Genomic DNA, 72,089 nt, shown 5'->3' on the forward strand with positions numbered 1-72,089 from the left:
CTTGTTCACGGACCGGCTGGTTGGAGGCGGTGATAACGTCATCTCGGCAAGCCCCTCGTTAAATAGTAGTTGACTGCCCCCAGGTGGCTTGGATCTGTATTCAGTCTGAAGGTATCCTGGGACTTGTAGGATTGAGCGTTTCTGCCACAAAACATAAGTAACAAAGTATTAATCCTCTAGTAGGTATGAAATGAATTACGGTTTAAATTTAAAGCACAACTTCCTCTCTTCTGTATTAGCGAGATGTAAGTATATCGCTACAGTCCATATGTATGTGGCGGTGCAAGCTCCACGACCGTGGCCGGCCGTAATATATTCTCAAAAGGATTGCTACATGCTCGGAGATGCACTCAAGAGACAGAAGCGGGCCCCCTTAGCTTTCAAGAAGGTCCTTTATTGCATCGCAAACCGGATTTCATTTCAAATTGTTCAGAAAGGTCCAACGCGTTTCAAAGCTCCTGCTTCTTGTTCACGGACCGGCTGGTTGGAGGCGGTGATAACGTCATCTCGGCAAGCCCCTCGTTAAATAGTAGTTGACTGCCCCCAGGTGGGTTGGATCTGTATATATATGTATATATATATATGTATATATATATATATATATATAAAGTATCACCGTCCCGTCTGTTCTCGTATTTCCAGAAAAAACAGGTACAGACCACAGCGTGTTGAAGATTTCAGTGCAGTTTATTGCTCAAGTTGTCAGCAATTTTGGCTTAGTAGCAGCATTACGCGTTTCGACAGTAAACAACTGTCTTGATCACATGACATGCTTGCGGCCAATCAGAGCTTTTATATCGGTGATAAAACAGTGAAAACAGACTACAAATGCCGCCAATTTCTAAAATCTCAATTGTAAACATAGTACACAATATTGTTTGGCATATTGTTAGAAATTTTACAAATAAGTATTTGTATACGGGCAAATGTGCAAAGTTCGCAGTTTACAATAAAATAATAAATATGTAAACATAGTGCAAGTGCGAGTGCTAAAAAAAAAATATATATATATATATATATATATATAAGATTAAATTCGAACACCGACAAAAATGATTAAAATACATATTGACAAAATATCCATATTAAAATCATATGAAAATCAATCAATGTAGAGAAGCTAAGTTCATGTATTGTGCATGTGTGTGTTGTCTTAGAAACTCTTATAATGGCAAAAGTGAACGTGAAGTAAAAAATGAATGAAACTGAACGTTATACGTGTTGAATCAACCTCCTGTGAGGTTACAAGTTATACTTCACGTCAAAAAGGATATCTCGTATAAAGTGCTAGTGCTGGAGAGGTATGTATATATATATATATATATATATATATATATATATATATATGTATATGTATATATATTCACTTAAAAAACCATAGGTTTCACACATGTTATAGTTAGCTGTACATTTCACTCGTAAACAACCAATGAAATTCCCCCGTTATAGTTAGTGCAGGCAACTATAACTGACGCGACCGCAATCCTCTGCTGATGACGTCAGATATTACATCACTGTATTTAGACACTTATTTACCCATGTCTTCTTCCATTAATCTTTAGCTATACATATATTACAAATATTTATTTTTCATAAAGACACATATGTCATCAGTGATGTAATATCTGATGTCATCAGCAGAGGATTGCGGTCGCGTGAGTTATAGTTGCCTGCACTAACTATAACGGGGGAATTTCATTGGTTTTTTACGAGTGAAATGTCCAGCTAACTATAACATGTGTGAAACCTATGGTTTTTTAAGTGAATTTGCAAGGTTTTTTAAATGCTAATTCGTAACTATAACGTGTGTGAAACCTATGGTTTTTTCAGTGAATATATATATATATATACACATACATATATATATATGCATATATATGCATATAAATATGTGCATATGTGTGCGTGCAGAGAGAGGTAGAGAGAGGTAGAGAGTTAGAGGTGTAGAGGTAGAGAGGTAGAGGTAGAGAGGTAGAGGTAGAGAGGTAGAGGTGTAGAGAGGTAGAGAGTAGTAGAGAGAGAGGTAGAGAGTGAGTAGTAGAGAGTAGTAGAGAGTAGTAGAGAGTAGTAGAGAGTGAGTGGTAGAGTGAGTAGTAGAGAGTGAGTAGAGAGTGAGTAGTAGAGAGTGAATAGTAGAGAGTGAGTAGCAGAGAGTGAGTAGGAGAGAGTGAGTAGTAGAGAGTAGTAGAGAGAGAGTAGTAGAGTGAGTAGTAGAGAATAGTAGAGAGAGAGTAGTAGAGAGTGAGTAGAGAGTAGTAGAGAGAGAGAGTAGTAGAGAGTGAGTAGTAGAGAGTAGTAGAGAGTGAGTAGTAGAGAGTAGTAGAGAGTAGTAGAGAGTGAGTAGTAGAGAGTAGTAGTGAGAGAGTAGTAGAGAGAGAGTAGTAGTGAGTGAGTAGTAGAGAGAGTAGTAGAGTGTTGGACTTGGCCTTTCTGGCAGGTTCACCCCTGAACTTTTTGCTTTTACTGGTGACCTGGTGGTAGTGATTTTTGGTTTATGCACACTTTCCCTGTGTCCCAGAGTAAAGTGCGTGCGCACTCCGAGTGCATGTGGTGAGATAGGCCTGCCCTCCCATAGGAATGCATGGGGAATGTATGTGTCCCTGGTAGTTCCTGATGCGTGGGGTGTGCAGGCTCTAGTTTGGTATGTGCGGACTCGTGTGATCGAATGCTTCGCAATGATGTATAATGCGTGATTATGTTTTTGTTGGATTAACCGAGAGAGACCCCTTGTCTTTTGAAGGGAATGGGGTACTAATTACACTAAGGAAAGCACGCTCCCTATACAATGACACAATGGTACAACACTTAAGAATCTAACACTCATTAATATGAAAAAACATCAAATGTTCATTACATTTATTTTTAAAAAAGTATACATGCAATTCATAAAATCAATGATACAATTACATAAGCTTAAAAACACAAAAAATATATCACATATACAGATTTTCACGATTAGTATGATTCACAAACTGTTATGAGCCCGCATAACAGAAACAGATTAGGAAGACATTACACTTTGTCATTAATTACGCATCCTAATGGGTTATATATGTAAGGCTATGGTTGGTGATATGTATGCACTATTATATCTACTCGCAGTCAACCACAGTTCCCCCTTGGATTGCGTTATTTTAGATGCGTCGACGCGTTTCGATGGTTATTCTTGTGATTCCATCTTTATCAAGACAGGTGATAGGCTTTAGGTCCTCTTCTATTTTTCAGGGACCTTTTTGCTTCACTTCGTTTTTCCGATTTTTATTCAATTTTCACTTAAGAGTCCACGTGGTAGTGCTTTGCAGGTTATAGCTGTTTTTATGTGAATGAATTTTCTAATTATCCTGACACTGATTCTAATGTTCGAAGCCGTAAGTACGTGGCATATCCCCTTCGATACTTCTCACCTTGTGGCCGAGTCGTCAGTTTCGTACAAGGTGACGGAGGTCCGAGTTACTCCTCCTTAATTGTTCGTCACCTTGTTGCCTCAAACAGTCGGCTTCGTACGCGGAAGTGCTTCTCAATTCGCTTCCCTGTATAGGGAGCGTGCTTTCCTTAATGCGTGATTATGTCATGTAAGGAAGTGCCACTTCTAGGAGTTGGCATATTAGTGTAAAAGGTGTCTGGCGTGTGATTGGCTGGAGCTGGCTGGTGAGCCTGGCTCCAGGAGTCTGGGTGGGTCTGCCCCAGTGGTGAGTGTGAGATTAGCATGCGGATGGCTGGGGAGGAGTGCACCTTGGACCTGAATAGGGCAGGGCTTTCCCCACACAATGCTGGCTCCGCCCCCTGTGGTGCGACTGATGACCCTAGCCCTGCCAGTGAATAGAGTGAGGGGCTGAGCACATCAAGGGTGCTCCCCAACCAGCTGCGACTGGTTTTCCCCCTCACCCTGAACCAAGAACAAAGGGAAAAGGTGTATAAGAAGGGGCTGTGTCCCCTTACAATTTGTTCTCTTCCAGGATCCTGCCTGAGGGGGGCTGCTGCTGCTGCTGGACCAGAGGACCGCCACTTGGACTACCTCCCTGCCTGGAGGCCCAGTGAGCTGGCTCTGGGTCCAGCCTTGCCCCCCCCCCCCCATCCCTGCCTTGCTGTATGCAGGGGAGAACTTTGCTGTACTTTGTTTTTATCCTCCTCTAAGCGCTGGGAGCGCTTTATTTGTATCCCTAAGCGCCTGGAAGCGCTTTTACTGGACTTATAGCACTAGGAGCGCTTTATTTGGGCCCCCAGCATCAAGAAGCGCTTTCCCTGAAAAGCGCCTCCATTGGAGCCCGTAGCACGGCGCTACGATAATCAAGGAGGGATCCCCGACGTAGGGATTCCCCCGCTTTTGCTGGATTTAAGGCGGGTGCCCACCCCGCATTGTGGCACTCGGTGGCGGGTGCCTACCCCGCTTATTTAATTATTTCATTTACGGGTGCCCACCCCGTATCGCCGCCGTCACCGGGAACTCTGGGCCGCCGCGCTGCCTGCGGCGACCCGGAAGCAAAGGGAAGTCCCGCCTGGTGGTGGGCGGGGCATTGAAGCCGCGCTCTGGGTGAAGGAAGCGGACGGGAGCCTATCCCGCACTTCCCTGAGGAGAGAAGGAGAGCGAGCCAGTCTTCACCCCCGCCGGAGGGCTACCGGCCACAGCAGAGACGACGCTGGAGTTCCCGGAGAGCAGCCCGGTAAGTGTGTAGGGCTGGGGGACTCCAGGTGTGTGCTGTGGGTGCCAGTCCCGGACCGGCATACTCCTTGAGCGGCCCAAGCGCTCCAACGTGCAGGGACCTTGTTGTTGAGAGCCTCGCCCGGCTCTTCAGCGTTGGGGGCAAGTTATTTGTGCACAGAGCCCCCGAGGCACCAACACATACGGGGACAGTTCTCTTGGTGTCCAGAGCAGCCCCGGAAGGCAGCGGGCCGCTCCAACGTACGAGGACACGGACAGTGATACTGCCTGAGAGGCTCCAGCAACTCGGGAGCATTCTTGTTTTCAGAGCCCCGTGAGGCTCCAGCAACTCGGGGGCATTCTTGTTTTCAGAGGCCACGAGGCTCCAAAAAGGCGCATTCTTTCAGAGCCTAGGAGGCTCTAGGGGGCATTTCTAGTTGTTTTGAGCCCACGAGGCTCCCCCATTGTCGTAGGGCATCCCCGAGCCCAGAGAGGGCCCCGGAGGCACGCCGGTGCCATGTTCATTTTCCCAGCTGCCCAGCACTTAGTGGGCAGCTGCAACGTTTAGGTTGTGGCCCTCTGCGTTTTGGCTTGTGCAGCCTGCGCAGCCTTGCCCTGACTGCTGGACAGGGCGTCCTAGCCCCAACAAGGCCAGTTGGCCTAGGGACTGCCACAGGTGGTGGCTAATGTGATTTTTGCGCTATTGTTCCTAAACCTGCACCTCTGAATGTGTCTTTATGCGTCATGTGCCTCGTGTTTCCACCTCTGAATGTGTTGTGATGTATCATGTGTAATGTGTGTTTACCCCTACCGGTATTGTGATACTTAGGTGGTTGTTTTCTCCTAGTACAGGTGGTGCTAGTGAGGTCCTGGTTCCCTGCGTGATATTTTCCTAAGGTGGTTAGGGTTGCGTAGGTGGTACTTACCTGTTACCAGTAGTTACTGGTCGTGTGCTACATGTGTTATTTTGTGCTACAGTAATTTCATATCCTATGTTCTAAGTGCTAAGTTCTAAAAGTACTAATTCCTGACAGTGGTCCCTGTGGCCCTGTCCCCTGTACATATAATCCCTTGTAAATTCTGCCCGTGCCTGTTGGGACATTGTAGAGTGTGTGTTTTTTATCTAATGTGTTTTGGTATAATACAAAGGCTATTTTTATATAATACCTTGTGTGGAGTTTCTTTTGTTGTGGGCCTTGGGTGTTGTTGCTGGGTGCGCGTGCAAACGCTTTACACATCGGCTCCGGGATAAACCTGACTGCTCATGCCAAGCTACCAAGGGGGTGAGCAGGGGTTATCTTTGGCGTGTAACTCCCCAGCCCTGACTAGAGTGGTGGTTTCTGCCTGGCTTTGGCGCAAGCCCTAGCCAACCAGAAATCCCATTTCTAACATAGAGTAGTAGAGAGTGAGTAGTAGAGTGAGTAGTAGAGAGTAGTAGAGAGTGAGTAGTAGAGAGCGAGTAGTAGAGAGTGAGTAGTAGAGAGTAGTAGAGAGTAGTAGAGAGTGAGTAGTAGAGTGAGTAGTAGAGAGTAGTAGTGAGCGAGTAGTAGAGAGTGAGTAGTAGAGAGCAAGTAGAGAGTGTGTAGTAGAGAGTGTGTAGTAATGAGTGAGTAGTAGAGAGAGTAGTAGAGTAGTAGAGAGTGAGTAGTAGAGTGAGTAGTAGAGAGTAGTAGAGAGTGAGTAGTAGAGAGCGAGTAGTAGAGTGTAGTAGAGAGTAGTAGTGTAGTAGAGAGTGAGTAGTAGAGAGTGAGTAGTAGAGAGTGAGTAGTAGAGAGAGTAGTAGAGAGTTGGTAGTAGAGAGTAGTGGAGAGTGAGTAGTGGAGAGTGAGTAGTGGAGAGTGAGTAGTGGAGAGTGAGTAGTAGAGAGCAGTAGAGAGTGAGTAGTAGAGAGTGAATAGTAGAGAGTGAGTAGTAGAGAGAGAGTAGTAGAGAGTAGTAGAGGGAGTAGTAGAGAGGGAGTAGTAGAGAGGGAGTAGTGGAGAGAGAGTAGTAGAGAGTGAGTAGTAGAGTAGTAGAGAGTGAGTAGTAGAGTGAGTAGTAGAGAGTAGTAGAGAGCGAGTAGTAGAGAGTGAGTAGTACAGAGTAGTAGAGAGTAGTAGAGAGTAGTAGAGTTAGCAGTAGGGAGTAGTAGAGAGCGAGTAGTAGAGAGCGACTAGTAGAGAGCAAGTAGAGAGTGTGTAGTAGAGAGTGTGTAGTAGTGAATGAGTAGTAAAGAGAGTAGTAGAGTAGTAGAGAGTGAGTAGTAGAGTGAGTAGTAGAGAGTAGTAGAGAGCGAGTAGTAGAGAGTGAGTAGTACAGAGTAGTAGAGAGTAGTAGTGTAGTAGAGAGTGAGTGGTAGAGAGTGAGTAGTAGAGAGTGAGTAGTAGAGAGAGTAGTAGATAGTTGGTAGTAGAGAGTAGTGGAGAGTGAGTAGTGGAGAGTGAGTAGTGGAGAGTGAGTAGTGGAGAGTGAGTAGTAGAGAGCAGTAGAGAGTGAGTAGTAGAGAGTGAATAGTAGAGAGTGAGTAGTAGAGAGAGAGTAGTAGAGAGTAGTAGAGGGAGTAGTAGAAAGGGAGTAGTAGAGAGGGAGTAGTGGAGAGAGAGTAGTAGAGAGTGAGTAGTAGAGTAGTAGAGAGTGAGTAGTAGAGTGAGTAGTAGAGAGTAGTAGAGAGCGAGTAGTAGAGAGTGAGTAGTACAGAGTAGTAGAGAGTAGTAGAGAGTAGTAGAGTTAGCAGTAGGGAGTAGTAGAGAGCGAGTAGTAGAGAGCGACTAGTAGAGAGCAAGTAGAGAGTGTGTAGTAGAGAGTGTGTAGTAGTGAATGAGTAGTAAAGAGAGTAGTAGAGTAGTAGAGAGTGAGTAGTAGAGTGAGTAGTAGAGAGTAGTAGAGAGCGAGTAGTAGAGAGTGAGTAGTACAGAGTAGTAGAGCGTAGTAGAGAGTGAGAAGTAGAGAGTAGTATAGAAAGAGTAGTAGAGGGAGAGTAGTAGAGAGTGAGTAGTAGAGAGAGTAGTAGAGAGTAGTAGTGTAGTAGAGAGTGAGTAGTAGAGAGTGAGTAGTAGAGAGAGTAGTAGAGGGTGAGTAGTAGAGAGTAGTGGAGGGTGAGTAGTGGAGGGTGAGTAGTGGAGAGTGAGTAGTAGAGAGTAGTAGAGAGGGAGTAATAGAGAGGGAGTAGTAGAGAGAGAGGAGTAGAGAGTAGTAGAGAGTAGTAGAGTGAGTAGTAGGGAGTAGAAGAGAGTGAGTAGTAGAGAGCAGTCGAGAGCGAGTAGTAGAGAGTGAGTAGTAGAGAGTGAATAGTAGAGAGTGAGTAGTAGAGAGAGAGTAGTAGAGAGTGAGTAGTAGAGAGTAGTAGAGAGGGAGTAATAGAGAGGGAGTAGTAGAGAGAGAGGAGTAGAGAGTAGTAGAGAGTAGTAGAGTGAGTAGTAGGGAGTAGAAGAGAGTGAGTAGTAGAGTGAGTAGTAGAGATTAGTAGAGAGCGAGCAGTAGAGAGTGTTTAGTAGAGTGTGTAGTAGAGAGTGAGTAGTAGAGAGTGAGTAGCAGAGAGAGTAGTAGAGAGTAGTAGAGTAGTAGAGAGTGAGTAGTAGAGTGAGTAGTAGAGAGTAGTAGAGAGCAAGTAGTAGAGAGTGAGTAGTAGAGAGTGAGTAGTAGAGAGTGAGTAGTAGAGAGTGAGTAGTAGAGAGTAGTAGAGTGTGAGTAGTAGAGAGAGACCAGTAGAGAGTGAGTAGTAGAGAGTGAGCAGTAGAGAGTGAGCAGTAGAGAGTAGTAGAGAGTGAGTAGTAGAGTGAGTAGTAGAAAGTAGTAGAGAGCGAGTAGTAGAGAGCGAGTAGTAGAGAGCAAGTAGAGAGAGTGTAGTAGAGAGGGTGTAGTAGAGAGTGAGTAGTAGAGAGAGTAGTAGAGTAGTAGAGAGTGAGCAGTAGAGTGAGTAGTAGAGAGTAGTAGAGAGCGAGTAGTAGAGAGTGAGTAGTAGAGAGTGATTAGTAGAGAGTAGTAGAGAGTGAGTAGTAGAGAGTAGTACAGAGAGAGTAGTACAGAGAGAGTAGTAGAGAGAGAGTAGTAGAGAGTGAGTAGTAGAGAGAGTAGTAGTGTAGTAGAGAGTGAGTAGTAGAGAGTGAATAGTAGAGAGTGAGTAGTAGAGAGTGTAGAAGAGTAGTAGAGAGTGGGTGGTAGAGAGTAGTAGAGAGTAGTAGAGAGTGAGTAGAGAGTAGTAGAGAGAGAGTAGTAGAGAGTGAGTAGTAGAGAGTTGTAGAGAGAGAGTAGTAGAGTGGTAGAGAGTAGTAGAGAATAGTGGAGTAGTAGAGAGTGAATAGTAGAGAGTGAGTAGTAGAGAGTGAGTAGTAGAGTGAGTAGTAGAGGGTAGTAGAGAATGAGCAAGTAGTAGACAGTGTGTAGTAGAGAGTGAGTAGCAGAGAGTGAGTAGTAGAGAGTAGTAGAGAGTGAGTAGTAGAGAGTGAGTAACACAGAGTGAGGAGCAGAGAGTGAGTGGTAGAGAGTAGTAGAGAGTGAGTAGTAGCGTGAGTAGTAGAGAGTAGTAGAGAGAGTAGTAGAAAGTGGTAGAGAGTGAGTAGTAGAGAGTGAGTATAGAGTAGTAGAGAGAGAGTAGTAGAGAGTGAGTGGTAGAGAGTAGTAGAGAGTGATTAGTAGAGAGTATTAGAGAGTGAGTAGTAGAGAGTGAGTAGTGGAGAGAGTAGTAGAGAGTAGTAGAGTAGTAGAGAGTGAGTAGTAGAGAGTGAGTAGTAGAGAGTGAGTAGTAGAGAGTGAGTAGTAGAGAGTAGTAGAGAGTAGTAGAGTGAGTTGTAGAGAGTGAGTAGTAGAGAAAGAGTAGTAGAGAGTGAGTAGTAGAGCAGTAGAGAGTGAGTGGTAGAGAGTAGTAGAGTGAGTAGTAGAGAGTAGTAGAGAGTGAGTAGTAGAGAGTGAGTAGTAGAGAGTGTAGTAGAGAGTAGTAGTAGAGAGAAGTAGAGAATAGTAGAGAGTGAGTAGTAGAGAATAGTAGCGAGTGAGTAGTAGAGAGTGAGTAGTAGAGAGAGAGCAGTAGAGAGTAGTAGAGAGTGAGTAGCAGGCAGTGAATAGTAGAGTAGTAGAGAGTGAGTAGTAGAGAGTAGTAGAGGGTGAGTAGTAGAGAGTGAGTAGTAGAGAGTAGTAGAGAGTAGTAGAGAATGAGTAGAGAGTAGTAGAGAGTGAGTAGTAGAGAGTAGTAGAGTAGTAGAGTAGTAGAGAGTGAGTAGTAGAGAGAGAGCAGTAGAGAGTAGTAGAGAGTGAGTAGCAGGCAGTGAATAGTAGAATAGTAGAGAGTGAGTAGTAGAGAGTAGTAGAGAGTGAGTAGTAGAGAGTGAGTAGTAGAGAGTAGTAGAGAGTAGTAGAGAATGAGTAGAGAGTAGTAGAGAGTGAGTAGTAGAGAGTAGTAGAGTAGTAGAGAGTGAGTAGTAGAGAGTAGTAGAGAGTGAGTAGTAGAGAGTAGTAGAGAGTGAGTAGTAGAGAGTGAGTAGTAGAAAGAGAGTAGTAGAGAGTAGTAGAGTAGTAGAGAGTAGTCAGCCAGTGTCAGTCTGTGTCAGTCAGTGTCAGTCAGTCAGTGTCAGTCAGTCAGTCAGTCAGTGTCAGTCAGTCAGTCAGTGTCAGTCAATCAGTGTCAGTCAGTGTCAGTCAGTCAGCCAGTCAGTGTCAGTCAATCAGTGTCAGTCAGTCAGTGTCAGTCAATCAGTGTCAGTCAGTGTCAGTGTCAGTCAATCAGTGTCACTCATGTCAATCAGTCAGTGTCAGTCAGTCAGTGTCAGTCAGTCAGTGTCAGCTAGACCAGCTCTGCTGACCTGGTTCTCTGACTCTAAAGCAGCTCTGCTGACCTGGTTCTCTGGCTCTAAAGCAGCTCTGCTGACCCGGTTCCCTCCCTCTAAAGCAGCTCTGCTGACCTGGTTTCTCCGGCTCTACAGAAGGTCTGCTGACCTGGTTCTCTGGCTCTAGAGCTGCTCTGCTGACCTAGTTCTTAGGCTACAGAGCAGCTCTGCTGATCTGGTTCTCTGGCTCTACAACAGCTCTGCTGACCTGGTTCTCTGGCTCTAAAGCAGTTCTGCTGACCCAGTTCTATGGTGTTACATACTCACATTTAACTTTATCTATGCTTGTTGTCTGTGGTTGTACATTCTAGTTCCATGTTGAAACATAGCTGGAGAACCTAGGCGTGATGAGCCAGTTGCACTGGAGCTGCCTAGCTGTATGTATATTCAAGTTGCTGTGCTGCATTATCAACAATAAATGATATAAACTTTATTTGGATTATTGGAATCCTTCAATGGCGACGAGCGGAGGAACATTACTCTCAAGAAGGAGAAGCAGCACAGAAGATTAATGTTCCTGAACCCAGCGAAAATAATTCATGGAATTTGCATCCAAGAATTAAGGCTCATTTAAAGGAAAAACAAGGAAGGAAACCTAAAGACTGGTACAATCGGTCACTTGGATTATAAAGGACTTACTACAACTGGATACTATACAAGCAAGAAAAACGAACACAAAAGGAAGCGCTTTCAAAACAAATTGAGAGACGATCTTCATCAAAATAAAAGAAAAAAAAGAATTAAAAGGGAAAAGCGGAAGAAGTAAGGATTCATCAAGCCAAAAATCAACAAAAAATTACAAAAGGTATGGTGGTTGTAGGTACTTGCGAGTTTCAAATCTCGTGACGTTGCTGACTGGCATCTTTTGAACGCTGGCGCATGTGTTCTAAGGAGCTGCGCTCCCCCATCGGTATGTGCTCCCCCTACGTCATAGGGGAGCTGACAAATATAGCATTAATCTATCGAGCTGTGCTCCCCCATCGGTATGTGCTCCCCCTACGTTTCATGCTTGTTGGTGCCTGCCCATAAGTCTATGCCTCCCCTAAAGCGCTGCAGCTATTTTACCTACCTGACCGAAAACTGTTATGGCATGGGTAAAGTAGTCAAACCTTTATTTTTTTAAGCAATACTTTTGAATATATTTTCATATGTAGCATATGCATCAGGCATTTGAACATTTTTCTTTTCCCGAAATTTTTGTTATTTAAAGTATTTTTAGATTTATAAAAAAGGAGTTTAATCGTGTTTGAATAATGCCATAATTTTCCCAAAAATATGTATATATTTATACCTAAATATAATAGGGCCTTTCCACACCCCCCTGTGCTCATCCTTTTTTTTCTTATTTTTGTGTTATTTCGCACATAGGCCCTTGTAACTTTTTTCCACATAAGGTATCAATGTTAATTTTTTCCCCTTTTTCCCAACAACCTGAGTATTCGAAAGGTACGCAGGGTTTTTTAATTCCCCTGGAAGGTACCCATACATTTTCTAAATATTTTAATGTTTTGCCTTTTTAAATAAAAAACTTCTGCATTCGAAAGCGTCTGGTGTGTTTCCTGTAAATGGCATCAACAATGTGCTTGTGGTGATAAAATCTTCATCATCTCTGATTTCAGGGGCAAGTAAACTTTTGACAGTAATTTAAATTTCCTTTGAAGTTTTTAAATCTTTCTGTGGTAGGAATGGGTTTCAAAACAAAAATGGAGCCCCGAAAACTAGACATTTCTGAAAAGTAGACAAAATTATGAATTAAGTAATGGGGACATTTGTCTAAATCCTTTAATGATTTCATATACAAATTTACATTTAATAATAGAAAATATTGCACTAATATTGAAAAGAAAATAGCCAATTGTGTCAATGTTTTCACCTGTAATGTAAAGTATGCCAAATAATATAACATTTTAATCCGCCTAACCCTTCTTTTTTTGGGATATGTAGGACTTATAGGTTCACCAAGAACCAGCGGAACACAGATTCAAAAACTGAGCTGCATCTTCTACTTGTTTCATCGTGTACTGTGTTTATCGCAATTCATTTGGTAAATATAAACAGATAAATATAGGTACAAAAGAAAGCCAAATATTTCTTAAACAAAATATAGCTTTTACAAGCAGTGTGTTTTGCACATCTCCTGTAAGCAGCACCCGCCGCAAAGCCAAAGTGGCATGTCTTGCATTGCCATGCACAACGTAGCATGCACCTCTTTGTGCCTGCCACCTTGTAGTTGACAATGAGGGTGGTACCATAGGTAGCCCCCAAGTGCAGCCCCCCACCCCTCTAACCCCTAGACCCCCAAAGCAATTCCCGCCAGCCTTTTCATGGCGCTGAAGCCGCCATGGATAGGTCTTCTAATTACACCATCCTAATATGGATGGTGGTGCCTGCTAGGCACCTCCACCATATTAGGGGCCAATTATGCCCAGTTGGCATTTGGAATTATTGCCTGACGGCGCAAAAGCGGCAGACGCACTTTGCATCCGCTGGGAACCCCCGCCATTGTAATATGACGGTTGGTTTAAGTTGTTACGTTGTGGTGGTGGTCGCCACTGCAGGCTCGGCGGTGTAGAACGTTACGACATACTAATGAGCCCCCAAGTGAAATCCAGTATGGGGTCACTTCTGTGTCTCTCTTCATGTTCTATGTCCCAGAATCCCTTACAAACCTTAAACTTTAAAAAAAATTAAACACATTTTCCTCTTACTACTGGGATGTAAAGTTATTGAATCTGCCTTGGCCCACAAAATTCTACCCACCCTGTATTCCACAATTCTCCTGATAAAAACGGTAGCTGACTTGCGTGTGTAGGCCTAGTGCCTGCAGCAGGAAATGTCCCAAAATGCAATGTAGACACACCATATTTTTAAAGTGAAAACTGACCCTTATTTTTCCAAGTGCCAAGCTTTGGATTTTGAATCCTAGCTCTGTCTGCACCTAGCGAAACCTAGCAAATTTATACATTGTTGAAAACTAAACATGTCTCAAAACTAGACATCTGGGCGAATACAGGGATTTATGGCTTGCGTGTATCCCCCCAAAAATATTCCTGACATGAATTCCATGCAAACCACATTTTCCACATATTTTGGTGCCGATTCCGATCCTGTAAAACCCGGGTACAAATGGTCGTAAGCAGCGTTTTCTCCGTCCGACTCGTACCCGGGAAAAACACCTTACAAAACACGCAAGTACAATTCGCACAGAAATACCATTTCCGTACGAGTCACACAAAAGACCGACCGGCAAAAAAAGACATACAAATCTGAATCTAGACGGCGCATACGCGACGTCCGGACGGAGTCAGGCAGCGTTTTACGGACCAGCAAGTACGATTCGTGCCTACGTCACTCCGCACGTACTATTTTTTACGGGAGACAAAAACTGTCGGGAAATTGAGGACGACGCGAACAAGGAGCACCGGTACGCGACGGACAGCGATGGACCCCAACCTACGCGTCATCCCGGCCCTCATAGCCTACGACCTCGTGTTCAGAAACCGCCGCAGACGCCGCAGAAGGTCAGAACAACCCCCAGGGGCAAAGGGGGGGGGTGCAAGGGGCAGGAAACATAACCCACACCCCAACAAAAACAAATATATCCTGCACATTAATTACCTCCATGGTCTGGTCACTTCGGGTGGCGTGTCCACCAATCCCACGTCCCGCCACAATGGAAGTGGACGCGTACCCGTCACCACCACAATGGTGGTACGGGAGGCACCCACGCCCCCCAGAGCGTGGGTACAGGCCGTACCACCATTGCAGTGGTGATGTAGGTGTACGCGTGTACGGACCGTACCCATGCCCCCAGAGCGTGGGTACGGTCCGTACACGCGTACCCCTACATCACCACTGCAATGGTGGTACGGCCCGTACCCACGCCCCCCAGAGCGTGGGTACGGGCCGTACCACGCGTACCCCTATGTCACCGCCACAATGGTATTACGGCCCGTACCCATGCCCCCCAGAGCATGGGTACGGGCCGTACCACGCGTACCCCTATGTCACCGCCACAATGGTGGTACGGCCCGTACCCACGCCCCCCAGAGCGTGGGTACGGGCCGTACCACCATTGCAGTGGTGATGTAGGTGTACGCATGTACGGACCGTACCCACGCCCCCAGAGCGTGGGTACGGTCCGTACACGCATACCCCTACATCACCACTGCAATGGTGGTACGGCCCGTACCCACGCCCCATCAGAGCGTTGGTACGGGCCGTACCACGCGTACCCCTACATCACCACTGCAATGGTGGTACGGCCCGTACCCACGCCCCCCAGAGCGTGGGTACGGGCTGTACCACGCGTTCTCCAACGTCACCACCACAATGGTGTGACTGCCCGTACCCACGCCCCCCAGAGCGTGGGTACGGACCGTACCACACGTACCCCTACGTCACCGTCACAATGGTGGTACGGCCCGTACCCACGCCCCCCAGAGCGTGGGTACGGGCCGTACCACGCGTACCCCTACTGTCCCATTACATGATGGATACAAGGCGTACACACGCCACAGATGTAGGTGTATGGCTTGGTGAAGCACACCAGCTATAAATTGGGGGTGGAGTATGCCCAGGACAGCAGTGTACCACAGCAAGGGCGCAAGTGGGTGGGTGGGTGGGTGCAGAGGTCTCCCAGCAGTGGACAGAGACATGGGGGTGGGTGCAGAGGAATACCAGCAGTGCCCAGAGACATGGGGGTGGGTGCATATCACTAACAGCAGTGCCCAGGGACATGTGGGTGGGTGCAGAGGAATACCAGGAGTGGACAGGGACATGGGGGTGGGTGCATATCACTAACAGCAGTGCCCAGGGACATGTGGGTGGGTGCATATCACTAACAGCAGTGCCCAGAGACATGGAGGTGGGTGCATATCACTAACAGCAGTGCCCAGGGACATGTGGGTGGGTGCAGAGGAATACCAGCAGTGGACAGGGACATGGGGGTGGGTGCAGAGGACTCCCAGCAGTGGACAGAGACATGGGGGTGGGTGCAGAAGAATACCAGCAGTGGACAGGGACATGGGGGTGGGTGCAGAGGAATACCAGCAGTGGACAGGGACATGGGGGGGTGTACATAATTATCAGATGACCACAACTCCATGGGTGTATGTACGCATCCCTAACTTTGGACAATGATGATAGTGCCATAACAACACATCACTGGCAGCAGTGTCCCACTCCCAGGATGACGGATGTCTTTCCCCCACTGCATGACACACCACATGTGGGTGTGAGGACAAATAACACATGCATACCCACCCCTGGCAGATGCAGCACAATACACACACTGAGATCATGCCACAAGACTGTATACTCATGTCACTGCCCACTAAACTAAGAGAGCCAAAGCGAACACACACTGTCACACACATCCCAGGACTGATAGGAATGTTCAGGTGCCGGGACCAGCCACCAAGATGTTGTCTCTCATGGAAGGAATAGGATGGAGTTCCTACACATACAATGCCCACAATTGTCAGGCAGGTGTTCAAATACCCAGCAGAACAAGTCCCATATGTGTGCTAGCCTGGGATTACACACATGCATTGTGCGGAAAAGGGACAAATTCACCATGAAGGCATGGCAAAATACTCAATACACAAGTACAGTGAGTAGCAAGGATGGCACAGACGATGCAGCTGGAGACATTGCAGAGCAGGCATGGCCAGAGTAGAAGGGATCCATCACCAATAAAGGAAATGTAGACACAGGGCAACACAAATATTGTGCAACTCTCTCCAGGGAAGATGACATGTGCCACAGAGGAAGGAACACTCCTTCGGACAATGTCTCCAAACACAAAGAGCATACACGACAAAGAATCTTTGCAGAGACCTTGTGATGGAACGCAGATACCAGGTTCCACCCCATGAGCAGCAGACTACAACATTTCCCTGAAACATAACACATGCCCACAACCCCAACTCCTGTAGCATCAGCATCAACATCAATACCTGATTTACAAGACATTTCGAACGAAAATAGAAAATGCTTTATTCAGCATGAAAATAATAATGTGGAAACGAGACTATTCACAAAGGCCAATGGCCAGTCGATATCATCAGTCCTTGGGGGGGGGGACACATGGCCATGCGTCTCCCCTAGTTTGTCTGCACAACAGAAGACTCTGTGTCGTCGACTCGGGGGGGGCATCATGTGGGGAAGGACCAGGCACCGCAGGGACAGGAGGGGGAAGGGTAGGTGTGGTGGGTGCAGGGACGGACGACTCCACCACAGGGGGTGGGGCAGCACCAAAGATGGAGGTGAGCTCGGCACTGCACACTTCTGCCAGTTCTTCAAGCGTCTCCCCTGCACCCGGAGAAACAACAGGCCCCAAGGGGGGGAGGTGGGTCGGAGGGATGTGTTGCAGCGCTACTGGGGGAGGTGGTGGACAGCCTGGGGGACTTAACTCCCCTACCCGTGGAGTGCCTTGACCGTTTCCGGCCAGGTGAACTAGTGGGGCTGAGGCCCAGCCCAGCAAAGTAGGCCTCCTTCTCCGAATCTGGGGCAGGGGAGCCAAGGGGAGTGACATGGGAGGGACTGGGGAGTGAGTCATGTGGACGAGGACTGTGGATGCGTGCCTGCCTGTGTGCCCCAGACCCAGTGGGTGTGCCTGCTTACCCCTGAGTGTGCGTGTCAGGAGGTGTGCGTTTGCCCTTACGTGGTGGTGTGCTGCTTGTGTCTGGTGGGGTGCGTGTGTGTGGATGTCTTGGTGTGCTTGGGACAGGCATTAGTGTGGGACTTGTGGATGGGGCAGGGGTAGGGGGGGAGGCAGCGCTGCAGGTGACTCGCTACTGCCGTCAGTGACGAGTCCAGGGACCTCAGCAACATCCGTTGGTCAGACATCGCTGATGACATGCCCTCCATGTACGACACCATCTGGGTCAGCAGTCTGGTGTGGCCATGGAGGACAGTCAGGATCGATGTCTGCCCAACTTGCAACTGCCGCTGAATGTCCACAGACTCGGCAGTGAGGGCAGCAGGGGGGACAGGGGCAGGGGGTGCGGTGCCTGGCACGAAGGAGACATGTTGTGGCCTAGCACGGACAGAAGGGACCCGAGCAAGTAGGAGGGCGCTGATGGGAATGGAGGGGGCGGCCATAGATGTACTGCTGCTTTCAGCTGTGGGAGCAGCCTCCGCCCCCCCTGGGAGCTCAACCTCGGACCCGTCTGCCTCGTAGTCAGTGTTGGTACTGGGCAGGTCCTCCGCCTCACTCCCCTCTCCCTCCGTGCCACTTGATTCCGCCGACTCCACAGCAGTGGTGGCACCAGTGCTCGTTTCCTCCTCCACGTCCGTGCCGGTGTCTCCCTCGGTGACCTCCGATGATGCTGTGGGCAAGGTGAAGAGACATGAAAAAATCAGTCACCTGTATACATCTGACACATGAGTCCAAACAAAATAGGCAACAGTGCATATCAGGAAAGGCATCACGAGTAACATCTAGGATACTCCCCACATATGTAAGCCCTGCACTCCCCAGCTGTATGACCCACCATGCCACTTGGAAACAATGTAAATTGGGACACAACAGCAAAAAACTAGAAATACCAAGATCATGAGAAGCTAGTGTCTGGGATCATTTGAGCACAGCAAGACTATGAAGGCATGCCACCTCTTGTGCACTGTGAACCAAACAGTATTGTCGCACCCAAGGCCAAATACCACATGCCAATGCAGAAGGTGTCCCCACACTCAGAGACCTGTGAGTACTTTTGACACCCCAAAGAAATACATTGTGACTCCTGGAGAATCACAACCCTTCACACTATGGACATGTCTAGCATGTGTGAATGTGGCACTCTGTGAACACAACACACATGTGTCTGTATAGCATAAGTCACACAAGGATGAGCACACCAAACTACATGTACACAGTCATTGTTGGAGCTGCCAGACTCATTCAAATCAGCCACTGGTAGGCAGAAATGGCGTATCAGTAAGTACATATACATGGCACCACGGTCGTCTGGATGACTTGACACTCGTAAGTTGGTATCAGCAACAACCAAGGACTAACCCAAATGCTACCACACTGTGGGAACATGTATATGTATGAACTACAAACAAGTTATGTTCAAACTGTGCCGTACTTTAAGATGTGCCAGCGTGTCCCTGTAAAGTGTAAAGGTGGTGTCTTGTGCACTTCCTTGGGAGACATCTGTCATGCAGGCACATTATTGACCTTCACAACAAAACAACAAGGTCAAGCATATGAAACATTGAGACATGTTGACAGGTGTAGTGAGTGCCAATGGACAATTTTCTCTGAGTAACAACTTGAATAATGTCATTTGTCACATGGCTATCCGTCACCTGATCACACAGTTGGCTACACATATGACATACTGAGTGTCAACTGGAGTGGCACACATGTCCACACCCAGGACAATGCATAAGCTAATGGGCCTGCAACAGTTTAGCAAAAACGCCTAGCTGTACTGTGGGTTCCCCCTCATGGCAAGCCAGAATGTACCCACAGATGTCAGCACACAAAGTCACAACTGTGTAGCATCTGAACCACACACATGTGCCAAAAATGTACAAGCAGGATACATGATTGTCAAAAACTGACACAGGCTATGAAGCACGAACATTCGGCACTGGCCAACATCACGGGGGCACTGCACGATGACTTTCTGTACTGCGAATCATCACACACAAGTCAGAACTGGCTATGAAACATGAGGGTTGAACATGTACGCCCCTCCCGCACACACCCACCCATACCTGAGTCAATGTGACTGATAACGATCAAGAAGTGACACCTCTTATTCAGGGTTACAATAACTGTGTTTGAAAACTAGCTTCATCAACACGACATCACCTTGAAGGGCTGCCAAAACATATTGCTCACAAACAAACATCAACAGATTGTTGTGAATAGCCACACAGGCACTGGCCAGTGTGAGTATGCACAAGCAAACTGGTGTATCCGTGTCCAGTGGACAAATGTATCACACATGTTAAAAATACTACCTAGGCCAGGGAACAAGGCCACAGAGGCAGAGCCATGCTGAACCCACAGTGAATGTGCACAGTGTTGGATGACACACATGAGTAGGATGGCAGGCTGTGTCAGGGGACTGTAGTGGGCACACTGCTCCATGGGCCTGGAATGAGCTGACTGTTACAGGAGCAACCGTCCCGGCACTATGCATATCTCCCACTCATGCACATCATGTCTGAGGCCACAACATTGGTAATGCATGCTGCAAGTCTGTTCATTTGAACCCTCACACTCCTATGTTGAGACTCAGCATCAGTGCCAACAATAATGCACCACCAAATGACTGAACAGAACAGGGCACAGGCAGACCACCCCCACACATGATGCTGAAAGCAGTGTGCACCTTGATAAACTGGCAGCCTAGATGACCATGTGCAACAATGATAACACACAGACCAGATAACACATGTCAAGGAGGGGATGGGAGGAAGAACAGCACGGGTTGACTTGGGGGAACAGGATATGCACTGCACCCATATAGCCTGGCAGTGCATCCAGGCGACTGACCAGCTACAAAAGCTGGCGACACACAACAAACACACATGTACCTACCCCCTTCCTGATGCTGTAACTCCTGTATCCGCCTATCCAGGTCAGGGGAGACCATCGCCAGGACACGCTTCATCTGGTGGGTCAGGCGCCGGCGCCCGCCATGCTTGCGAGGAGACTCATCCTTCAGCATGACCCGGGCGATCCTCCGGGTCCAGCACCGGATGTCCTGCCATCTCTTGCTCACTTCTGACAGGCACCGACTGCGACCCTCCACCGATTGCACGGCCTTGACGGCGTCCTTCCAGATCTTCCACTTGTGGTAGGCGGTTACCTGTGTGGATGACGAAGTGGGACAACATCACTACACCTGCACCATGTCACAGAGACACACATTTGAACATCTTTGATTTGTTGAACAGGGCATAGTATGCTGGCAAGTAATAGCACCTAAGTCATAGGGACTCATTCCACTGGAGACGCTACAATGCACTACATGGCATAGTAAGTACACAGGTGGCATGAGGGGTGCCAAACAATCCCTGATCATGGCACACACTGTGCATCCCAAGCAACACAAGGCTGATGGACAGCACCTCCAAGCAGTCACATTTCCCAGGCCACTGACTAAACCTCAGCAGAGTACACAGACACACACAGGCACACATCAATCACCAGCCATTGGCAACAGTGGATGCAAACATCACTCTGCACATGTGCCACTTGCCAGGGGGGGGGGGGGGTCACAGGTGTGGGGCTAGCTCAGCAAGTCAGACACACAGCACGGCTTACTTCACACATCAGATGGATTTAGCAGTTGCATCCACTATGCAGCTGAGGTGCAACACTCCACATAGACACTCACCCACATGACAAGAAACATTCACACACATCAATGTTCAGGGGCGTACACATCATTTTGACACTCTCACCACTCTCACCACAGCTCCACTCAACTCTCACACACATCTGTGGGTGCAGTCACCTGTCACACCGGGGTGACCACTGCATCACCGCAGGACAATAGAACAAGAATGCCCAAGAGGATTAAGCTGGCTGAATGTGCCATGCACTATGCAGTGAATGTCACAGTAAGCACAATGCAAGTGATGAGTGCACACATTAACTACATCAAGCCCTGCATGAGAGACATAAGCCATCCACCCCCCCTGGGACCCACTCCAACCAACATAGCATGTCTGTCACACCTGGACACAATGCCAGAAGTGACAGACACAATAAAGGTGCACAGGCAAAGGTAGTGGAGTCAGCACTCACCTGCTCCCCTGGTCGACCATACAGCATGGGGTACTGTGGGAGGATCACATCCAGCAGGGCCTGGTTCTCCTCTTGTGTGAAAGGCTGGGCCCTCTCCACAGTCCTTGACATGGTGCCAGAGGGAGACAATACAGCAGCAGTGGTATCGACTGACATGTTGTGCAGGCAAGTGACCTCTCATGGGTTCTGCCTGCCTTATATCTGCCTTGCTGGCCTATTTCATTTACAGGAGTACAGAGTGATTGGTCAGACTCATTTGCATCCTACGTTTCCTCCAATCCCTTTAAACCTACACCAGTGACAGCCTTTGCATCTTTCGATTTTGCAGCATCATGTCAAGTCAACAACCACTTTGCAACAATGTATAATGTGGCCAACTGATTTTTCCAGACCACATGATGTAAAAATTTGAACTTGAAACTCGGTATCCATGACAACCAGCATGCATTTAGGCCCTAATACTTGTCCCTCATGTGTCCCCATTGTAATTCTTACATCCCCACACAGGTACGGCACGTTACACACGTACCCCTAGGGCACCATCACTACAGTGATACGGGCCGTACACGCGTGAGTACGTGCCTATCACTATAGTTGTGTTACTGTAGGTCAGAGTGATCGGCACATACTCACGCGTTTAAGGGCCGTACACGTGTGAGTGCGTGCCGATCACTCTGCCCTACAGTAACACAACTATAGTGATCAGTGATCATCACGTACTCACGCGTGTACGGGCGTACACGCGTGAGTACGTGCCTATCACTATAGTTGTGTTACCGTCGGCCCCAGTGATCGGCACGTACTCAAGCGTGTACGGGCCGTACACGCGTGAGTACGTGCCGATCACTGAGCACTATAGTTGTGTTACTGTAGGTCAGAGTGATCGGCACGTACTCACGTGTGTACGGCCCGTACACGCGTGAGTACGTGCCGAACACTGATCACTATAGTAGTGTTACTGTAGGGCAGAGTGATCGGCACGTACTCACGCGTGTACGGCAGGTACTCACGCGTGAGTACGGGCCGTACACACGCCCTCAGAGCATGTGTAATGCGTTTCACAGCTTACACTGGTGATAGGAGGCGCACACGAAAGGAATGGAGGTGTCAGACTCGCACAAGGCTGGACATCAAGTCATTGTCAGTGCAGTCCTTCATGTGCAGGGCCTAGGTGTGTCAGGCAGTGATGTGGCACATGTGTCCTCATGTAGTGGCACAATAGATGTGTGATTAGCTGTTTACACATGTCATGTGTGATGGGGCACTACGTGGCACACTTCCCCTTCACACTTTGCACATGTGTGCATGTGGGACACATGTGTCAAGCACTGCATCACTGGTATGGCACAGTCAGCAACACCCGCAACTGTCCCCTGATGCCAGGTACATGGATAATTACACCTGACATGTGACTACCAGTGTGCCACGATGTGACTGTCATGTGTGTGTCATGTCTTCCCATGAGCTTGGCATTGGTGTTCCGTCAACTCCATCTGCTGTTGCAGCATCCAACATGTGTCTGTGTGCATATGTGCAAGACACACATATACGCACACCATGCCACATGTGGACTCACACTTTGCATGTGTCATGATGGTTCGAAGATGACTTCCTGACATGAGGCAAGATCTGCCTTCTCTCAATGTCTGTGTCATCAGTTTTTGACATGTACCCCTTCATGGAAATGTGTGTTATCTGTCCTTATTCAGATGACATGTGACCTGTGCGTCTAGACTCCCGGCAGCTGTCTGTATGATATGACATCCTTCAAATGCTGATATGTGGATGTCTGTCACTCATGTAATGTGTCTGGCTTGTCACTTACACTGGCACACAGCTATTTTAATGGCATGTCACGTCAACATTGCCTAGCAACTATTGTGGCTGGCACTTCGTAGGAGAATCACCTGGCTGGCCTACGTGTCCTGGATGTATTGCACAGGCCAGACTCTGTATTAAGCAGATGTGTATTAGCTGTTGAACATGTGCTCACCTCAGTGACATTGGTGTGGTAATGTACTCACTCTTCGTTATTCCTTCCAAATCTCTGCAGGGCACCGCCTCTCCCCCGACCAATGCCAGACCTGGGTGCCATGCGTGAACATGACTGCATCCGAAGATACCGCTTCGCGCAAGAGTTGATTGAGCGCTTGACCACCCGGCTGGAACCACACCTCTAACCACGACACAGGTATCCTACTGCTCTGACCCCCAAGATGAAGGTGATGGCAGCCCTACATTTTTTTGCCACCGGTACCTTTCAATTCACCATAGCTGATGTCGGTGGCATGTCCCAGACAATGTTCAGCCGTGTCCTGCATGATGTTTTAGAAGCCATGTTGGTGCACCTGGATGACTTCATCCATTTCCCCACTTGTGAGCAGTTGACACGTGTCAAGGGTGAGTTCTATGCCCTGGGAGGGATGCCTCATGTAATTGGGGCCATTGATGAGACACATGTGGCTTTGGTACCACCACAGGCACAGGAGGTAGCCTATAGGAACAGAAAACATTATCACTCCATTAATGCCCTTGTGGTGTGTCTTGCTAACATGCTGATATCCCATGTCTGTTCACGTTTTCCAGGGTCCGCACACGATGCATACATCATGAGGTGTAGCAGGGTGCCAGAAATGATGCTGCAGCTGCACGCGGAACGAGCATGTCTTGTTGGTGGGTATACTCTGTTAGTCCTGTGTTTAGCGCTATCTTTGTATCTTACGGCATCTCCTGACCCACTTCTTCCCATGTTGTTTCCATGTAGGGGACTCTGGCTATCCCAACATGCTATGGCTGATGACGCCTCTCCGCAACCCCAGAACAGCCGCAGAACACCGGTACAACGACACCCATGAGCAGACGAGGCTCGTGATTGAGAGGACGTTTGGACTCCTGAAGAGCAGATTCCGGTGCCTCCACAAGACCGGCGGCGCATTCCCATATGCCCCAGTGAAGGTCTGCAAAATCTTCATAGTGTGCTGCATGCTGCACAACATGGCAGTGGAGAAGGCCGTGCCACTCATCCTGGATCCCGATGAGCAGGATCATCCACCCGTGGAGGATGAAGGGCTTGGGCACGGGGCAAGTGAGGATGAGGATGAGGATGAGGATGAGGACATCCGGAGTCAGATTATCCGCAACTTCTTCTCATGATGGTGAGTCCCTGTGTCTGAGTGTGCACGCTTTGAGCCTTGTGTGGCATGTGTTGCAATGTGTGTGTCCAGCTGACTGTGTGCTAAGTGACTTGGAGTTGTGTTCTGATATGTCATTAAAGTGATGATGTCATTCCACACCTTTTTGCTGGGACAATAAATTATTAAGAGCATGGTGACAACATCATTCCTTGTGGATTACTAGCTCTTTGCTGACTTGTTGTGTGTCTGTCCTCCACAGGTTATTGCGCCGGTCGTCTGCTCATGTCATCATTGCCCTCCTGCTATTCCTCATGAGTATTGCTACGTGTGCTGGATCAGAGTTACATGAACAGACATGGTGAAATGTCATTTGGGGGAAGGAGTGCGGCATGGCATTTTGTGAGTGGTACGTGTTTGTGATATGTGGGGACTGCTCCTGTGCATGTTGTGTTACCATGCATACATGTCGACTCACCATGGGCCACATGACGTGTTGCATGGCTCCCATGAATTGATAGTCACCCTTCCTGACAGTCATCTGCAATGGTGTGTGGATTCTGACGAAGGCATCAATGTGTGTAAAACGTCCCTCAGGCACATATGGGATGCTAATGGTGGACATAGTGTGGGACATCCCTATATGAGGCTCATTGGGGAATTGCAGACTCTCCGTGTGCAGCAACGGGTGTTAGGCTCAACCCCTTCACTTGTGTGCCAGCTCTGTAGGACTTGCCACATCTTTGTGTTGAAGGGGGTGTCCAGTGTAGGTCACACATGGTCAGCCAAATGACCTGTGAGTCTGTTCCAATTGATGCATTTCCCTTAGTGTGAGGCTGAGTAATAAAGGTGTTCGTCACACTCCAAGGTGCCTCATCTCTGTCAATGCAGGTCTCTTGACACTTTGCACGCGGCATATCTGGCATAGTTGTGGAAGATTATGCATAGGAGTCCATGTTTAGCAACATGCATGCAGTTGCTCATGGATTATGCTCCATATTGGGCATGAAGTACATGGTTGTGTATGTTTTTTTGCATGTTGGTCCACACAATGGGCCATCAACAGCTGCTGAGGGTGTGTCTCCTGTGCGCAGGTCGGCCTTCAGTTTCCTGACCCGGTGTCATGCCTCTTTGGTGATTGTGCATGCATTGTCTCTGGGTGTGCCATGTGACACTGGACACTCCTTACTTTACACATGCGCCTGTTGCAGTTATCCTTCTGACATCCTAGTCTTTGCGTGCAAATTCGGGCAGTTTGCAAGGAGATGCCGCCTGCTGCTGCGGGCCCTGCAGCAAGGGCCCACAGAGTATCCTGATTTGGCAACACACACGCCTCCAAGATGCTCCTCACTTCCTCCCTCCACCCATTCATTTGGCTGTCCTCAGCTTGTCTATGCCACGTTGCCGCCATGCGGTGCCAAAGGCTGGACCATCAGCACATGCAAGGTGAACATTGCACCACCATCCTGTCCTTGCATGACCCACATCACACTGCAGTCTGATGTAGCAGCCACACTCCGATCTATGTCCATCCGCACATCTGACGCCTGCTGTCAGACATACCCTGGGCACACACACGACACCTTTGCATGCTGAGTGTGCAACTCCAACTGCCTACACTGCGCTGCCCTGCCTTCCAGGCCCTGTCACACCAACCAGGTCACGTCCCTAATACTCCCCACCGGCTCTGTAGCACAGCAAGGGCATGCGAGTGGGACTCAAGGCCTCAGCATCTAGTATGGTGTCATTGTCTGGGACATGGCACAGGTATCATCTCTCAGCATGTCAATCTACAGAGTGTCCAGGACCCCCCTCTCCACCATCACATGCGCACAGCACCTCATCATCAGCTCGTATGCCATTGACAGCCAGGTGCTCCTCACCCTCAACAAAGACACAGACATTGGCAGTTCCATAATTCAAGTATGCATGAGATCCATTGATGAATGGCTGAACACGAGCCACCTGAGGCTGGACTTGTACAGGACTGAGGTGATCATCTGAGGATTGTCCCCTTCCAGCTGGGTCAAGTGCTTGTGTCCCACACGCAGAAGCCCTGCACAAGCACCCAGTGGCCACACACACAAGATGGTGTTCATCATGTTTGCTCGCTCACATTTCCCATGCTAGTCCACAGCATCTGTACCTCATGCTGCAACGCCCTCTGCATTATGCACATGATCCACAGATAGATCCACTCCAAGAAAGACAGACCATCCCCCAGGTCCATTACAACATCCGTGTCAAATACTGGCCTGCCCTCTACGGAGCAAGTACATCTAAACTCCCAGGAAAGTTGTCCACATCCAGGGTGCATCTGCACACCTCAGCTTCAACACCCTGCGCCCCAGCCACCTTACCGTCCACCATAGATAGCTGCAATGGATCACTGTCTGTCATCCTAGATCCCGATGGGCCATCTCCGTGCATACAACCTTGCCCTGGCCACCATTCTTCACATCCACCGTACTCCAGCATACAGGACATTGTTCTCCCACCTGGCCACACATACCTGGGACTCCCTCCCCGGGAACCTCCACATGAGCCATGACCTCTACGCCTTGATGATACTCTCTCAAATGGGTCTGTCCGCACAGTTTAGCAAGCCCCCACTCAGCAGCCAGAGGCCATCACAGGTGAGTGTTGTGCTCCATGCCTACATTGAATGATACCTTGTGACCCATGTGTGTCCTGTACCAGACTCTGATACCAGGGTATGGATGGCTGGAGTTAGTACAACACTCAGGCATAGTTTGACTTTTCCACACACATATGTGGTTGAATAATGCAATATGACAGGAACGTCTCATGACCAAAGTAATATATTTATTTGCGGTGGGGTACGTGTATTGGTAGATGAAAATAGGGGCTCTACCGGGTGAATAGAATCCAAAGTTCACAGGGGGAGATGGTATCCTTGCCATTGGAAGTCATCAGAGTCCAGACCACAGTGTTGGTCATCATTGGTCAGACTGTGACCAGCAAGTCCATGTGTTAGAGAATGTCATTGGATGAGGTGCTGCTGTTGCGCCAGAGGGCCAGGTGCCAGACCAGGTGACCTGGGAGATGTGGATGTTCCGCTGACGCTCACGGTCTTTTCCGTGGACGACCCACCTTCCTCCGGGGACCTTCAGATGCAGGCCTTGGCGATGCTTGGGACGCTCCGTCAGACTCCTCCTCCTCCTCCTCCCTCCCTGTGTCTGGTGCTGGTCTACGCCTGGTATTATGAACATATGTTTGCCTCTGAACCCATAAATCAAAACTATATTTGGTCATCAGTCCTTTTTATTGACTGAGAGTAACAATATCATTTTACTTTTTTTCACAATTTTCTGCAAACAGAGTAAACTCTACAACAATAGACTCCTTTGTCCTTTACAATATTCACACATATATCCTGTACATAATATTTACATTTTTTACAAAGACATATACATAAAACAAATAATACGACGTTATGTAGCTAACTTCTCCACCATTAGTTTTTTCAATTCTATATGAAAATGTCCAATATTTTTCACCTTTGGGACCTTAAATTAATTGTTCCTCGAAACAGTTGGCTTTTACTGGTCCTAGGCAGAGTCAGAAACAATCGTTACAATGTTCTTACACGGGGGAACCTTGTATTTATTGGATTCCTTTTCTTTAGGGAAGGAAAAAATACTATTTACACTATCCCTGTTTGTTCTGGATCTCTGTTAGTCTAATTTTTATAGCCTACGCGTTTCGACCTTTGTATATGGACCTACAAAATCTTGGCAAGGTCTTCTTCAGGGCTTGCTTTACTGAAGTGTGGACATCTTTCTTTACTGGTCTCCTGTAAAAATAACAGTGGACCTTATTTACAATGTGCAATCTTAAATACTGTGGTAGATCTGATTAGACAGGATCAAGGTTACGTACCTAAATCTTTGTTGTGCCTGTGTGGCTCGAACCGATAATGGTCTCTGTCCTGTAATATTGTATGTATATCTGAATTAGTGCTTCGTTACCTAAAAACTAATATGATTTATATTCTGTTGCTTTAATGCAAGTGAGCACCTACCCGGCTGTGTTCCGATTTGATGGAATATGCTTGTGCGATTCTTTTCTGGTTTGCACTTGTGTTGTTTTTAGTGGGTTCCAGTGCCTTTTGAAGTTTTCTAAAAAAAGGGGTTCATAGTTTAGACGTTGTTCTGGCAATAATTAGTTCCTGTATTTCTTTATTTTCATGCTACACCACCCGTGTTCTAGAAAGGGAACTTTGGTCTATATTGTGTGCGCACAGCGTGTTAGGCGTCTCCTGATTCTGTCCTAGATAGTGCATTTAGCGTTAGTACGACGCGGTGTGGGCTGGGGCTTCCGTTCTTCTTTTCCACCATTTGATACACCGCCGTGAGATTAGTTTAAAGATTCGCTTCTGCTGCCAGTAAAAACTTACGATTTTTCGAAAGGAGAGGGCTTGAAATTCCTTTTCTTGCTCTTCGTAATCTTCGCGACCTCACCACTGTGGAGCTATCGGCGCTTCCGGGATGGATTCGTTTGAGTGATTTTACGAGGTGCGTGATGTAGCTACGTCATAACGTTGCTGTTACTCGGGAGATGATTAGGCTCTCGTCACTATACAGCGGGACCGTCTTGTTGTGGAATATTGGAGTAGAGACTCACAATATCCAACGTTACTAGTAGCTCGTTTTCTTCATCAAAGGGTTGATTTTCCAGCATATTGATGGCTTGCATGGTATCTTTTATGTAGCTTGGGGTTTCCCATATGAGGGATTTTAAAAACGTATCCACGTATTTTGCTGGACGCTCTAAGATGGAATTGACACCCGAGATTATTGGTCTTCCTGGTGGTTTATGTGGGTCCTTGTGTATCGGAATCACGTTTGTCCAAGACAGAAGCCAGAATGATAATGTTATTGAGTACAATGGACAATGGTCTAAACGAGATGACAGAACTCGGAAATATAATATAGAACAATTGTCTACACGTTCCATTTTTTCCTCCACCATATACTCTGATTTACACCCTCTTAATATAGAGCATTCAAAAGAAGAGGACATGAGTAGTTAAAACCTTTTATGAAGTCATTTACATCAAAAGGGTACTCTGTGCACCACAAGATCTCAAGCCAGCGACAAGGAAGCCCAGACGCCTCCATAATAAAATGAGAGACGATCACTTGATGACGCTGCAACTAAAGATTAATGTTAGTAAAACTTTATTGTTCTCCTAGTTCAATCCACTATAACAACATAGCTGCCAGTCTAACTAACTGAGAGAAGGTATCTACACAAGAAGCGTTATAATATTTTAAAAGCATAGATGCCGTACGGCCAAACATCATATTTGGCTATATAACGAAGACCGTGCTCACAACACTTTATTGTTCTCCCTTTTCCAAAAAAAACACATTGCCATAGTAACACTGACGCCGAACTCCCGCTGTATAGTGACGAGAGCCTAATCATCTCCCGAGTAACAGCAACGTTATGACGTAGCTACGTCACGCACCTCGTAAAATCACTCAAACGAATCCATCCCGGAAGCGCCGATAGCTCCACAGTGGTGAGGTCGCGAAGATTACGAAGAGCAAGAAAAGGAATTTCAAGCCCTCTCCTTTCGAAAAATCGTAAGTTTTTACTGGCAGCAGAAGCGAATCTTTAAACTAATCTCACGGCGGTGTATCAAATGGTGGAAAAGAAGAACGGAAGCCCCAGCCCACACCGCGTCGTACTAACGCTAAATGCACTATCTAGGACAGAATCAGGAGACGCCTAACACGCTGTGCGCACACAATATAGACCAAAGTTCCCTTTCTAGAACACGGGTGGTGTAGCATGAAAATAAAGAAATACAGGAACTAATTATTGCCAGAACAACGTCTAAACTATGAACCCCTTTTTTTAGAAAACTTCAAAAGGCACTGGAACCCACTAAAAACAACACAAGTGCAAACCAGAAAAGAATCGCACAAGCATATTCCATCAAATCGGAACACAGCCGGATAGGTGCTCACTTGCATTAAAGCAACAGAATATAAATCATATTAGTTTTTAGGTAACGAAGCACTAATTCAGATATACATACAATATTACAGGACAGAGACCATTATCGGTTCGAGCCACACAGGCACAACAAAGATTTAGGTACGTTACCTTGATCCTGTTTAATCAGATCTACCACAGTATTTAAGATTGCACATTGTAAATAAGGTCCACTGTTATTTTTACAGGAGACCAGTAAAGAAAGATGTCCACACTTCAGTAAAGCAAGCCCTGAAGAAGACCTTGCCAAGATTTTGTAGGTCCATATACAAAGGTCGAAACGCGTAGGCTATAAAAATTAGACTAACAGAGATCCAGAACAAACAGGGATAGTGTAAATAGTATTTTTTCCTTCCCTAAAGAAAAGGAATCCAATAAATACAAGGTTCCCCCGTGTAAGAACATTGTAACGATTGTTTCTGACTCTGCCTAGGACCAATAAAAGCCAACTGTTTCGAGGAACAATTAATTTAAGGTCCCAAAGGTGAAAAATATTGGACATTTTCATATAGAATTGAAAAAACTAATGGTGGAGAAGTTAGCTACATAACGTCGTATTATTTGTTTTATGTATATGTCTTTGTAAAAAATGTAAATATTATGTACAGGATATATGTGTGAATATTGTAAAGGACAAAGGAGTCTATTGTTGTAGAGTTTACTCTGTTTGCAGAAAATTGTGAAAAAAAGTAAAATGATATTGTTACTCTCAGTCAATAAAAAGGACTGATGACCAAATATAGTTTTGATTTATGGGTTCAGAGGCAAACATATGTTCATAATAGTTAACTGATTCTGGCCTCTGTTACCCTTATCGAATCAATCCCCTATTTTCATATTCCATGGTCTACGCCTGGTGGCACAGGGAGGGTTGCCCATGCTTTGGGCGATCTGACGGAGTGATTGGCTCATGTCCCTGTGCACCGCCAGGAGCTCAGCCAGTCTTGCCTCCATCCGTCCTTGGTGTTGTTGATGACTGGCATGATGCTCGACCTGCAGGTTCTTTATCTCATCGAGGGTCCCCTGCATCTCTGAGAGTCTGGACATGACCTGGTTGATGCCTCTGGTGTCACGCCGGTATGAGACCAGGATGTTGCGCATGTGTGACATACCGGTGTTCTGAGCTGGCTGGTCAGGTTCGCGCCTCCGCCTGCCTCCACTCACACCACCCCTGCCCACTTGAGCCTGGCCTGCCGTTGTGGGCACATCGGGTCTACGGGACCCCTGAGGGATGGCATTTGCAGGGTTGGCTGCCTCCTCCTGGGTGCTCGGAGAACCTTGTCCCTCCTGGTCAGACTGGCTCTGTTGTTCTGTGCGAGCAGGGCTCCTGGGTGTGTCCTGGGATGTGGCGGGAATGGGGGTGGTGGTTGGCACAGATGTACCTGACACAGGTACTGCAGGGGCTTGGGCACCAGAGGGTACAGGTTGGTCGGGGTCATCCACGGAGTGGTGAGAGTCGTCGCTGCCGGTGGGATCATCGTCACGCGGAGCCTGGGCCTGTGATTCTTCCCCCCTAGTGTTGGCAGGAGATCGACGACGTTGCCCTGTGTGTGAGAGAGAGACAATGTTAATGGTGTTTCATGCGACATCTATCTTTCATACATATTCAAGTTAACACAGTTCCTCCAGGTAGTTGGATGTGCCTAGCATTCCTCTCAATGTCCACTTGGGGATGGGTATGTTGCGGGGGACAGATTGGGATGTTCTCCTGAGTGTTTGACCTGTAGATTGTTGGCTATGATGCTTATTTGGCTGTGGATTGGTCTTGTTGTGTCACATGTCCATTGTGGGAGTGTGTAAATCCGTTGCCTGCCCCGGGGGTGTGTGCTTGTGTTAGGGGGGGGGGGTTGTGACCGGGCCTGCTGTTGTGTGTGGTGTGAGGTGTAATTGGGTCTCCCAGGTGATGTGTCTGCCCCCTCATGGTGCATGCAGGCAGGACATTGAGTGTGAGTGCCTGTGCTAGATACCTGTGCTTGTGGAGTTGGTGTTTGAGTGTACAGTGGTCCCAGGAGGGCCTTGTGCTGCATAAAGCAGGGCCAAGTGTCAGCTACATTGTCAGTACTTTTCCAGTCCCTGTGCATTGTGCATTGTGCATGGGTATGTACCTATGCCATGGGGGCTGAGGGCATTGGTGTCTGCGTCTCATTTTCACAATGTGTTGTGTGGGGCCCACCCTCCCAGCCTCCTGGACATCCGGTCTTGTGTTTGTGGTTGTTGTAGCCTTGGACATGGCTTTGCCTTGATTTGTGAAGGGTGCATGGTGACGTTAGTGGCATGAGCTTGGTTTTTGAGTGTGGTTGTGTGCGGTAAGGTCTTTTGGGGAAGTTGCGTGCATTTGGTGTATATGTGGTGTGGACCCCATTGCCCCCATGTTACGTAAGTTGTTTGTGTACTCACCAGGCTCTGCGACTCCTTCGACTCCGTGTACTCCCACCGGCAGTAGCAGGTGCATCACCTTCTCCTCCCAGGGATGGTAGTGTACGGGTCTGCGGGGCGGCCCACCTCCAGTGATGCTACTGTTGGCATATTCTTCGTTCATTTTCCTCTTGACCGCCCTGCGCAGATCGTACCACCTGGCTTGTCATTCATGCCTGGTCCTTCTGATGGGCGCAACAGCATTCACCTTATCTACAATCCTCTGCCACATGGCAGATTTTTCTGCTATGCTGGTCTGTCTGACCAATGTTCCAAAGAGCTGTGGCTCGACTCTGATGACTTCATTGACAAGGAGGTCCAGCTCCGCCGTTGTGAACTTTGGATTCTTGTCTGTGGGCATGGTTTGGGGTGTGCGTGTGGGTGTGGATGGTTGTGGGTGTGTGGGTGTGAATGTGACAGTGTGTGTGTGAATGTGAAGAGGGGGATGTTTGTGAAGGAGGTTGTGTGAAGGTGTGTGAGTGGAGGTGTATTGCAGTTTCTCTGTGGGGTTTGGCAGCAGTGGGTCTGTTGCAAAGGCTCATGGGTTATGTGTGTGGGCCCTTTTTATTGGTCCATTTTTGGGTGTGGCTGTGTTTGAATTTTGGTGGGTGTGTTATAAGAGGTGGTTGTGATTTAGGGCCTCTGTTTGCCTGTTTGGATGTGCCAGGTCAGTCATTGAGATGTATTTAGTCATGTAGACGTGTTTTGTGGTGTTGTGCGAGTCGAATTGACCCTCCTTGTGCTGTTTTACAGTGTCCTGGTTCTGTAAGACTAGTTTTCGCGTAGGTACGATCCGTACATACGCGATGCTGGGTGAGGGTGCTGGGGTACAGTGTTGGAGTGCGGCGCGTACATGCGGTGGGGGTACGGTGCGTACACGTGCGGCCCTGGGGTACGGCACGTACATTTGGGGGTACAGCGCGTACATGGGGGGGTGAGGCGCATACATGCGGTGGGGGTACGGTGCGTACACGTGCGGCCCTGGGGTACGGCGCGTTCATGCGGAGGTACGGCACATACATGGGGGGGTAAGGCTCATACATGGGGGGGTTAAGCGCGTACATGGGGGGTAAGGCGCTGTTGGAAGGCGGACCTCGGGGAGTCGGAGAGACCACCCAGAGGGGCCCCCACACTGTACGAAGTAGCCGAGCGCCGCTGAGAAGCCTCCGAGGGAGATCCTTCTCCTATCATGTACTAGCACAGTAACACCACCACACAGGACTCATGGAGGTTGTCTCAAGACGAGCAAATCTTTATCAGCACTTAAAGGTTACGGGATCAATATTTACACGAAAAGGGATCAAGGGATCCACAAAAGTCTCAGTGTCTCTTTAGAAGGGAAGGGGTAGCGGGACAGTCTTTGGCAGGAGCTTGGTACGAGGGTACCTGGGGCCCAGTTCTTATCCTCAAGCTGGAGGGCCTCCGGACTTCGGAGGGGTCGAGCCGCGACGGCGTCAGCAGGGCTCTGGCGTTCAGTTCGTGGAGAGCCGCGACCAGGTCAGCTGGGCTCTCAAGATGGTTTCTGCTCAGCTTGAGCCGCGACGTCGTCAGCAGGGCTCCGAGGGAGGTTTCAGCGAGGTTGGGCCGCGACAGCGTCAGCAGGGCCCGATGTTCCGGGGGGCTTCAAGGTTTCAGCAAGAAGGAGCCGCGACGCAGTCTGCCGGGCTCGTGGTGGTTTCAAGCAAGAGTTCTTCTCCGTAGGGTCGGCCGCGATTCAATCAGCAGGGCTCTCGACTCCGGGATACAACTGCCGGTCTGTTGCGGGGTTGCCCCAGATATAGGCCTGGAGCCCTTGGAAGTCCGGATCCTTGCGCCCGAGGGGCGGAGAGGCCCGGGTGGGAGCGGCCAGACGCCCAGCAGGAGAGGCGCCGGGCCCAGGAGAGATGGAGGCCGATCGCACCTCGGTGTGTGGAGACGGTTGGGGGTCCCATCGATACCGCCCTCCGCCAGGGCGATGAGGTGTCCACGTGATACCCCCTGGCCAGTTCTTGGTGCCTCAATGTCTGGGCCTCGCTGGGGCCGAGGCCGGGTTGAGCGGAGTCAGGTGGACTGGTGTGCAGGGTCACGTGGCAGGCAACAAAATGGTGGAGCCCCGAGGTGTATGCGACCTCGTGCGGCTCGAACGGGTGGCCCGTGGAGGCCGGGGCGGGGAACGGGCCCAACCCCAGGGAAGACAGGACCACGCCACGAGGCCGGGTCCAACAGGCGCGTACATGGGGGGGGTGGGGGTATGGCACGTACAGGTGCGGTGCTGGTATACAGTGCGGACAGGGGGGGTTAGGCGCGTACATGGGGGGGACGGCGCGTACAGTTGCGGGGCTTGGGTACAGTGTGGACAGGGTGGTGTATGGTGCTGACATATTTGGGGGTGGGGGGGCTGTACGGCTCGTACACGGGCATTAGTTTACCGTGTACATGTGTGCTACTGCGTTGGCTCCGTACGGGCCATTTTACGTGCGAATGTGTATTCGGACGGACGTCGGGATCGTACTTGCGCGCTCGGACTTGTGTTTTACGATTTGCACGTAAAAATGTCCGCCTCACTCTCGTACACTTTTCCCGACGATATTCTGACGTAAAAACTATCCGACGCACTGTCGTACCCTTTTCCCGACGCTATTCGTAGTTATTTTTCACTACCGATTCGTACTTGCCCGTTTGTACGGTACTTGTACGACTCGTAGGTAAATAATACGGATACGGGTCATACGCTAATTATTTTTACTGGATCGGAATTGGCACCTTTGTTTGTGATCACCATGCTGGCACAAATGTCTTACCACACAGCGTCCTCTCAGTCTTCCGAGTAAAATGATACCTCACTTGGTCGGGTGTCCAATACAGAATTGGCATAATTTTTTTTTTTACGCCTCTAAGTTAGCCTGAATGACCGTTTGAATTCCATTACGACTGCTATCATGAAAATGAGGCACTCGTAAAGTGCAGGCATATTACGATGCATCTTTAAAGGCTCTGATGAAGGGTCGGAGGCTTTTACAGCTGCATGCTAATCATCCCTTAAATTATGTTATATTTTTAAATAATATTTTTTCTAATTTATCACTTGAACCTGAAATACAGGTTTATACATAATAATATTTTTTTTCATAAATTATTTTTCTATATTTACACTTTTTTTTATTACTTTTTCAACATTTGTCTATAATTTTTGGTACAAATAATCAACAACCAATTAATCAAACCTTTTTGTGCTGAATCAGCGTTACATGCACGGACATGGTGAAAAGTCTCCTTTGGGTAAGGGATGCAGCACGGCTTTTTGGGTGTGGTATTTGTTTACAAGGTGTGTGCACTGCTCCTGTGCTTGTTTTGTTACTATGCATACATGTCGACTCAGCATGGGGCACATGACATGTCGCAGTATTCACATGAATTGATAGTCACACTTGGTGACAGTCATCTGTAATGGGACTGTGGATTGTGATGAAGGCATCAATGTGTGTCACACTGCCCTCGGAAACATACGGGATGCACCGGCTTGACATAGTGTGGGACATCCCCATTAGAGGCTCAATGGTGAATAGCAGCCTCTCCGTGACCAGCAGGGGGTGTTTGGCTCAACCCCGTCACTTGTGTGCCAGTTCAATGGATTTCCAGCATCTGTGGTGCAAAGGGGGGTGCCAGTGTAGGCCCCACATGTTCATCCACCTGACCTGTGCGTCTGTTCATATTGATGCATTTGCCTTCATGCGAGCATGAATAATAAAGGTGTCCCTCAGGCTCCAAGGTGCCACATCTCTGTAAGTGCAGGTCTCTTGCGACTCTGCATGCGGCATCTCTTGTTTCGTTATCAGAGATTGTGCATATGAGTCTATGTGTAGAGTAGCAAGATGCAGGCTGTTTGTCACGGATTTGAATCTGTATTGTGCATGAAGTCCATGGCTGTGTAGGTATTTTTGCATCTCTGTCCCCACAACGGGCACTCAACACCTGCTGAGTGTTTGTTTCCTGTGCGCAGCTCGCCCTTCAGTTTCCTGATCCATTATCAGTCATCTTTGCTGATTGTGCACCCATTGTCTCTGTGTGTGCCATGTTGAACCCGACACTCCTTCCTTAACATACACCTTTTGCAGTAGTCCTTTCTGACATCCTTGTCTTTGTGTGAAACTTGTGGCATGGTTTTCAGGACATGCGCCTGCTGCTGCAGGCCCTGCAGCAAGGGCACACAGAGTTTCTATATTTGGCCTCACACACACGCCTCTAAGATGCTCCTCCCTTCCTCCCTCCACCCATTCATTTGGGTGTAATCAGCTTGTGTGTGACACAGTTGCGGCCACGCGGTGCCAAAGGCTGGACCGTCTGCACATGCTACGTGCACATTGTGTGGTAAATAAAATTCATTACCGGGACTTAATTTGATACAGAAACATAATAAAATAGCTCAGTAAAATAAGAGGCAGAATCCGTGGTATTAGAGGTTCGGAATGGGCTTTATTCCAATGATCGATTATAATCGGTTGCTCCAAGTTCCATCACCACGGAGGTTCAGGAAGTGAAGTACATACTTTATTGACAAGAAATGATTTTTATAGAACATACATTACAATGAAGCGAATGCAGTAGGCGTAACAATTGATAAGGAAAATGACGATTCATATGCGTAACCGAAAATGGGTGTAACAAGGAGTAAAAAGGAACATAATTGGTTATGATGTCATATATAGGTGGATCTATAAGATAATACTTGGCATAGATGCGCGCGCAGCAGCATGACGTGTGATTGACGTGCAACTAGGGGGTGAAGGGGACTTGACATTTAGCTCTACATGTGGAGACAAGAAGTCTGGGGGGTCAAGTCAACCTAATCCCAAATCATATCTAACATCCTATGTTTAAAGAACTATGTTATCCACAAAGGGAGGACTCTTGAACAAAATCTATTCTATACTGACTGTGTGTGCGTGCACAAGCGTCTAAGTGTCTACACTAAATGCGAGGGAGTAGGAATACTCCATGGTAACAGGACTATGAATTACTTGCATAAAGACAGAGAAGCCGGGCCTTTTGCTCGGTAGCTGGAAGAATGTTTACTTAAACTACTAGACAGGAATGCATCGGCTAAGGAGTGAAGCAGATAATTCGAAGGTGAAATACAGTTCTTGGCAGAGAATAGGCTGATGTCAGGCTTCGTGAGCCGCGCAGAGAATGAGACAAAGTTCATGGTCACAGATGCAGGCTCAGACTGGAGTTTTCAGAGGCAGAAGGCAAGAAGAGTTTGATGACAGAATCAGGGCCTACTGGCCTGGACTGTAAAAATGGCATAAGTGAACCATATAAAGCCGGTGGCCTTTCATACTTAGGAATGGAATATCCGGCCTATTCATGGCGGATCTGACAGAGGACATGTTGACGGTGGACGCACATGTGTTTGCGTCTTCATAACTGGAACTGGAGGGAACATACATGTACTTGTAACATGCACATAGAACCGTTGGGGTCCAAGATAGGGGACATAACTGACCAGAAAAATCCATATTTCCACATTCCCTCCTTGTCCCCTACTTGCCCGTTAAGAGATATCAATCTTCATCAATCCATTGATCTGTTCGTATAACATCATTTGTTCTTCTTTCTTCTTCCGTGACGAATGAGATCTTGGTGGTGGAATACACGGTGTGGCACACAGGCCACAGATCGCTGGTCCACATTGTAGACATAGACAGCAACTGAATAGTATGAGAAGGCCAATACCTAGGAAGGATAGAACTCTCCATCCCCAGGCTGATATCACACTCCAAAACCAACCGGACCAAGTCCAAGTGCCTGGGTTCTGGTGTATCTGGCTTACAATCTTATGAAGGCGAGTTATGGCCTTATATACAGATGGCGAATTTTCTGGTATGAAAATGCAGCAGCTTGATCCGATGACCCTACAAGCTCCGCCCCTATCAGCCAGGATGACGTCAAGGACAAGACGATTTTGAAGCACAACAATCCGCATAGCAGACTGCTCTTCTGTTAAATTGCCTAAAGCGGAAATAGTTTCATTCACCACTGCTTCAAGGGTTCTAGTTAGTCTACGTATCAGCTTACTATTAGTAACAGTACCTATATAGGGAAAGATGCCTTTATTAAAATCTACGTACTTGTCCCATGCCGTCTCAGTATAATCGACAATTGGGAGATCTCTCCGCTCTCTGTTGTGTACTAAATGAATATTTCTATAATAATCAGGAGGAGCTAGGAAAACAGGTGGCAAAAGAAATGCAATGTAGCAGGTACCATCCCAATCTAGAGGTAGACGCATATATGCAGTCTGACCACATATAAAGTAGGAGTGGCGATAAGCTTTAAATGAAGATTTGCCTTGATCACTGAATTCTACTGTAGTAGTGCATTTACTATGGCCCATATGTATGGAACCAACCTTTCTTACACATAATTCACCCTTCGCTGGGAATACTGACATGGTTGGTAAAACTAATTCAACTTCGGATTCGACATTTAGAATCATGAGATTAGGTGTAAAGTTACCTAATCCATATACTTCATTTTCTAGATCAGTTCCTGTTCCTTTGGGGCGACCCTCCTTGTCAGGGTAACAGACCTTGAATAAAACTAGGTTCAGATTTCCCCATACCCACTGGTCTTGATAAACTGCTGTGTCTGAGTCTATGGAATTGATTAAACTAAACGATGCTCCACAGGAGCCATTATGTGTAAACGGGTGTGGAAAGAAAGGCAGGACTCCTTCATAATTCTGATAGGGAGGGAGCCGGCCACACACCCAACAATTAGTTGCATTACTAGTCTGATGGGAATGATGTAACATACTAATGAAAGTGTTATTGCGCAGCGCAAGTCTATAAGACAATTCATGCGGCGGTAGGTCACTAAAAGAATGTTCAGCAGTAATATTGTAAACGTTTCTGGCAATAGGGTAATATATGTGCAACAATATACTTGCAGTAATTATTAAAAGACTTAAGAAAAACAAGATTAATAATGTCACTATACAATGGCTACGCAGTGATTTACAATACGCCTGTCGTTTCATCATTTTTCGCGACTGTCCATGATTCAGGTCTAGGGGATACATGTCGGAGACAGATTCAACCGCTTCACCTTGGAGAGGACTTAAACAATCAAATCGTCCGACGGTCTAGGCCTTAATTTTAGTTTATAGAGTTCTTTACTGTCGGCCTCAGCCAGAGGTAGTTTTGAGTCAATTGGTGAAGACACACGAGGTGGGCTATTTACATCTGCAGGAAGTCCATGAAATTTCTTGATATGACTTGAATGAATCCATCCTTTTCTGCCTTCAATCTTCACGGCTGTCCTTGTGGTCAGCAGGACCAACTGGGGTGTCTTCCACCTGGGCTCCAGTTGAGTCTTTCGGTCGAAATTTCTCACAAGCACAAGGTCCCCCGGAACTACGTCATGGGGTTTCACCTCAGTGTTGTCGGGAAAGGCTGCAGCTACCTGTGAACGACAAGATTGTAGTGCAGACATCAAGGAAGCCAAGTAATCTGTCAGCATATTACAGTCAATATCAGTTATTTTGCGTGGTATAGGCGTCCCCCACATATTTGGTGGTCTGCCGAAGATCACCTCATACGGGGATAGCCCTGTTCGAGAGTGTGCTACCATTCTCATGTAAAAGAGTGCAACTGGTAACGCTACTACCCAGTCGACACCTTTCTCTCTGCATATTTTGGACAATCTGATTTTCAGTATCTGATTATGTCTTTCTACGAGACCTGCTGCCTCGGGGTGTCGGACACAGTGGAATTTCCACTGATAACCTAACAGAAGTGAAACATGTTTCATTAATTCGGATGAGAACGGCTGGCCGTTATCTGAGTGAACAACACGTGGTAAACCGTATCGTGGGAAGAATTCTCGAACTAACTGTTTGGCAGTAGTCGGGGCAGTGTAATCTGAAACCGGGTATGCCTCCGTCCAACGGGACAGAGCGCAGACAACTACGAGAACATATTTGAATCCTCGACATCGTTCCATCTGGATATAATCCATCTGGAGGACTTCAAAAGGGTGATCAGGAGGATGAAATCCACCTTGTTCTACGGGAACACTTTTTCCTGGGTTGAACTGGCAACAGATCATACAGGTACGGACCTTTTGTTTGGCTGCTGCTCGCAAATGTTTATTGAACCAAATGTGTTGAATGCTGTCTAGCATAGCTTTTTCTCCTAGATGTGCTGGACTATGTATAGTGTTAATTATAACTTGGACCATTGAATCAGGAAGGAACCACACAGACTTTTCCTTCATCATCCATCCTTGGTCCGTTTGGATCCCTCCTAATTCAGTCCATTTCTTTATTTCGTCTGGTGTAGCATGTGTCTGTATGTCAATTACGTCAAGAGTAGGATCTTTAACTGTCATACAATGTGTCGGCATCGGGACTATTGTCTTTGTCATGTCGGAGGTTTGAGTTTGAGCAGTCTGTTTAGCTGTTCTGTCGGCTAGATCATTGCCTTGAGAAATGATATCAGTAACCTTCGTATGAGCCTTACATTTCATAATTGATATTGCAGTGGGTAGATGTATTGCATCTAATAAGGCATGAATGAGGGGTCCATGCTGAATGTGGGCACCGTGGGAAGTTAAATAACCTCTCTCTCGCCATAGCACGCCGAAGTCATGTACAACTCCGAATGCATAACGTGAATCAGTGTATATGTTGACTTTTTTATTTGTGGCTTGAATACAGGCTTGTGTCAGAGCGATAAGCTCTGCGGCTTGAGCTGACAAAGTATTTATACGATTAGTTTCAATGACTTCAGTATCTGTTGTGACTGCGTAAGCAGCCACTAACTCTCCTGTATTTGTTCTCATACATGAACCATCTACATACAATGTCAGGTCTGGGTCTGACAATGGGACATCGTTTAAGTCTTGTCTAGGTTTCGTCGTTATTGTAATAACTTCAATACAGTCATGGGCTAGTGGGTCTGTTCCGGTTACCGGCAAAAGTGTGGCAGGATTCAATGTGTTACAGCGTCTGATTTCTATATGTGGCTGAAACAATGTAAGTTCGTACCCTGTAAGTCGCGCTATAGTCAAGTGTTGTGTTTGCGTTCTATTTACAAGAACCTCTACTGCATGTGGTACTTGAACTGTCAATGGATGTCCTAACACTATGGCGTCGCTTTGTCTGATTGCTAAAGCTGTTGCTGCCACTGATTTTAGGCATGCAGGCAAAGCCTGAGCTACGGGATCTAATGTACTAGAAAAATAAGCACATGGTTTGTGTGCTCCTGCTTGTTCCTGTGTGAGTACTGACAAGGCAGTACCTTCGCGTTCTGTAACAAAGAGTGTAAACTGTTTTCTGTAACATGGCGTTGCTAAAACAGGTGCTTGACATAAAGCTTTCTTTAGGCTTTCAAAAGCTTGTGTATGTTCCTGAGTCCAAGGGAGAACAGTCGATGTGGCTGCCTCCTGTGTTGTCAACTGAATGAGTGGTTTTGCTAGAAATGCGTACTGAGGGATCCACTGCCTGCAATATGACGTGAGGCCTATAAAAGCCCGCACCTCCTTTTGTGTCTTGGGTATTGGCATGTTAGCTATTAACTGAATGCGGTCGGGTGTAAGCTGCCTTCCCTCCTTGGACAGCGAGTGTCCAAGATAAATAACTCGCTGGACACAGAATTGCAGCTTAGAAGGGGACACCTTGTGCCCCTTTTCGGCTAGAAATTGTAAAACTGTCAGTGATGCTTTTTCACATTCCGGTTCGCTTCTCGCGGTGATCAGCAGATCATCGACATATTGAAGCAGAGCAGTGTTAACTGGCATGTGGATACTGTCGAGTTCTCGTTTCAGTGCTTGGCTATAGATGCTGGGGCTTTCTGTAAATCCTTGAGGTGCGCGTGAGAATTTAAAGCTACGCCCATTTAAACTAAATCCGAACAAATATTGGCTTTCCGGATCTATTGGGACGCTGAAAAAGGCATTCTTGAGATCGATTACAGTAAAGAATGTCGCTTCGGAATCAATAGCTGTCAGTAATGACGAGATATCTGGGACCACAGGAAATTGTGGCACAATGCATTTGTTTAATTCGCGCAGATCAATAACCAATCGATATACTGGCGGGGCCTTTGGATCTGTTCGTTTAAGAATCGGAATTATCGGTGAATTACATACATTGGAGTCTGTTTCTACAACTACTCCTTGGGTAATGAGCTCGTCAATGATTTGTAGTAAAGCCACTACAGCATCTGGTGGTAACTTGTATTGTCGCATTCGTGGTAGCACCACTCCTGCCTTTAATGTGACTCGATATGGTGTAATATTCATGCATCCAACATCAGTAGGGCCTTGTGCCCATAGATGTGTAGGTAAAGTCTGCAGTCGGGGATCCATGTCTCTAGACACATAGTGACCTTTAAAATCACGTAAAAACAACCTTACTCCTTCCGGAGAACAACATATTATAGCTCCTAGAGCTTTCAGTGTTTTTATTCCTAACAGATTTTCTGTACATGATTTAGTAAGCAATAAATCTGTAGTTCGGGTCAAAGGTCCTATCGTAAGTGGGAGAGGCTGTGACACTTCATTAACAATAGGTTTTCCTGAAAAACCAAGGGAAATATTCTGTGAGCCTGAGAGGGGTGCCCCTGGAACTTCACTACGTTTTATTGTTGTTCGACTTGCCCCTGTATCGAGTAAAAATTTTCTATCTTGGCCTAATAATTCACTATGTACATAAGGTCCTTCTTGATCTACAGGGATCTCGATAAGGGGTAAGTCAACTTCCCTCTCTAGGCTTGTTCATGCGTATCGTTGATAATCAGGATAGTCGTACTGTGCGGTCTGGTACAGTTGTCGTGTCGTGGTTTGTGTGGCAGCAACTGGCAGCGCTGGTGCGGCTGGCACAAACTGTATAGACTGTTGTGAAGCTTGCATGGACTGTGCATGCTGCGGAGCTCCTTGTTCATTCTGATCCTGTCTAGGTGGCCGTGGTCTTTCTTGTGTTTTACCTATGCTGATATTATGTTTCAAAACTGGACAATCGTGTACGTAATGACCTGGTTTCTTACAATAATTGCATGTCCCCTTTACAGGTCCTGCTGAATCACCGGAATGTGTCATACCCTTTTTATGTCCTTCAGCTGGAACTGTCTGAGAAACTAGCATTTTCATTTTCGTGTCTTTCATGCGTCTGTGTTCATGTTCTTGTTCCTCTCTAATTCTATTGTGATGGTACTGTAACATTTGTAACATTTGTGATGGAGTGTTACCTTGCCAGGTACTCTCGAATTTTAATACTCTATTCTTTACTTGGGGCAGAGCATTTTCTACTAATTTTGTTACAAACAGATGTGGGTATGATTCGCTACTTGCTTTTAGGCCACTATTTATACCAAAACATTTTTCAAATCGGGCATAGTAATCACTAGTGTCTTCATCTTGCTTCTGCTTACAGGCTGAAATTGTACCCCAATCTTCCTTTTTCGTAGTTAGTAAACGTGGCAGTACCTGTACTAATAAACCTGGTAGTGCTTTAGTTTTATCCCCAAGTCCTGCTCCTGCAGTTCGGGCCTTTTCTTCCGCTTCTAATACTGACCATTCTATCTTTTGGTCTCCTACCTCCCACTCTTTTTCCCTGAGTTTCTCATAAATGCCAGCAGGCATCAATACCTTTAATATTGTCATAATGTCGGGATAGGTATACTCTCCCATGAGTAACATGTCTTTAATTTCTCGGTGAAAACCCGCTGGATCTTTGTCATGACTGGGTACCACTTTCTTCATTTCTAACAATTCTATTTTCGATATGGGCGTATATACAAATACGCGCTTGAACTCGTTGTCCTCGCCCTTTATTGGGTGCACTTCTCGTAAGGGATTCTGTCTATCCATGTAATACGTGGTTCTTTCCTTGATGGGCAATGAGACACGGTCTGAACATACAAAAAGAATATACTGCTTTCTTGATTCTAGAATTTCTTTAATTAATTTAGTACCTGAACCTCTCCATCTATTCATAAGCAATTCAGTCAATATGTCAGGTAAGGGACCAGGGTCCGAATGCTGACTCTGATATAGTATAATGAGTTGTTGAATCATATAAATCCCAGCTAACCGCTGTTCATCTGGGGTGAGATTCAAAAATGTGCGTGCTACTGTATCATCACTATATTTTCCGGGACTGTCCACCCAATGGACAGCTGCCCTAGCTAAATCTTGTTCATCCATAGAATAGAGGAAATGATAACCCCTTCGTTCTCGGAGTAGTTTGTCGGCGGCTTGGAACGAATGCTCGTTAGACCTGATGTTAATTATAGGTATTTGGAAATTCCTGTTATTATCTGGACATATCGGACGTATCGGGTCAATAGGACATCTATTACTATTACAAGATCTTCCTCTACCTACATAGGCTATGGTGTCTGACTGTCCTGCGGGCAGTCCAGACCCTTCCTCCTCGTTTTGTTCGAACTCGTCTACCGCTAATCTTTCTTCGTGTAGGCGTTCTATTTCTTTACGGATCTTTCGGCCCATGGCTATTATACAATTTTGTTTATCATGTCTACCTTCTGATATATTCTGGCTCCATCTGGTAAGAATTTGCATTGCTTCCGGGTCTACCCCCGGTCGGTCTTGATTTCTGATCACACAATTTATGAGGAAACGTAACAGCTCCCCCTGTATCTCCACTTTCTGGTATTCCATAGCTCTGTTAATACATTCTGGATCTCGCCCTGTTTGGACAAAATGATATATTTTATCCAGATGCGCAGTCATTCCTGGTAACTTCCCTAAATACACTGCGGCTCGTCTGATACGCAATGATGCCATGATCATTTCGTCCTCTTTGCCGGGCACAGAGTCATATCTACAATCTACAAGAAGTTCCTTAAGCGTACGGGCATTTATGAGTTTGGGGGTACGTGAATGTGCTGACTCTTGAAAAGTAAGTTTATTTATTCTGGGTGGCGTAGAAAAAATATTGCTAGCACCTCCCGTAGCCCCATCTGGGGTGTCGGGTGTGAAAGGATTCGTTGAACGTGACACAGCAACTATAGGTGTGGACACAGCTATAGAAGCAGCTGTAGGAACAGATGTAGAAACAGATGTGCTTGCCGGAACTTGTGACACGATCTGTTGCTGTAGGGATACGGGTACTGGATCTTGGCGTTGAACCTCCCTGGTATGCGGTCTATGTGGGGCGGAATTAGCATATTCGGGAGCTGCGTCGTCTAAATATGAGGAGAGAAAGACATCTTCTGCGGTTCTAGGATGCCCCTTAGGATGTACCTTTATTGGGAATAATGGGGGCGGCAAGTCTTTCGGTATTTCTGGAGTAGCTTTAGGTAATCCTTCGGCCAGAAGGGGATACATACCATTCATAAGGGCATTTCTTTGTCTGTCTACTTGTTCTGATTTCACTCGGATACCTTCTTCAATTAATAAATTTTCTCGAACTTTATTTGAACTCTCTTTATTCTTTTCTTCCTGTCGGAGTGCTTTTTCTGTACGTCTATGAGATTCTTTACGCCATAACTCAATGGCGTCTTTCTGTGACTGTCTGACTTTCCTTTTCCATAACTCTTCTTCTACTTTCATGATGCACTCTGCATCCCAGGTTCCCGCTGTGGGCCACCTCTGACTTTCTGGTAATTCCTTGGTGTAGTCTACCCATAAATCAAGAAATAATATAGCGTCTAAGCCATGTTTATGATACATGAAGTACCCTGGAGTGTCCCTAGGAGGAATAGGAACGGCTTCTTCGAGTACCCCTTTTCTTGTAGTGATCTGTCTTAGTTTTGAAAAAAGCGGCATGTTGAGAACTGATCTGATACTTGATTTTTGAACAAACTTAATACAGTAAACACGATAATGAACAGTCATTCACACCACGATATGCAGTACGTACTTAAAACATTTAACATTTAACATTTACCTGAGTAATCAATAATGATGACGGTCTAAGGAAAACTTTAAACACAAAAACATAATACTCGACTTTAACTGACTTATATACTTGATATACTAGATATACTGCTAAACAGTACAGATACACTGCTGAAACAGTGCAGACCGGATTTGTGTACCCAAACCCGTCTTGACCGGCACAACCTATGTGCACGTCAGAAATGCCTCCCCAGTAATGGTACTCACCGGGTAGCTTCGGAAACGGAAGGCCTCGGAGACTGAACTGAACTTGAACCGAACTGGACTCGACTTGACTCGTCGGAAACTGGACTCGACTTCGAATTTCGGGAACTGGTGGGCCTCTGTATACCTCGGATCTTGCTCTCTCAGCTAGGCTCTGGTCGGGATACTTCGCACTTCTCACCGCCTCGTCTGGGTGTTGATCGCAGCCTCAGTCGCCCCCGCTTGACCGGAGGGAGATACAGGAAATCCTGCTGGTACGCGTTATTGTCCGTCCAGCTGTGGCAGGAGACCGGGCCTGCAACTCACCGCCGGCGCGTGAGATGAGAAAGTGTCCCTGTTCGGGCGCCATTCATGTGGTAAATAAAATTCATTACCGGGACTTAATTTGATACAGAAACATAATAAAATAGCTCAGTAAAATAAGAGGCAGAATCCGTGGTATTAGAGGTTCGGAATGGGCTTTATTCCAATGATCGATTATAATCGGTTGCTCCAAGTTCCATCACCACGGAGGTTCAGGAAGTGAAGTACATACTTTATTGACAAGAAATGATTTTTATAGAACATACATTACAATGAAGCGAATGCAGTAGGCGTAACAATTGATAAGGAAAATGACGATTCATATGCGTAACCGAAAATGGGTGTAACAAGGAGTAAAAAGGAACATAATTGGTTATGATGTCATATATAGGTGGATCTATAAGATAATACTTGGCATAGATGCGCGCGCAGCAGCATGACGTGTGATTGACGTGCAACTAGGGGGTGAAGGGGACTTGACATTTAGCTCTACATGTGGAGACAAGAAGTCTGGGGGGTCAAGTCAACCTAATCCCAAATCATATCTAACATCCTATGTTTAAAGAACTATGTTATCCACAAAGGGAGGACTCTTGAACAAAATCTATTCTATACTGACTGTGTGTGCGTGCACAAGCGTCTAAGTGTCTACACTAAATGCGAGGGAGTAGGAATACTCCATGGTAACAGGACTATGAATTACTTGCATAAAGACAGAGAAGCCGGGCCTTTTGCTCGGTAGCTGGAAGAATGTTTACTTAAACTACTAGACAGGAATGCATCGGCTAAGGAGTGAAGCAGATAATTCGAAGGTGAAATACAGTTCTTGGCAGAGAATAGGCTGATGTCAGGCTTCGTGAGCCGCGCAGAGAATGAGACAAAGTTCATGGTCACAGATGCAGGCTCAGACTGGAGTTTTCAGAGGCAGAAGGCAAGAAGAGTTTGATGACAGAATCAGGGCCTACTGGCCTGGACTGTAAAAATGGCATAAGTGAACCATATAAAGCCGGTGGCCTTTCATACTTAGGAATGGAATATCCGGCCTATTCATGGCGGATCTGACAGAGGACATGTTGACGGTGGACGCACATGTGTTTGCGTCTTCATAACTGGAACTGGAGGGAACATACATGTACTTGTAACATGCACATAGAACCGTTGGGGTCCAAGATAGGGGACATAACTGACCAGAAAAATCCATATTTCCACAATTGCACGAGCCTCATGTCCTTGCATGAGCCACATCACGCTACAGTATGATGTTGCAGCCACCCTCCAAGCAATGTCCATCCACAACATCTGTCCCCTGCACTCAGGCATGCACTAAGCGCCCACACGACACCTTTGCATAATGAGTGTGCAACTCCAACTGCCTACACAGCGCTGGCACGCCTTCCAGGCCCTGTCACACCAACCAGGTCATGTCCCTCCTACTCCGCACTGGCTATGTACCCCAACAAGCCCATGGGAGTGGTACTCAAGGCCTCTGCATGTAGTATGGTGTCGTTGTCGGACACATGGCAGAGGTATCATGTCTCAGCGTGTCAGTCTACATTGTGTCCAGGATCCCCCTCTACACCATCACATGCGCACAGCCCCTCATCATCATCTCGTGTGCCATTGACAGCTAGGTGCTCCTCACCCTCCCCAAAGACGCTGACCTTGCCAGTTCTCATATTCAATAATGCATGAGATCCATTGGCAGATGGCTGAACATCAGCCACCTGATGCTGGACTTGTACAGGACTGAGGTGATCATCTGCGGATTGTCCCCTTACAGCTGGGTCAACTGCTTGTGTCCCACCCGCAAGGGCCCTGCACAAGCACACAGTGGCCACGCACACAAGCTGGTGTGCATCATGGATTGCTTGCTCACATGTGCTATGCTGATCACCAGCATCTGTACCCCAGGCTGCAGCGCACTCTGCATTATGCACATGATCCCCAGTTCGATCCACCTCAAGGCAAGACAGACCATCCCCCAGGTCCACTACAACATCCGTGCCAAATCCTACCCTGCCCTCTACGGAGCAAGTACATTACAACTCCCATTATACTTGTCCACATCCAGGGTGCATCTGCACAGCTGTGCTTCAACATCCGGCGACACAGCCACATCACCGTCCAGCAGAGATAGCTGCAATGGATCACTGTCTGCTGCAGGATGACCTTCACAATCTACACCCACACTCAGGAGGCAGGCCACGACCACGAGCCCAAAACAACCTTGTGGCACTGTCATCCAAGACCCCATTGTGCCATCTCCATGCTTCCAACCTTGGCCTGGCCACCATTCTCCACATCCACCTTACTCCAGCATGCAGGACACAGTTCTCCCACCTGGCTACACATACCTGGGACTCCCACCCCAGGACACTCCACATGAGCCCTGACCTCTGCGCATGAATGATGCTCTTCAACATAGGTCTGTCCGCACAGTTGTGCAAGCCCCCCCTCAGCAGGTTGAGCCCATCACAGGTGAGTATAGTGCTCCATGTCTGTATTGAATGATACATTGTAACCCATGTGTGTCCTGTGCCAGACTCAGATCCCAGGGTATGGATGGTTGGAGTTACTTCAACATTCAGGCATTGTTTGACATTACAACACACACATGTAATGGAATAATGCAAAATGACGGCATCATCTCATGATTGTGAGGATTTTTATTTGTGTTGGGGTACGTGTTTGGGTGGATGAAAAGAGGTGCTCGCCGGGTGTCTAGAATCCAAAGTTCACAGGGGGAGTTGGTATCCTTGGCATTGGAAGTCAGCAAAGTCCATGGCACAGTCTTGGTCATCATTGGTCAGACTGTGACCAGCAAGTCCATGTGGCAGAGAATGTCATTGGATGAGGTGCTGCTGTTGCGCCAGAGGGCCAGGTGCCAGACCAGGTGACCTGGGAGATGTTGATGGTCCGCTGACTCTCACGGTCTTTTCCGTGGATGACCCACCTTCCTCTGGGGACCCTCAGATGCAGGCCGTGACGATGTTTGTGATGCTCTGTCGGACAAATCCTCCTCCTCCTCATCCCTCCCTGTGGCTGGTGGTGATCTTCGCCTGGTGGCACAGGGAGGGTTGCCCATGTTGTCGGCAATCTGACGGAGTGAACGGCTCATGTCCGTTTGCACCGCCACGAGCTCAGACACTCTTGCCTCCATCCGTCCTTGGTGTTGTCGTTGACTGGCATGTTGCTCGGCCTGCAGGGTCTTCATCTCCTCGAGGGTCCCCTTGATGTCTGTGAGGGTCGACACAACCTGGCTGATGCCCCTGGTGTCACGCTGGTATGTGTCGAGGATGTGGCGTACATGTGCCATACCGGTTCCCTCAGCTGGCTGGTCAGGTTCTCGCCTCCGCCGTCCTCCACTCCCACCACCCCTGCCCACACGAGCCTGGCCTGCCGTTGTGGGCACATCAGGTCTACAGGACCCCTGAGGGATGGCATTTGCGGGGTCGCCTGCCTCCTCCTGGGTGCCCGGAGAACCTTGTCCCTCCTGGTCAGACTGGCTGTGTTGTCCAGTGCGAGCAGGGCTCCTGGGTGTATCCTGGGATGTGGCAGGAATGGGGGTGGTGGTTGGCACAGTTGTACCTGATGCAGGTGCTGAAGGGGCTTGGGCACCAGAGGGGCCAGGTTGGTCGGGGTCATCCACGGAGTGGTGAGAGTCATCGCTGCCAGTGGGGTCTTCTTGACGCCGAGCCTGGGCCTGTGATTCTTCCCCCCCAGTGTTGGGTGGAGATCCATGACGTTGCCCTGTGTGTGAGAGAGAGACAATGTTAATGGCGTTTCATGCGACATCCATGTTTCATACATATTCATGTTGGCACAGTTCCTCTAGGTAGTTGGACATGTCTAGCATTCCTCTCAAAGTACACTTGAGAGGATGGGTATGCTGCGGGGGACAGATTGATATGTACTCCTGAGTCTTTGGCCTGTTTAATGAGTGGTAGGATGCTTATTTGGCTATGGATTGGTCTTGTTGTGTCACATGTCCATTGTGGTAGTGTCAAAATCCGTTGCCTGCCACGGGGGTGTGTGCTTGTGTAAGGGGGGGGGGGGTGACCGGGCATGCTGTTGGGTGTGGTGTGATTTGTCATTGGGTCTACCAGGTGATGTCTCTATCCCCTCATGGTGCATGCTGGCATGACAGTGAATGTGAGTTCCTGTGGTAGGTAGAAGGCATGTGGAGTTGGTGTTTGAGTGTACAGTGGTCACAGGAGGTCCTTGTGCTGTCTACCGCAGGGCCAAGTGTCATCTACCTTGTCTGTACTTGGCACGTCCCTGTGCATTGAGCATGGTGCATGGGTATGTCCCTAGGCCACTGCTTTCCACACTTTTCCTGTTGGTGACACACTTTTTGTAGATGCATCATTTTGGGACTCAGTAAGTCTGTTTAGTGAGCGAGCGTAGCGAGCGAGGCAGTACCGCCTGACGGTTTGCACTTTAAGTGGGCAAATGGTGCATTTTCAAAACAATTAGAGTAAGCAGGAAGGTTACTTATGCATTTGTGAATCAGTTTTAACAAACACAGTGAGTGGCAAAACTGGGTGTAAAGTTAGGTTTGTGCCTGAAGCAAGGATCTACTCATGCACAGATTAACACATGCCCCAGTGATTTACAACACAAGAAGGTCTGGTTCACGCACTGCCAAACCTTGTAACCATGCACACAGTCCACCTGCTGATGAGCGAGCAAGCCCAAACCACCCAAGGGGGATTTGGTCTCCCTCTGTCTCCCTCTCTCCCTCCTTCTGTCACCCTCCTCCCTCTGTCTGTCTCCCTGTCTCCCTTCCTCTATCTCCCTCTCCCTCCATCTGTCTGTCACCCTCTGTCACCTCAGCCCAGCTTCCTGGGCACACACACTTTGCAGGTCTTTCACAGGCCATTTGCTTGTTCATGAGGCTTAGTTTTGAATCTCCCGGCCCCCATAGAGCAGAGTGTCTCTGAGTCTGCGCTGCTGTGGCGGTGTGTGCTGACACTCTTTCAAAGGGATGCCTCTTCATTAGCTGCTGTTATGTGAAAAATGGCCGTTCATACTGATGTCATCCTGCGACGCGCCCACCATTTGCAGGCGACACAGTACTGTGTCGGGACACACTGTTTGGAAAGCTCTGCCCTAGGCCATATGGGCTGAGGGCATTGGTGTCTGCTTCTGAGTTGTACAATGTGTTTTGAGAGGCCCACCCTTCCGGCATCGCGGACATCCAGTCTTGTGTTGGTATTTTGTGTGGCCTGTGACTTGGCATGGCCTTGCTTGGTGAATGGGGCATGGACCCGTTAGTGGCATGTGCGTGTTTTTTGAGTGTGGTTGTGTCCGGTGTGGGCTTTGGGGTAGTTGCGTGCATTATTTGGAGTTGGCTTGCGGATGCGGTTCCCCCATGTAACGTGAGTTGTTTGTGTACTCACCAGGCTATGCGACTCCTTCAAGTCCATGTACTCCCACCGGCGGAAGCGTGCCCATCACCTTCTCCTCCCAGGGATGGTAATGTACTGGTCTGCGGGGGCACCGCCTCCAGTGATGTTTGTCTGGGCGTGCTCTTCATTCATTTTTCTCTTTACCGCCCTCCGCAGATCGTACCACCTGGCTTGGCATTCATGCCTGGTCCTTCTGATGGCCGCAACAGCATTCACCCGATCGACGATCCTCTGCCACATGGCTTATTTCTCCGCTATGCTGGTCTGTCTGACCAATGTTCCAAAGAGCTGTGGCTCGACTCTGATGACTTCGTTGACAAGGATGTCCAGCTCCTCCCTTGTGAACTTTGGATTCTTGTCTGTGGGCATGGTGTGGGGTGTGGGTGTGGATGGTTGTGGGTGTGTGGTTGTGGATGTGAAGGTGTGTGTGTGAATGTGATTAGGGGTGTTTGTGAAGGTGGTTGTGTGAAGGTGTGCAAGTGTAAGGTGTAGTCAGGATTCAGGTATGGTGCAGTGGTTTGTATGTGGGGTCTGTCAGCAGTGGGTCTGTTGCAAAGGCTCATGGTTTGTGTGTGTGGGCCCTTTTTATTGGTCCATTTGTGGGTGTGGCTGTGTTTGAACTTTGGGTGGGTGTGTTATAAGATGTGGTTGTGGTTTGGGCCTCTGTTTACCTGTTTGGATGTTGCAGGTCAGTGTATTCAATGTATTTGGGCTTGTTGGACGTGTTTTGTGCTGTTGTGCGATTCGAATTGACCCTCCTTGTGGTGTTTTGCAGTGTCCTGGTTCAGTACGAGTGGTTTTTGCGTCTGTAAGGTGCGTGCATCGGCCATGTTGTTGTACAGTGCTCACATTTGCAATGGTTTGGTACGATTCGTAAATGCGCGATGCTGGGTGAGGGTGCTGGTGTAGGGGCCTGGGGTACAGGCCATACATACGGGGGGCTGGGGGTATGGCGCGTACATACGGGGGACCGGGGGTACGGCGCATACATACGGGGGCTGGGGCGGCGCGTACATACGGGGGGGCTGGGGGTACATCGGGTACATAGGTGGGGCTGGGGCTACGGCACATACATACGGGGGACCGGGGGTACGGCGCATACATACGGGGGCTGGGGGTACGGCGCGTACATACGGGGGGGCTGGGGGTACGGCGCGTACATACGGGGGGGTGTTCAGCGCGTATGCGGGCACATGTTTAGACGTCTGCATGGTTGCTATTGGAGTTCGCTCCGTACGGTGTTTTTTCTATACGGTTGTACATTTGGACGGACGGGACGGATCGTACTTGCACGCTTGGGCTTCAATTTTACGAATTGTACGTAAAAATGTACGGGGACGTGTCGGGGACTTTTTCCGATCCGACGACGTGTCGAGGAATTTTCCCAATGCGATTCGTATGTAGTTTTTCACATACGAATCGTACTTGCCAGTTTGTACGGGACTTGTACGAATCGTACGTAAAAAAATACGGATCCGATTCGTACGGGGAATATTTTTAGCGGATCGGAATCGATTTAGAGGTGGCTTTTCAAATTTTGTAGTGTTATAGGGGAGGTAATAAAAATAAGTACTTTTAAGTAAAAATTAATATTTTTCTTTCTTTTTGGGTCAAGCCAATTTCTTAAGTTTTTTTAATTCAATATAATATTTATAGTCATGTGTTATATGCATTTATCCTTAGTATATGTTTTGCTCAATATGTAATATTAAATATATTTTCAATTGAATTTTTATCAGATTTATATATATATATTTTTTGTGAATAAGTTTGCTGTTTTTAATATTTTTATTCTTTTTAATTTGTTACTGACTGTAGTGATAATATTAATTTTATTTATTGATTGCAGTGTGAATTTTAACATTTAGCTTACTACTATCCAACACTATCCTTACTGTTGCACTCACTGGAGTATGAATAATAATTTTTGCTCCTCTGCTATCCAACACTTTCTCAACTCTTTCACTCATTGGAGTTCGAATATTATTTTTTACCAGTCCACTATCCAACACTTTCCCTACTGTTGCACTCATTGCATTCCTAATTTTAAATTTCTACCCCTCCGCTATCCAACACTTTCACTACTGTTACACTCATTTTATTGTGAAGCTTAATTTTTACCCCTCTGCTTTCCAACACTTTCACTACTGTTTCAATTATTGTAGTGGGAATAGTAAATGTTATCCCTCGCAAATTCAATTTTTTCCCAACTGTTGCACTCATTTTGTTGGCAATAGTACATTTTACCCCGCCACTATCCAACACTTTCACCACTGTTGCACCCACTTGGACTGGGAACAGTAGTTTGTACACCTCCGATACCCAGCACTTTGCCAATTGTTGCACTCATTGGATTGTGAATATTTATTTTTTACCCGTACGCTATCCAAGGCTTTCCTTATTGTTACACTGAGGGCCTGATTCTGATGCAGTTAGTAAAGCATTCCCAACCAGGGCCTGATTTTGATGCGGTTAGGAATGCCTCCTAATGGCATTTGCTCCTTCCAAATCGGATCAGGAACGTGTTTTCCTGACCGAGGGTCCAATTATGATGCGGTTAGGAACATATGCTCCCATTTAAGTCAAGGGGAGTCCAACCATATTGTATCTGGAAGCATCCGGATGCATCGTACTCTGCCGGTTGGACTCTCCCGATCCGAGTGGGTCGGAAACTATTTCCCAAACGATTTGTTGGGAAGCTTTTCCAACCCGCATCAGAATCGGGCCTTTACTGGAGTGTGAAGAGTAATTTTTACCCCTCCCCTATGTAACACTTTCACCTTCTGATACACGTACTCGATTGTGAAAAGTTTTTTTAACACCTCCGCTATCCAACACTTTTACTATTGTTGCAGTCACTAGATTGGGAATAGTACTTTGAACTCCATAGTGAAGGTATGTAATGAATTGAAGTTAATTATTATGTTTTGGTTAGTATTACTTATTTATTTTAGAAATATGTATGTCAATTGTATACTACAATTTTTCACAATGGGGGTCATTAGGATGCAGGTCGCAAAATCACCCCGACCTTCATGGTAGAGGGAAAAGACCGCCCACAAGGACCGCGTCATTACCAACGGTCCAATTCGTATGCTCCGCAGTCCAAATCCGACCTCCGCGGTACAATCCTGGCCTTTAACATTGCTCTGGTTGCTGCTGCCAGCAGCACCGCCGCAATGTCAAAAGGAGTATGTCCTGATTTCCATGCACTGTGTGGCAGGCACTGCACAGTGCCTGCCACCTGGTACAGGTACATATTAGCCCCCCAGCGCACCCACACCCCCCCCAAAACATTTGGGGCACCCAATTGGCCCACCGGAACATGTCTCCGCCATCCTTTCAATGGAGGTTCCAATGCTGGGAAAAGGCTGGCTTCCACTGTCATCATAATAGTGCCGGAAGAGCCTCCCCCTGCATATGCACCATTTTAGCGGTGCATCTCTGCCCACCATGCAAGCGTGAGGACTGCTAACTGCGGAAAAGTGGCCTGTGGAATTTATCACCGCCACGCCCATCAACGCAATGCTAATGTGACCATCCGTTTTTCGGGTTCCTGTCACAGATGGATGTCCGCCGCTGGCTTGGTGGTTGCTACCGCCGGCCTTGAGGCAACCATTTTTCTGCTATCCTAATAGACCCCTATTTTTTTGCTCAGTCTTTTGTGTTGTGCAATTGCATATAATGTTTATTCAAAGATTTTGAATGTAATTATTATTATTAGTTGATTTTCAATGTTAGCTTGAAAATGTATTGATTTTATTCTGTAATACGTACCCCAAGCGAACCCTAAGGATCGTCCCTTAGCCAGACACTCTTTAACATCTACATGGCACCTCTCACCAACATCACCCTATCGCACCACCTCAACATCGTCTCATACGCTGACGACACCCATCTGATCCTCTCCTTCACCAAGGCCCCCACCACCGCCAAATCGACCAACACGAAGGAATGAAGGCCAACTCCAAACGGATGACGAACAGCCGCCTTAAACTGAAATCGGACAATACGGAGTTCCTCATCTTCGGATCCACCCCCTCTGCCTGGGACGGCTCATAGTGGCCGTCCGCACCAGGAGTTGCACTGAAGCCCTTTAACCACGCACGCAGCCAGGGAATCATCCTAGACTTCTCATTGTCAATGACCCATCAAGTGTACGCCGTCTCCTCCTCATGTTTCAACCCCATCCGCATGCTCCGCAAGATTTACAGTTGGATCCCCCCCGGTACCAGAAGGACAGTTACCCATGCCCTCGTCAAGAGCAGACTGGACTACGGCAATGCTACGCAGGAACCTCACCTAAACTCCAGAAATGACTACAACGCATACAGAACGCCTCTGCAGGCCTCATCCTCAACAACCCACTCAACAGCCACATCACAGCCCACCTGAAAGACCTGCACTGGCTCCCTGTCAACAAGAGGATCACCTTCAGTCTCCTCACCCACCCTCACAAATTAATCCACAACTCTGGACTAAATGAATGACTCACCTTCTATACCCCGAACCGCCAGCTTCGCTATGCTGACCTCGCACTCGCCACAGTCCCTTGCATCTGTTGATCAACCTTCGGCGGCAGATTGTTCTCCCACCTCGACGCAAAAACCTTGAACACCTTCCACACACGCCTACAACAGACCCTGGACCTGCTGGCCTTCAGCAGACTGCTTAAGACCTGGCTGTTTGAGCATTAGCAGCATCCCCGCCCTCCCTCCCCCCAGCGTCGAGACACCCTCACAGGTAAGTTGTGTGCTCTACAAATGTACTGATTGAGTGACTCTAATACAATATGTTATTCCAGTATGTTTAAACCCTCTGAATTAATGTAATTTTAATCATTAAATACAATGTTGATCCCTAATAACTAATGAAATGTTAAATATTTATTCTTATTCTGTACTTGTGATAATGTTTATTTGATATAATCGGTGTGACGTTTGGCATTTGTCGGAACATTATTGAAATTAAGTTAATGTAATATAATTCATTTGCTCTAGTTAATAAATAATAATAATAATTAAACTGGTAATCATCTAAACAGCACTGAATATTATCTTAATTTGTATATTATGTTTTGGTTGATCTTTTATTCTATCCTCTTAACTGTATGTATGTTCATAATTAGAAATAGTGTGTTATATTATTAGTTGCTATTAATATATTCATATATTACAATTTTAATAACATGTGTATATTACATCATTTGAATACTTTGTTTACGATTCTTTTTGTGTACTTTGTATATGTAAAGTGTATACATTTTTTAAACTAATAATAAAGGTTTTTAGAATTACTTGTTTTTTTACAATTTTTGGTTATTGTATATTTTTATTGTCGTCTGCTTTTGCTTGTAAATAACATTATTTCTTATTATGATTGCATTTGGAAGACAGTTCTGCCGCCATTGTTGCAAGAATGTGACGGACCAACAGGTACTCATTAGTCCCACCATACCAAATTTATCATCAGACTGCCTTTCAGACATTCCTAAACATGTCTATTTTATAAAGGCTTGTGCTGAAGCATGGCAAAGTACCGCATCACCAGCTTCAATCCAAGGAGGCCTGTTTTTAAACATCCCTGTACCACATGGCAGGCACGGCATGCAAGTATGTTTAGGTGTTGCACCATGGAAGGATTTGAACATTGCGGAGGCCCATAGGTGGCACAGCCCCCGATACGTACCCCCAAAACAATGTTCCACCAGCCTTTTTAAGTCAGCACAAGCTAAGCGAAGTGGTTGGCAGAATGTTGCATCATAATCCATTGTGGTGGAATGCAATCGTACCGTCCGCTGTTCTACTTGAGGCAATTGGAAGATTTGGCTTGGTTGATCCTTCGGCAATTCTTTCGGACTGCATCCTAATGTGGCTCTCGCCCGTGTGTAGAGATCAAAGTACTACAGATACTGACGGTCCTACCGATATTATAATCATGCACATTGTTTTTAGAGTTATAACACATTTATATAATATAGTTTTTGAAATATTTATATTTTTTGGGTATTATTGTTTGAGATAAATGCTTATCATATTTTTTATGTTATTCTAAAACTTTTGTTTGATATTATGTATTTTCACATTTAATTTTTGAGTGTATTTAGCATTATTTCAAACATGTTATACTTTGTTTATGTAAGTTACTCTGTTTATAATATTCCACTTACTGGAGTAGTAATTAATAATAGTTACCCCAATGCAATACAACTATTTCCCTATTATTGCGCTTACTAGAGTCTCAATATTTAATTTAAGCCCTTTGTCAAATAATTCTTTCAATACTTGTGTGCTTATTGACATCGAAATACTTTTTTTTTACCCCTCGACAAATCCTATTTTGTTACTAATGTGTGATTTTCTTTTGTGGTTTGCGTACATTTTACACATTATAATATTTAAATTTGTACAACTTGTTTATACCTTTTAGTGTGAATATTATATCTTTCAATTGACAGATTGTATAGTATAATCTACATTTATAAAATTTGTATTATTACGTTTATGTTTAGAAATATGTAAAAAAAAATCTTCAAACTTTTTTTGGTATTTAATATACAATTCAATATCAAACAAAATTGGCAAAACGTTTTACTGTATAATAGTTTTAACTTTGAATCTACATCTTTAATTAAATTATTACTTTATTGTTTTTTTGGTTGGAAAAAAAAATATATATATACACATATATATATATATATTTTCACATTTATATATATACATAAATATATATGCTTATATATATATTTATAGTTTTATAGATTTATATATTTTTAAATATGTGTATGTTTCTGTGAATTTCTGTAATTAATGATATTTAATAGATATTTTTCTAAACCATAATATAATTTGCATGGTATTTAAATGTGTGTTCTTATTTGCCTTATTTTATGCTTACAATTGAGATTTTCATATAAACTAAAATATATATTTGCTCAAATGCTATTAGTAGCAACGAACAATTAACTTCAATGATTCTGTGATTTTCTGTGCTAATATATATTATGAATACATTTTACATATTTAAATATTTTTGCTGAGATTTTAAGGTGAGGATATATTGCTTTTTTTTTTTCCAGTAAAATCTACCTTAACAAGCAGCGCGCTAGGGAGTAAATATTAGTCGATATGGGAACCTGTGCTTTGGAGACATAAGGTCAAAGGGTGGTCTTTGCCTCTCTGGTGTGTCTTTCAACAGGGATCTGTCATGGCATTAACAGCTCTAATGTCAGATAACAGGAATCTGTTCCGCTGGGGTAGCACCATTAAATTACCATCTGTGTCAAGGTCCCTCCCACACAGAAACACACAACCATGAGCACTCTAGACATTGCAAATCGCTGTTGCCAAAAAAAAAGAGGTAGTTTGTGGATTTTGGCAAGGAAGCCCACTTTTTCACATCCGAAAGCAGAAAACTTACCATTTTTTCAGGACCTTATTTGTTGTCCAGATTTTTACTTAGACATATCTACCCATTGGTTCTATCCGTGTCCACAATGATCTGAGCACCAGGGATTCATAAAACAGGATGGTCACACCTCTTTTTTTCTGTGCCAAGTGGCTACTCGGGTTGTGGGATTTGTCTTAATTGCATGTATCACAGCACCCACACAATCCTGTCTGACGGGCATATTCCGATGCCTGACAGACCGGAGACCATCACACATTGGTTATGAACAGTAACTGAATTACCTTCTGGAGTTAGTTACAGCTCTGCAAGTACAATGCCATTCAACCTTGTTCGGTCGCAATCCTTTGCATTACAATTAAAGCTTGCATTAATTAAGCAATGCATGCTCTCATTGTAAAGATCATGGGTGCATTTCAGTTCTGCACCCGGGCGCAGGTACCTTAAGTTAACGCCTATTGTATCCATTGATCTAAAGTAGTGAGTCACAGGTATCCCCTAGGTTGCCAATCTGCATCCTTTCACTCATATTGTACATCCTGGGGGGCCACAAACATAGATTCCCAATGCTTTTCAGTGTCAGAAAGGCCTGCACAGAATGGCAGTGGTAATCCGCCATTGTAAATTCTCTACAGTAATATAGCAGGGGGTGTGATTACTGCAGGACTTCTGAATGGCTGACGGGCTATCAATGCCCATTGTAAGATATTTTTAAAAACAAATTGGACTCACTTCCAAACTAATTTATTGAAAAGGGTCTGTCTGTACATAATCAAAACCGAGAATACGATCTGGGCTGTAGTTCTTCGCTCGATGTTTGCAGCCCTGACAGGCCGCATCTTAATTGGTCCCTGGGTTAGTCATGCTCTGTGTGGGACAGGTAACTGCTACCAAGGCCACATCAAGGAGGTGCATCCGCTTAACAGAGAGTATTATCGACAAAGTGCAGGTTAGACCATGTTTTGAGGATAACGTATGCAATGATTCTGTGGAAGGGAAGGGAAAGGTTGCTAATACAAGGGAAAAAGGTACCTGAATTCAGTTACCTGTGGATAACTACTGACTATACAAAATTCCTTCTCCAATTCCCCTGGCAGGGTTTATTATAACTAAACTAGAACACAGTCAAGTGTATGCCTACCAACGTAAAGACCTCTAGTGGTATCAATAAAGCTATAGACGAGATACATACTAAAAATGCTGGTCAGCGGGTTTTTCTAAGCCCTAGCAGCTCAACCATTGGCCATCTCCATCTGCTGCAATCCTGCTATTGTGGGCATCTCCTTTGGTGGCTGAGATCATAAGGTTAACTTGTTTGCAAATCATCCCTTGCTTACTTCTTTTCGACCACTACCTCCCTACTGGCTATAGTTGACAGACGTGCCACATTTGCGGCGGTATCGGTCTTCAAAATCAACATTACTAAATCTTGCATGCTCAATCGAATTATAGCCGGGTAAGACCTCCCTACTCTGTAAGCTATAACACAGTTACAATGGGCACCCAACACAATTAGATATTTGGGTGATAATCTAGCCCTACGCGGTCCTCTTGGACACAGACCAAATGGCAGTAACTCCGAAGGTCCATCCTAGAAGATCTAAGACATTGGAAACCCTTCATTGTTTCTTAAGTGGTTCACATTAATGCCATAAAAATCAATGTCATCCCATGGGCCATATATCTTTTTCCAGTCCCTGCCTACTCAGATCACCCAAGATTATAACACTCGCATACAACAGGGCATTCGCTCTTTTATCCAGAATGGGAAGCAGCCAAAAGATCTGCAACTCTTCCCTAGAGAAAGTGGTAGACTGGTCTGCCCTAATATTCTCTAGCACTATTGGGCCGCCCACTTACATGTCTTGGGTGGTCCGCTAGAGTGTGAAAAATGGGGTCCACATGGATCTGGCAGTGGCCTACCGGACAATCCGGGTTCTAGCATGGCTATGCCAGCACGCTCGACTGTGCAGCACCTATAGGTATGTGTGTGTGTATATATGTCTATGTTGGTAGCACCAAAACAGTCTGAACAGCTATGCCCACTAGGACAGTGCTCAACATATGGGACAGATTGGGAATAATGGAGGGGCTTACTATCTTCTCCTCCCCCTCAGTCTGATTGCATGCAAATTTGATCTTTGTGGGAGCCTCCATAACGTTTTTTGAGCATTGTAAGGCTGATTACCATCACCCTGAAACGACCAGGCTTGAGTATCGCCAGCTGTATCATTGAGTGTTGCACCTCTCTAATTATTATAGGGCTACCATATTGTATATTCCATCAGAAAAATGAGTGCAAACATGACGGTTCTAAGGGACTAATTGCCAACATATACCGGACCATTCAACACTCCACACCCCCTCAAACCCACACATTTCAAACTTTCTTGCAGACTTCCAATATAGAGGGCATTTCGTCTAAGCAATAGGAAACCCTTTGGTGAGACTCCTAAAACTTACCGCAGTTTATCCCACAGGTAAATGGCTTACAAGATCATGGTTCAATGGTATTATACACCAGCTTACTTGTCCAGCATATACCCATCAACATCTTCCCTCTGCCATCAGTGTGTGCTAGTAGTGGGATATACTTACCACCTCCGGTGCTCCTGCAGCCTCATTACCACATATTGGAAAGTGATTCTGGAACAAGGTCACCATAGGGGAACCATTCCCTGCCTCTTACCACCTCAGTCACACTAAGGTGCCGATCACGATCCTGTAAAAACCGGGTACGAACCGTCGGACGGAGCATATTCTCCGTCCGACGCGTACCCGGTCGTCAAAATATACAAACATGGAATTACGATTCGCACGGAAACACCTTTCCCGTACGAATCGTATAATACCCCGACCGAACAAAATAAAGGTACAAATGCGATCCGGGAAAGCGCCGACGTGACGTCGGGACGCACGCAGCCTGCCATTCACGAACCAGGAATCACGATTCACACCGACGTCATCCCGCACGGACAATATTTTCCGGCTGCCAAAAACTGCCGGGAAATCAGGACGACGCGAACAAGGAGGACCTGTACGCGACGGACAGACATGGACCCGAACCTACATGTCATCCCGGCCCTCATAGCAGTCGACCTCCTCTACAGGTTACGACGCAGACGCCGCAGAAGGTCAGAACAACACCCATGGGCAAAGGGGGGGGGGCAGGGGCAGGACACATAACCCCCACCCAAGTCACACTGCACACATGACATACCTGACCCTCAGGCCCTGGTCACTACGAGGGGGTGGGGGCGTGTCCAGCCAAGCCAGTGACCGCCACAACGGAAGTTCTTCACGACGCGAACCGGCAACACAACCATACAGGTACGTCCCGTACCCACGCCTTAAGAGCGTGGGTACGAGTCCTACCACGCCCACACCTACGTCACCCCAACAATTGCGGGACGGCACGTACCCATGTGGCAAAGGCCTGGGGACGGCCCGCACAAGCATTCCACAGCGTGGGTACGGCAATGTACGGACCGTACCCCCACCCGCGTATGCATGGAGCGTACCCCCCACCCCAACAGTGTAAGTATAACACGTACCCCCACCTGCGTACCTACGGAGCGTACCCCCCACCCCAACAGTGTAAGTACGACACGTACCCCCACCCGCGTACGTACGGAGCGTGCCCCCCACCCCAACAGTGTAAGTACGACACGTACCCCCACCCGCGTACGTATGGAGCGTACCCCCCACCCCAACAGTGTAAGTACGACACGTACCCCCACCCGTGTACGTACGGAGCGTACCCCCCACCCCAACAGTGTAAGTACGACACGTACCCCCCCCGCGTACGTATGGAGCGTACCCCCCACCCCAACAGTGTAAGTACGACACGTACCCCCACCCGCGTACGTATGGAGCGTACCCCCCACCCCAACAGTGTAAGTACGACACGTACCCCCACCTGCGTATGCATGGAGCGAACCCCCACCCCAACAGTGTAAGTACGACACGTACCCTCACCCGCGTATGCATGGAGCGAACCCCCCACCCCAACAGTGTAAGTATGACCCGTACCCTCACCCGTGTATGCATGGAGCGAACCCACACCCGTGTATGTTCGAAGCGTACATATTGTGAATTAGGAGGGGTGTGTGCAGAGTCCCCCCAGCAGTGCCCAGAGACAGGAGGGGTGTGTGCAGAGTCCCCCCAGCAGTGCCCAGAGACAGGAGGGGTGGGTGCCTAGCACTCCCAGCAGTGCCCAGACATATGAGGGGTGGGTGCCTATCACTCCCAGCAGTGCCCAGAGACAGGAGGGGTGTGTGCAGAGTCCCCCCAGCAGTGCCCAGAGACAGGAGGGGTGTGTGCAGAGTCCTCCCAGCAGTGCCCAGACACAGGAGGGGTGGGTGCCTATCACTCCCAGCAGTGCCCAGAGACAGGAGGGGTGTGTGCAGAGTCCCCCCAGCAGTGCCCAGAGACAGGAGGGGTGTGTGCAGAGTCCTCCCAGCAGTGCCCAGAGACAGGAGGGGTGGGTGCCTAACACTCCCAGCAGTGCCCAGAGACAGGAGGGGTGTGTGCAGAGTCCTCCCAGCTGTGCCCAGAGACAGGAGGGGTGTGTGCAGAGTCCTCCCAGCAGTGCCCAGAGACAGGAGGGGTGGGTGCCTAACACTCCCAGCAGTGCCCAGAGACAGGAGGGGTGTGTGCAGAGTCCCCCCAGCAGTGCCCAGAGACAGGAGGGGTGGGTGCCTAGCACTCCCAGCAGTGCCCAGACATATGAGGGGTGGGTGCCTATCAATCCCAGCAGTGCCCAGAGACAGGAGGGGTGTGTGCAGAGTCCCCCCAGCAGTGCCCAGAGACAGGAGGGGTGGGTGCCTATCACTCCCAGCAGTGCCCAGGGACAGGAGGGGTGGGTGCCTATCACTCCCAGCAGTGCCCAGAGACAGGGAGGGGTTGGTTCCCATCACTCCCAGCAGTGCCCAGAGACAGGAGGGGTGTGTGCAGAGTCCTCCCAGCAGTGCCCAGAGACAGGAGGGGTGGGTGCCTAACACTCCCAGCAGTGCCCATGCAACGCAAAGGGTGGAGTAGCCACAGATACCATGCCCACAAATGTCAGTCAGGTGCACAAAGACCCTGCAGTACATGTACCACATGTGTGCGAGGCTGGGAGTATACGCATGCATAGCGCAGAAAATAAAACATGTCCACATGAAGTCATGTCAATAGTCCACACACACAAGTACCATGACTACCAAGGATGCCACGAATGATGCAGGTGGAGACATCGCTCAGCATGCATGTGCAAAGTTGAAGGAGTCCATCACACACCAAGCTGATGTAGACACAGCTCAGCACCACATATTGGGAACACCCTGCAGGGAAGATGTCAGGGTACACAGAGGAAGGAATACACCTTGGTACAATTCCACCATGCAGCAACTGCGTACATGGACAGAGAAACCTAGTTAACACCGTGTGATGGCACACAGATACCAGGGTCCCCCCTATGACCAGCACACTACTACATTTCCCACACACCCAACACATGATTACCACCCAAAATCAGGTCGCAGCCCCACCAACAGCAACATCAGAAAAGCAGTAGTGCTCAAAGGAAACAAAAATGGCTTTAATCGGGGAGGAGCCTAGCGCTTGATCAAGATGGCCGCGTGAGCCTTGAGCTCCCGCGACCCTCGCGCCCTCCTGCAATTATCCTGTCCTAAATCCTGATTTTCATGCATGGAATCCTGCAGATGAGTCACAGCTGGGGCGATTGACGTTGTCCGGGCTAAGATCGCCCACCGGGGACCGAAGTTGTGCATGGCGGAAGACTGCAGCCTACCTCCGAAGGATGCCAGGGGCTTGCGTTGGCAGGATGCCCGGCCACTAATTGAACAACAGCGGCCTTGGGAGGTGTGAACTGGCGGATGGGTGCCGCTGCACTTTCACTTTCGCTTTCACGCCCTTGGCTTGCTCTGGGTTTGGAGTGCTTCGTGCCGCTCCCCTGTTAACTGGAAGGCCTCCAGTCGACCCTGGCTGGCTGCTGAAGTCCTAATTGACCCTGTTTCCTCTGGCTGCCTGAGGGCCGTCTTTTTGCTACTGAACGCCCAGCCGTTCGAGATGTCGACCAAATCGGAGGCAGACAAGCCGAAGTCTAAGACTACCAGGCAGGGAGGCTATATCCAATCCAACAACATGGATCGTTATGCCCAGCAGAAGGGGTCGCCTGGTGGATTGGGACAGTCGCTGGAAGCACAGAAGGCCGATTCATCCCCAGCCTCGGAGTTATCATTGCAGGATATCAAGGGGGCGATAGATGGGATGCAATTCTCGATTGGGCGACAGTTCGAGACCCTGGCGCACAAGGTGGACATGATTTTGGTGGATGTCAACTTGATTCGCGCGGACCTGGGCAAAACCAACGAGCGGGTCAAGTCCCTGGATCTCAAGGCTACTGGCCTCGCGGACGATGTCTCGGAACTCCAGGCTGAGGTTCGTAAGTTACGAACCGCGAATGACCTCTCCGCCCGCCGGCTCGAAGACTTTGAAGGTCAGGCCCGGCGCAACAATGTGCGCCTTATTGGGGTCCCGGAAACTTCGGATGAGCTCTCCGTGGATTTACTCGTCGAGGACTTGGTGGTGAATCATCTTGCGCCCAAGGGACTCGGCAGGTTCTTTGCGGTTGAGCGGGCTCACCGAGGGCCTGGTGGACGGCCTAAGGTGGGAGCCCCCCCGCGGCCGATTGTCGCCCGGATCTTTAATTTTCGGGATCGAGACGCTATCCTGCAAGCATCGAGGGTGACAGGCCCGGTGCCTTTTCAGAATGCCTCTGTGAGCTTCTATCCTGACTTCACCCAGATGGTGCAGAAACAGAGGCAGAGTTTCCTGGGGGTGAAGCGGCGGCTTAGGGAGATGGACCTGAAGTATGCCATGCTTTTCCCCGCCAGGCTACGTGTGGTGCATGAGGATCGGACTTTCTTCTTCGAATCACCGGACATGGCAGGGGACTGGTTGGATGCGCTCCCTCGGCGACAGCCCGGCCGGGACCGAGTGGATGGAGCGGAAGGCGACAGGGATGGACAAAAGTGATACCTCCGGTGTCGATCTGTTTTGACTCAGCCCCGGACAGTGACTCGCACCCTACTGCAGTAATGGGAGGGCGGCGGGGGGACGATAGGAGCTCTTTTCTCCCTTGGGGTACTTTTTGTAGATTTGTTGTGAATAGGGCGACAGGCACACTGCAAGTTGGGGGGGCTTTGTAAGCTGACGCAGGGGTGCAGGGAGGGGGGGATTCGGGATGTTGGGGTTGTTGTTGGGGGGGGGGGTTTCTTGCAAGGCGTAGCAACTGTTTTCATTATTGTCCGATCGTGGTTCTCCGGGGGGGGTGGAGGTCTCTTTGTGTTTGGGGATGGGGGATAGGGGCTTAAACATAATTAGCTGGAATGTTAATGGCTTAGGGGATCGTATTAAACGGGGGATAGTCCTGCAATTCTTGAAACGGTCCTCGCCAGATGTGGTCCTCCTGCAAGAGACCCACCTTATAGGGAATACATATTATGCACTTAACAGAAAGGGTTATAAATTCATTGCTCCCTCGGGGTTCTCCTCGGGCTCCAGGGGTGCGGGCATACTTGTTAGAGCTTCCCTACCATTTGAGGTTGACTCTACCATTGCTGATGACAGGGGGAGATTTGTGGCTGTGGCGGGGAGGTGGGAGGGTAGAACGTTGGTATTGGTTTCTGTTTATGTCCCCCCTGCCCTGCAGGCCTCCACGTTTGCTGACCTGGGCAAGGCCTTGTTGGAACTCCCCGAGGGGCTGCTAATAGTGGGAGGAGACTTCAATGCGGTTGGATCTGGAATGCTCGATAGGTACCCACCCAGGGACACCGGGGGTGCTCAGAAGTGGCTTCCCGACTTTATAGATACTTTTGGTCTGGTAGACTGTTGGAGGCTACGGCACCCCACTCAGAGACAATATACCTTTCATTCTGGGGCCCACGGGAGTCTCTCTCGGATTGATTACTTGCTCACTCTGGCTGCGCACGCCTCATTGGTGTCTGAGGCTAGGCACATGGCGCGGGGCATATCTGATCATTCGCCGGTGTGGGCCCGTCTGGATGTTGGCCGGGTGGTGGGGGGCAGGGTGGCTCCCATTAACCCCTGGTACTTTCGTGACCCCAAGCTGCGTAGTGCGTTGCTGAAGACTGTTGATCACTATTTCCGAGATAATCAGGGTTCAGTTGAATCTGCGGTGTCCTTGTGGGAAGCCTTTAAGACTGTATTGAGAGGGGAGGCCCTTTCCTTGATAGTGGCCGCCAAGCGGCGGATGGACGCCGAGGTGACGCAAGTAGAGGACGAGATAGCGACTTTAGAAGTGGCCTTGGAGGAGGATGTTGCACCGGCCACACTGCATAATTTGAGCTTGAAGCAATTGGAATATAGGGATCTGGTGACGAACGCTGCCAAGACCGTCCATAGGGAGCAGCAGGGTCGATTGTACGATGTTGGTGATAAGGCCAGGAAAATGCTGGCGTGGTTGGACAAAAAAGAGCGTGTTAATCGAGTGGTGCCGGAGTTGTCGATGGATGGGGGAGAGGTCGTCACTGACCCCGACGGTATAGTTCAGTGTTTCTCGGACCATTTTCGTACGGTATACACCTCGGTTTCGGATAGGCCGACTGAGGACTCGTGTGACCTCCTGCATGATATCGCTCTGCCCTGCCTTTCTGCCATTGATAGGGATGACCTCGATGGAGACATAACTGTAGACGAAGTGGCGTGTGCCATCCGTGCGTTGCGCTCCGGTAAGGCCTCGGGCCCAAATGGTTTGCCGATTGAGCTGTATAAGCTTCGTCCGGATAAGTTGGCTCCTCACCTGCGCGCCATGTTCGTGGAGGCGCGGGTGACTGGGTTTCTTCCGCTCGATCAACGGCTTGCGACGATTGTGGTAATACATAAAGACGGTAAGCCCCGGGACAAGTGTGGCTCCTATCGGCCGATATCACTACTCAACGCCGAGCCGAAAATCCTTGCTAAGATCCTTGCTAACCGCCTGGTCCGGGTACTGGGCGACTTGATCCACCCGGATCAGTCGGGCTTTATCCCGCACCGTAACACTGCACTGAATCTTAGACGCCTTCATGGAGTGATTGCTAGGGCGGGCACGATACGGGAGCCGGCTATCGTGGCGTCCCTCGATGCCACGATGGCCTTCGATACGGTGGAGTGGGCATACCTGTGGGCTGTGCTAGCCAAGTTCGGCTTTGGGCCTGGATTTGTAGGCTGGGTGAGGTTGCTCTATGAGGGGCCTCTTGCTAGCGTCGTGGTAAACGGGCGGGCGTCGACACCGTTCGAGCTCGGGAGAGGCACCCGGCAGGGCTGTCCCCTGTCGCCGTTGTTGTTCGCCCTTGCCCTTGAGCCGTTGGCGGCGTGGATACGATGGCACCCGGATATACGCGGGCTTCGTTGGTTGCCTGACCACGAAGACCGTATTTCACTCTACGCCGACGATATTCTGCTATACCTCGCCTCGCCTAAGAAATCTCTGATAGTGGTTTGTGACGTCTTGACTTCTTTCGGTCAGAACTCTGGTCTTGTCATCAACTGGGGGAAGTCATACTTGTATGTCCTGTGTGGGGGCGTCCCGCCTGTCCCGCGCAACTGTTCGATCCAGATAGCCCGGCAGGGCTTTTTGTATTTGGGGATCTATATTTCCACCGACCCCATTTTACGATACGAGAAGAACTTGCTCCCTCCCTTGGCACGTCTGCGACGGGACGTGGCGGGCTGGCGGCGGTTACCGCTTTCCCCCCTTGGCCATGCCGCTCTGTTTAAAATGATGTCTCTTCCCCGTTTCCTCTATGCCCTGCAGAATACCCTTGACCTGGTCCCTGCCAGTTATTTCCGTGAGGTCGAAAGCCACCAGCGTGCGCTCTTGTGGGAAGGGCGTCCACGCATAGCGATTGCTAAGTTGACGCTTCCGTGGTATGACGGGGGTATCGCGCTTCCAGACATTCGACGTTATTATTGGGCCACCCAGTTGAGCGCGATTAACCATGGTGTATATGGTCCGGCGCTGAGCCCCGGCTACGCCATGGACTGATGGTTGCTGCGTGGGGGTAATTACCACAGAGCGTTGTACTCGAAGTCGTCGGAGTTAACCCTTACCGGGCCCACCAGGGTGGCTGTGCATGTATGGAAGGTGGCGACGGATTCACTGGGCTGGAAGGGTAAGCTTACCCTTGCAACCCCTCTGTTTGACTCCGATATTCTGGGAAAGCTATGGCACACAAAAGGCTTTGAGAAATGGGACTTGATCGGTATATCCAGGGTTGGAAACCTTTTGGTTAATGGTAGGGTAAAGTCATTCGAGGAGCTGCAGAAGGAATATGAGCTAGGGAGTACGGAGTTCTTCCGATACGCTCAAGTGTGCCACGCCTTGCGGTCAGTCCTTGTAGAAGGGGAGAAGGTGCCCGAGTCCTCTCCGTTAGAGGACCGGATCCTGGATGGCCATATGCCAGAGAGTACGATCTCGCTCATTTATAAGAAACTTATTAATGTTCGGGCGGATCTTCTTCTAGGGTTGCGTGATCGTTGGACCAGGGACGGCCTCGAACTAGATGATGAGGATTGGCAGTATGCAGTTTCTTCTCCCAAAGAGGTTGCGATCCCCGCGCGCCTGCGGCTGGTGCAGCTTAAAATACTTCATAGGATCTATGTGACAGGGCCCAGGCTGGTCCATATGGGTTTCTCTGAGGAGGGCTTATGTAAGAGAGGCTGTGGTATGGTGGGCACCTTCCTACATATTATTTGGGAATGCGGTGCGATTATGGAGTTTTGGAAGCGAATCCACGATGTGATGGGGGAGGTGACGGGCATCGTCATGCAGCCGGAGGCGCGGTGCTGTCTCCTGAATGTTTGGGGTCCTACTGACCACGACGCGGCGCAGACTCAGTGGGTGACCCTAGGTAACATGGTAGCCAAGCGCGACATCGCTCGCCTGTGGGGCTCTCCTAGGCCTCCTACACTGACAGCGTGGATGGAAAACATGGATTGGAGCATGTTTAGGGAGAAGACAGTGTACTGTGCTCGAGGGCGCCCTCGGAAATGGCACTCTGTATGGGGGCGATGGAACCAATACAGAGGGGGCATATGCCTGCCCCCAGACCCGGACTCGCCCGAGGAGCAGCTCTCCCCTTAGCTTTCTTTCCGGCTTTGTACTCCTCGCTGGTATGTGTTTGTCTTCTTGAGTCTCTGACTTCCCCTCCTTTCCCTTATCATAGACCTGTGTCTGATGGACGAAATGGGGCTCGCGCCCCCCGATGGGAACCCTTTTTGTGCTTCAGTACTTATCGCCTTGCTTATGTTTAGGTTTGGGTTTGTGTTTATTTAAAATAGAACCTTTGATTCTCCTGTCTGTGTAATGTGGACACTCGCAGATGTTGTGTTTCTAAAGCTGCCGTACCTCCGGGTTGTCGGCTGAATAGCTGTGTCACTGATTTTAAAGAATAAAGGTTTTTAAAAAAAAATTTAAAAAAATGGCTTTAATCAGCATGATCTTAAATAGTGTGTTAGTAGAAAGTTCAATATTTACAAAGCCCATAGGGCAGTCCATGAGTCACAGCTGGATGGGGGACACAGTGGGATGCGTGTCCCCTAGCTTGCCTGCACAGTTACAAGCCGTCGTCTTCCACAGGGGTGAGGGCATCATGTGGGGGGGAAGGAACAGGCACCGCAGGGATAGGAGGGCGAAGGGTAGGTGACGTGGGTGCAGGGATGGAGGACTCCACCACAGGGGGTGGGGCAGGGCCAAAGGTGGATTCTAGGAGCGCGCTGCACACCGTGGCAAGGTCCTCCAGGGACTCCCCTGCACCCGAAGGAACCACAGTCCCCAAGGAGGGGGGGGGGGGTCAGAGGGATGGGTCGCAGCGCCACTGGGGGAGGGTGTGGACAGGGGGGGACTCAAGCACCCTGACCGTGGACTTCCTTGACCGCTTGCGGGGTGGTGTCACTGTGGGGCTCAGGGACAGAGCGGCCATGAAGGAGTCTTTGGGGGAGATGTGGCCAGGAGAGCTGAGGGGAGGGGATTTGGAGGGAGTGGATTGGGTGGAATGC

This window comes from Triturus cristatus, chromosome 9 (genome assembly GCF_964204655.1).
Source record: "Triturus cristatus chromosome 9, aTriCri1.1, whole genome shotgun sequence".
Lineage (NCBI taxonomy): Eukaryota > Metazoa > Chordata > Amphibia > Caudata > Salamandridae > Triturus > Triturus cristatus.